The sequence below is a fragment of the Alosa pseudoharengus genome, unplaced genomic scaffold, assembly GCF_046254945.1.
Source record: "Alosa pseudoharengus isolate Yale_2024_CS ecotype anadromous, Long Island Sound unplaced genomic scaffold, YU_APseudo_1.1 YU_APseudo_1.1_scf_8, whole genome shotgun sequence".
NCBI lineage: Eukaryota > Metazoa > Chordata > Actinopteri > Clupeiformes > Clupeidae > Alosa > Alosa pseudoharengus.
Genome location: NW_027468870.1, coordinates 35,421,423 through 35,493,057, shown reverse-complemented (window position 1 = coordinate 35,493,057; position 71,635 = coordinate 35,421,423). Strand labels below are relative to the sequence as shown.

General features: G+C 43.2%; 4 protein-coding genes across 5 annotated transcripts in view; 2 read left to right on the top strand and 2 right to left on the bottom strand.

The window, feature by feature from the left end:
- The window catches only part of LOC143111535 (voltage-gated potassium channel subunit beta-3), a 12,618-nt gene extending 7,787 nt beyond the window's left edge, over positions 1–4,831 (bottom strand). Inside the window, exon 1 of the mRNA XM_076273778.1 lies at positions 4,593–4,831. Coding sequence (XP_076129893.1) covers positions 4,593–4,831 — 239 coding nt within the window. The remainder of the gene's footprint in view (positions 1–4,592) is intronic.
- Positions 4,832–24,646: 19,815 nt separating this feature from the next.
- LOC143112832 (proteasome subunit beta type-6-like) lies at positions 24,647–29,707 on the top strand. Its single transcript, XM_076275172.1, has 6 exons — positions 24,647–24,739; positions 25,856–25,923; positions 26,261–26,392; positions 26,732–26,861; positions 28,934–29,078; positions 29,415–29,707. The coding sequence occupies exons 1-6, from the start codon at positions 24,647–24,649 to the stop codon at positions 29,540–29,542; spliced, it is 696 nt and encodes a 231-aa protein (XP_076131287.1). The 3' UTR covers positions 29,543–29,707.
- Positions 29,708–30,579: 872 nt separating this feature from the next.
- kif1ca (kinesin family member 1C, a) lies at positions 30,580–55,308 on the bottom strand. The gene is made up of 23 exons (XM_076275171.1): positions 54,719–55,308; positions 50,565–50,714; positions 49,222–49,295; positions 48,824–49,003; positions 47,995–48,060; positions 46,968–47,146; positions 46,547–46,658; positions 45,735–45,812; positions 45,489–45,554; positions 45,032–45,110; positions 44,753–44,831; positions 44,292–44,440; positions 43,816–43,988; positions 43,216–43,295; positions 42,743–42,818; positions 42,398–42,477; positions 37,785–37,879; positions 37,521–37,604; positions 37,061–37,241; positions 36,357–36,429; positions 36,032–36,130; positions 33,851–34,444; positions 30,580–32,912 (listed from the first exon to the last, which is right to left on the bottom strand). The coding sequence occupies exons 2-23, from the start codon at positions 50,683–50,685 to the stop codon at positions 32,001–32,003; spliced, it is 3,630 nt and encodes a 1,209-aa protein (XP_076131286.1). The 5' UTR covers positions 50,686–50,714; positions 54,719–55,308; the 3' UTR covers positions 30,580–32,000.
- A 9,431-nt stretch (positions 55,309–64,739) lies between these two features.
- On the top strand, positions 64,740–70,454 carry tnfsf13 (TNF superfamily member 13). 2 transcript variants are annotated; one of them, XM_076274554.1, is made up of 6 exons: positions 64,740–64,980; positions 65,190–65,289; positions 67,693–67,761; positions 67,859–67,977; positions 68,111–68,252; positions 68,712–70,454. In XM_076274554.1, exons 1-6 carry the CDS (start codon positions 64,789–64,791, stop codon positions 68,819–68,821), a joined length of 732 nt encoding a protein of 243 aa, XP_076130669.1. In that variant the 5' UTR covers positions 64,740–64,788; the 3' UTR covers positions 68,822–70,454. The 2 variants fall into 2 exon arrangements, with proteins under 2 accessions (XP_076130669.1, XP_076130668.1); XM_076274553.1 differs by having other exon boundaries at positions 67,690–67,761.
- The last annotated feature ends 1,181 nt before the right edge of the window (positions 70,455–71,635 follow it).

Sequence of the window (71,635 nt, the reverse complement as noted above, 5' to 3'; positions counted from 1 at the left end):
CTGCAGTGCAGCACAGTTGTGATGGACGGGTGAGGAGAAGGGATAGGAAAATGAAAGAAACAGTGTGACGAGGGGAAAGGCTTAAATACAGAATGAGAGAGAAGGAGAAAGAGTGAGATGGACAAAGAGAGAGAGAGAGAGAGAGAGAGAAGAGAGAAGGAGAAAGAGAGAAGAAGAGAAAGACGATGAAGAGAAAACGGGGAGGCACTGAGCAATCATGTGCGAGAGGGGAGCGATTCACAAGACGAATGGAAAGAGTTGTAAAAGACAGAGGAGAGACAGCGACTACATCAGAGATTAATGTGTACGTGGAGGAGGAGGTGGAGGAGGGAGGAGGGAGGAGGGGAGGGGTTGACAACAGAGACAGGGATGCAGAGCAGAGGGGCAACACAGCAGGGGCAACAAGCAGGCAGGAGTTAGGGTGTGGAGGAAGAGGAGGCGACGTGAGGAAGAGGAGGAATGGGATAGACAGGAGAAGAGGAGACGGACAGCATGGGGGCGCAGGGGTGGGGAGGTGGGGGGAGGTGGGTGAGGAGCACAGGCAGAGTGAGCCCCAGCCCCACAGCAGAGTGCATGTCACATTGCCCCGAGCATCAGCACAGGCCCGGCACTGACAAATGCCCTATCTAATGAGTTAGCATAGGCAATTACAGAACGTGCAGGGGAGGGAGAGAGAGAAAGAGAGAGAGAGAGACAGATAGAGAGGAAGGGAGAGAGAGAGAGAGAGACACATAGAGAGGGAGGGAGAGAGAGAGAAAGACAGATAGAGAGGGAGGGAAAGAACAAGAGAGCAAGAGATGAGAGTAGACAGAAGCAGTGGGAGAAGGGAGGAGAAACTAAACTCCAGCCGAGCCGTGTTCCCACCCTTATGTGCTGCACCATCATATATCACAGCCCCTTGTGTTGCGCAGCAGGCTCCTGTATAGGGGTGGAGAGGAGGGGGGGGGTCTCCACTTTCAACTGCAAGGAAGCAGCTTATTTGCACAATGCAGAAATAATACCTGCAAGTGCTTCCATTCATACCTGCAACAACTACTCCTTAGGATCAGCGGCGCATCAGTCATTCGAATATTTGTAAGTGCTATATTAGCATAACTTGCACCGTTGGCATGACAACTGGCTATGATCAATAGGCGACCTGCAAAACAAACCATTGGCACGTATGTGCCGTGCATGCGGGAGGACTATGACTGTAAAATCACGCCTGACAACGTTAACGAGACTTTTGCCATTTAAAAGGCAAATGAAGAGATGTGATTTGTGAGCTCCCTGACCTGTGGGTTAGCTTTAGGTATGGCTCAGCATGTCACAGGCCCTGCAGGCTTTCCACTGTCATAATGGCTCATCTCTTATGTAAATGAGTGTTAACAAACATCGCGCGAAATACCCATGAGCTCTCTTAGCCCCGGAAAAGAAACAAGGAATGTCACGCTCGTTCAGGTTTACACAAGCCTGTGTCATTTTTGCTTGCTTTTCCTCCATAGGTTGTTTTTCTTTGCACATCATAAACAAGCAAATATGTTGTAGCATGTTTTGTCAACTGGTAGATTCAAACAAGATGACAAATTACTAAATGCACTACATCTGACGCAGTTTGTGCTTGTGTGATTATCTTGCTTGTTAAATTGTCGCTTTGCGGGGTGTGTCAGAAAAGCTGTGAGGAACATAAAACACATGATCACTGATGTCTACAGCCAGTTATAAGCATTCCCTACAATGACAATGATTTATTACTGTCACATACTGTGTCTGAACAAAAAAAACAAATCCACAGCAAGGTCAATAATTTGGTAACCTTGACCCTGACAACTGACATCCGCAGCATGCAACATGACACCCTGTTTCTGCATGTGAAAATGTGTGTGAATTTGTGTTTAATTCATTTCCCTTTTGCCACAAGCGACCATTGTCACTTGTCGAAATTTTGACATTCTTCAAGGACGTTTGTGCGCCTGCTCTGCGTCTCCCCCTGCCTTTGGACTCCTGATTGACGTGTGAGGTGCACCCAGAGTCCACCCTACTACACCCCTGGAGCATTTACAAACGCAACACTCTGACAGAGGCAACGTCAACAGCAGGAACAGCAACAGCAACACGAATGCCTAGGGGCTGTTTTTTGAGCCTCAGCTTGTAGAGCGGTCAGACCTGGATTACCATACAAACAGCCCCTGCAAATCCTGCTCAGTGAACAACAGCAAACGGAGGGGCCAGTGAAACATTTAAAAAGCCCCACAGTGGTCATTGTGAATGGACATTAGCTCAGAATGTACTAATGCGAGTCGAGCACGCATTCAGGGGCCGCGTTGTCGCGAATCAGCCTCAAAAAACAACAGCACAGCCTCCAAGCTCATGTGTTCACATTCATGAGCACCGGGTGTTTGAATATGCCAGTGTTTGGGAACAGGTGTTCGGTACAGAGCAATAGAATTTTTAAAAAGGCCTTGCACATTCATCACAGTGTGGTTCATCTCAGTCCGACTGCCTAAATGATGCATGTAAACTCGCAAACAGTGTGCAAAAAGGCTGTAGTTATGGAGACACTGTTCCAGAGCGCAGACCCATTAAATGTCAGGTCACACAAGATGTTGCAGGCCTTCACACAACATGCCTAATGCAATTCTATTAATGGCTACTCCTCGGCCAGTCCATTCTCTATATAAGATTATCTCCACGTTAATGTGTGTAAATGTGTCTAAGCCTGTGAGTGAGTGTATGTGTGTGTGTGTATGCACTTCTCATGTGGGTATATGGAGTGCGCGCGTGTTTGTGTGTGTGTGCTCATATGGGTGTGTGTAGTGCATGTGTGTGTTCATGGGTGTGTGTAGTGCATGTGTGTGTGCTCATGGGTGTGTGTAGTGCATGTGTGTGTGCTCATATGGGTGTGTGTAGTGCATGTGTGTGTCGCAGATGTTTCAGCCTTCACTGTGTGGGAGTACAGTGGATATGTGTGTGTGTGTATGTGTGTCCGTGTGTGCACGCATGTGTGTGTGTGTGTGTGTGTGTGTGTGTGTGTGTGTGTGCGTGTGTATGTGCGTCCATGTGTGTGAATGCATGTGTGTGTGTGTGTGTGAGTGCGGAAAGGCTTGCCGCCTCTTAAGTAAGGCAGCCACGCACTGCTGCACCTCTCTCTCACACACACACACACACACACACACACACACACACACACACACACACACACACACACACACACACACACACACACACACAGAGCACTGCTCCCTCCAGCCAGCCAGCCAGCCAGCCGGCAGCCCTCAGCAGCCCGTTACCATCGGCAACCAGCTCTGACCGTGCCCCTCTGGCTTCAGCATGTTTTTCACAGGAATTGGAAAACCCATAAAATGACATGACACTATCTTTGTAATCATCTCGGCTTTGCCTCACATAAAAATAATCTTTTTACTGAAAACTCGCCCTAGCTGTCAGATTTCTGCCTTCCTAGTTTCTAGCTTTTGCAGATCCCATTTAAAACAGCCCCTTTAAAAGAAAACTTAATTGAGTGATGAGAAATGTGTCAAGGCTGAGCTAAGGGGCATTTTCTTCACCCATCCACAAGAATGGGGACACTTGGCTGCAACGGATGCTTTTCCTATAATGGAATAATAGTCTACAGTAGTTGGACACTTTTTGTTTATTTATTGCATATCTTATACTCGTTCTGACTAGATTAGAGAATCTATCACCCCTTACCTTTTGAGAGGCAACAAAGGTGAAATAATTATTTTTTGTTTGCAAATGAGATCATTAGAATCATTAGAGTCCAGGCTTTAAAAATGGCCAGTGTAGAATAATCTCTAATGTGCATGAGATACCCACACGGAAATGCAAATACAACCAGACACAGCCTCATAATTGGGTGCACACACACTGAGTCACTACAACACACACACACACACACACACACACACACACACACGCAAACAGACATACATAGAGCATGCATGTTCTAGCTAGAGGGGAATCACGTTGTCAGCTGGTCCAGTTCATATGTTATTGGGCTCATTTTCTTATGTAAGACCTGAAGTAGCAGTGAAGAAAATGTGCTAAGCTAGCCATTTTTATCCATCACACACACAGACACACACACATACACACACACGGGTACAAGCATGCCAAACCCTTCCCCCTAGTCTATCACGGTCCCATTATGATTGGCCCCAGTGATGCTGTTGTACTGTAGTGTGCCGATGATGACAGGGGATGAGGCTGGGTGAAGTGAGAGGCAGAGGCAGGGGTCACCACAGGAAGAGCCCCTCCATGTGGAGTGGCCTTGTCCGCCGCTCCCATCAGCACACATTATCCATCAGACACTATAGTCAGTCAGTCAGTCAGTCAGTCAATTCCGTGGGGGATCGTGTTAAAGTGGATGTCAATGGGCCTTCATGAATCTTTAAGCACGTGATAAAACCCTGCAGGCCACAGGCGGCTCATTCACTGGATCAGATAGCACTTCAACAGGTGCACTTTCTGCCCAGCATGGTATAAGCTTCCATCACCAACCCTTGTTTAAATTCGTAATGTGTCATTCTCTCCCGGGGTATAGCCCTCCGCCCCAGCTTAGCTGCACCTGTCCAAATCCCCAATGCTCTTACCTGTACTTCATGTTGCTGTGTCTGCCGATGGCCTCCTTCATGTGGGCGTGGCCTTGCGGGACGAGCCGGGACCCCGACTGCTCCCGGAGCTGGGTCTTGGTCACGTTCTGGACGTTGTAGTTCCCGTTGCTTCCCTGGCCGCTCCCCCCGCCCGGTGGTGGGGCGGTGCGAAGGCCACACAGCCGGTCCTCACTGCGGCTCTTGAGGTTGTGTTCTGTACAGGCGAATGACACCTGCATCCTGATATTTTCCCCGTGTACCTGTCTGCCTCTGGTTTGTGGCTGAGCTTCAGGTCATGCACCTGCAAGCACGGGCTTGTACTGATTGTTGGTGCTGCGGAGGAGGGATGCCGTCCAAACAAGCAGTCCCCACACAGCGACGGTTTGTTTGCTGGCAGGCGCCAAGAGTCACGACTGGCGGAGGTCCAGGCCCTAACCTGCCGGACGCAGAGTCAGCGTCTGTGCCGCCGACTTGGGCACTCCTGTGTGTACGTCGCCACGGGTTGAGAGGGAGCCTCTGAACTTATTCACCAACACGCTTTCCAAGAAAATACTTGTTTTCCTCGCAGAACGAGGATACTGATAGGGTAACTTGGTAGGCACAAGTGCTCGTCTTCAAGCTGCGGTACCTGCGGTACCACCCAAGGCTCGCCGGGTCTTTCGATGCGCAACAGATTCTTCACCCGTTCTGACTTGCGAACAGATTGAACGCAAGTTAAAACATTTCTACGATTGTGTATATATTCAGAAAACTGAATTAATCTATACCTGCGTGATGTTCGAATCCCTCCGATGTACAGGGCGACGGTGACTGCCTTGGTGAATACTGTGCAGCTGACAGTCGAGCTTCACGGGCACTGAGCGTGCATACCCCCTAGCCTCGCCATCTTCGGCCTCGAACCAATTGGACATAAATCGAATGACAGTTCACCAACTCGCCTGGACAAAATTTCTCACTGACACACTGCTATACCTAAAGGAGAGCGCACGGAGAATATTGCGACCAGACACGCTCACAGAGCCAAACGAGCAATGAACAGAACACTATCTGACACAATGTTCGCGCTCACGCAACATCGAACTGATGCAAACGGCAACATGAGCGGCGCCAAATCTCGCGCTGTGATTATTAGGGGCAGTAATTGCCATCATGATCATCACCGGGTATTACTAATAGAATGGAGCGAGAACGATTCACTGCACTCATCTCTTTCTGTCAAACAAAATGATATGCGCAATTATCGCTTAGTAACATCATTAACGATGGTAACAGTGCTATGCATTACTTGCCATTTGATCCACATACCGCGATAACGTTCCGCAAAGGTTAAGAAATACTCCCGTTTTTGTGGCAGGCAACCTCATACATGTTTACTCAACATGCAGAGTCTCTGATTCCGCACTCTTCCCCGCCTCTCTCTCTCTCTCTCTCTCTCTCTCTCTTCTTCGTCACTCTATCTTTCCCTCCCTCACACACACACACACACAAACACGCGCGGGCACACACAGATATTGAATATTTGGCTGCCCCCCCCCCCCCCCCCCGTATGTTTTCAGGTAAAATGGAGTCAAATAAAGTGCACAATAAATAAATAGCAGAGATACAAATTCATAATAAGTATTTTTGCTTCAGTCACATTTCCTCGTTTTCTCTTAATTTTATCATGTATTAGATACACAGATAAATCGATGAACTTATTCAGCGTTGTATGACCTGGGTACGATTCACTCGATTATTCCAAAGACCTTTTCTCCTTCAATAAAGGCTAATGACCACTCCCTTTTCAATAGACACACACTGTGCGCCAGGCCCCCCTCCCCCTCATCTCTCTCTCTCTCCCCCTTCCCCCCTTTTCACTGCACTAGAACACTGTAACAGAGGCATGCAGTTGAGCACTTCACTGATTAAGCAGCAGCCTCTGACACACACACACACACACACACACACACACACACACACACACACACACACACACACACACAAACACACACACACACAAACACACACACACAAACAATTTTGTCCGGACCATAGCAAGTGTTATGGAGTAGAAGGTTGCCAGTGATGGATTGCAATGAAACTTTGGGAACTAGCTGAATTAAGAGACTGGATTTAATGTCTGCTCACATGAGATAGATTGTAGATACTATGATTTAGCTTTGGACATTGATATGAAATTTGGGCCAAACTTAAATCATTTTTTAAATCATTTTGCAGTTTGAACAAAAAAAGGTTTACACATAAAAGATGTTTGAGTTCTATGGAACACCGGGTAGATTATGGAGTAGAGTAAAACATTTCCCAAGGAACCACAGTAACACACGCTCCCTCTGCAGAGATGCTATTGATAGTATAAATCTCTTATGAGATATTGACTACATTTTCTTGTAGATAAAAGTGAACTGGTGCTCTCTCGAAACCACTGGCCAGGAGTGCTCAGACACTACCCTGCCTTCCAATCACAGTGACCTAAAATGGAATAGCGAGCCAATCAGAATTCAGCTTTTCTGTGCAGTGAGTAGGCTACAGTGTGTCTGTACCCGAGACTACAAAAAGAGCAACCACCTGCACACACTACTCAAGCATCAGAAAATGTGGAGAAAGACAGAGGGATGGAAGGGAAAGAGAGAGTGAGAGGGAGGGAGAGAGAGGGAGAAAGGAACATGGATATTAAAATACTGATGTTTTCTGTTGTCACTGATAAGGTAGAATACCAGTCATAGTGTTGTCATCACTCAGGGATAAATCAGTTTTCATAATATTTTTTTTACTTTTATTATCACTGAACTGGAACTCTGGGAACTGTGTGCCGTTTAGTTTTTGTCTATGAGTGTGTATGTGTCTGCTTCAGTGTGTCTGCTTCAGAAAAAGAGTGAATGAGTGCGAGAGAGAGCAAGAGAGAAAGAAAGAGTGCATGAAAGAGAGAGATCATGCCACTGGGCTAAAAGACAGATAGTGAAGAGGACAGCATCTTCTGAGTTAACTCATATCATATGGTAGACTTGTGACCTCGGTGTTCAAACATGGCACATCATCTCAGAAATATCTGATTCTGATAACTGTCATGACATGATCTGATTATGTGATTCTGATGTGATTCTGATAACTGTCATTACATGATCTGATTATGTGATTCTGATGTGATTCTGATAACTGTCATGACATGATCTGATTATGTGATTCTGATGTGATTCTGATAACTGTCATGACATGATCTGATTATGTGGTTCTGTGACTCTACCGCTTTTCATATTTTTTAAGTCAGTGAAAAGCACAGCCCTTGAGCCACCGGTCCTGTCTGTGCTTAACTGATCTATGCTATTGACCACCGCGGCCACTCTGTGACCCAGACAGCAATTAAAAGAATGTGGCCACCACAGGAACCAAGGACGCACACTCTATGTAATGTCAATGTTTAATTCTGCTCTGTCAGTATGAGGTTGTGTGTGTGTGTGTTGGTGTGTGTGTGTGTGTGTGTCTGTGTGTGTGTGTGTGTGTGTCTCTGTGTATGTGTGTGTGTGTGTGTGTTTCAGATTCACTCATTTATTCATTCATTCATTCATTATAGGGATTGTCAAAGTTTTTTTTTTTTTTTTTCTCCTGTCATCTACTTCCTGAAATTTTGGTCAACGATACCCGGGGCACCGAAACACCGGGGCACATGAAATTTGGTGGGTATGTAGCCCCACTAGACTTTTACGGAAAAATTTCGTTTGGTCCCCGGGGGCCACTCCCCCACCGCGCTGGGCCCCCCGAAACCCAAAAAATGCAGTTTTTCCAAAATATAACTACCTGAACCGTGGCACTGAGGATGAAGATTTTTTTTATGGTATGTTGGTCTCAAAGGCCCACATCAACCTGGCCCATAATCACTCATTTGTGATTTGCACCACCACGGTAAAAAATTAAAATGCAATATCATTTTGCTTTAATCGCCCCTATCTTCAGTTAAGATGTTATGTATCGCGATACGTAGTCGTTTGTCCACTAGATGGCGCATCGTTGCAGTGAGACGTAATTTTGTTGGAAGTTAAAAAGTGGGTTGGAAAAACAATGGGCGCTTCCTACAAGGACTGTAGTTTACCGCAGAGAACGTCTAATAAGGATAGGACGATTTCCACATGAAATGTAATTCCCATTTCTTCTTGAAGCCGAAATAAATCTGAGAATGTTTATCCGACATGCTTGGTTTTTACTGCAGGTAGGCTACGTTAATCTTATACAAGTTATATCCCATAGACATTATGTCTATGGTTATATCCTAGGACAGTGGTCCCCAAACTTTTTCTTCCGAGGGCCAGCTTACTATGCCTGGCTCTAAGAGAGGGCCATAGACTCGGAGTATATCAGTAACCATAAATAGCTTAGTGCTGGGAACAACAGCAGTCTACCTGTTGAATATTCCATTACATTTAATCTATAGGCTATTGCAATTTAATCCCATTGTTAGCTGTGTTTATATTGCCATCGTGCCATATCAGTGTAAAATGTAACTCAAATTAAATAATACTAATAAAAAGACTTTTGCATTCCCAAAAGTATTAGCAGGGAGTCCCAAAAGTATATTTTATTAAAAATGTGTGAACTCTGAACTTTGAACATTTAAAGTTCTCAAACTATGAGAATTTTATGAAATGAAATGACCACCATTCTAACTTTCACTCACCTGAACTTGTGACCTCTTTGTATGAACATTTGAACGGGTGAATACAAAATAGAAATAATCATCCCAGAAAATCCCAGAAATATGACTTGAATAAAAGTTAGTTAGTTATTAACAATTAATTGATAAACTTTTACAATACTTTGAGCACTGATGCAGTCAGCATAGGCCTCTTACATTTTTTGCAGGTAGGCCTACATTTCATTCCGTTTTTGATGGCAAACGCGAAACAGCGCCAAAACAACCACCAGTGGACAAAAAGAGCATTACATGTGTACTGTTAAGACTCGCCATAGAGAATGAATGGGGGAAATTGCGGAGGTTATAGTTTGACGATGTCGTACTCCCGTGCGGGCCGGTTGCTATATACCACGGACATGTTTTGGGGGGCCACCCAAAATGAGGTGGCGGGCCGTAGTTCGGGGACCACTGTCCTAGGACATAGGTAAAATAATGTTAGGCTACCGTTAGCATTGGTTGAGTGATGGAGGCCCATTTTATTATTGATGTATTTGTAGAAAACCATAAATGCGGTTGTTATAGGCTACCAAGCAAATTGATAACAGCACTAATTGTATCTTTCGACTGTCACCTCATTTGCTTATGACCATAACCTAGGCTATAACAGGAGCTAAGTGAGTTAGCCACAACACGTTCGCTGATGGTTTTCTAATGGAAAAAATATATGGGCTTCCTGAAAGATAACCTGTCTATATGATGCATCCTAAACACCGGGCTGGGACATTTCTGCTCAAAGTCTCAAAAAGCATCTGAGTCAACGTTCATTCCCAAACACCCATATAGGCTACTTCAACCCTTTTTTTTTTTTTAAGGTGATTCAAGTAAGGAAGAGCATGGCTCAAAGTAAAGTAGCCTAACTAGGACTGAACTACATAAATTCGTCAAAGTGAATAATTTGTGTCAACTCACCACAATGTAGATTTATTAACGCACCCGTGATACAAGTGATCTACATCTCCATTTAAACCAAATGTTTTAGAGCGCACGTTGAGAGATGTATCCAGGGCAGGGCTGTACCTACATATATTTGTTGCACGTGCTACAAAAATCATTATTTGCGATGGATGATTTAGTACCAACGTTACACTGGTCCAATACAGTTTTGCCTATGGCTAAACCGTGAGACTGAGACGTTTTTTGTTTGTTCGAAGTGCCTGTTTAGGGTGTGAGAGGGGAGTCGATGTGCTTTGATTCCAGCTTGGTAGTAGTAGTCTATGCGATTAAAAAACACATGTGTGTGAAGTAGCCTATCCAAACAATGATAACGCTTTCATTATGGCTGCTTTAGCCACAGACCTTGAGCTGTACAGTGGGTTGGGTTCCATTTAGAAGTGTCGCTTTCCTTGATTCACACAGCTGCGTGAAATGTATTACTACTGATATGCAAAACTATTAACTTTTCGCCAAGAGGTGGCAGCTTAAGTCTGTACTGTACTGTACTGTAAGCCATTGGTTCCCAAAGGAGATGTTATTTGGGTCGCCAGCATAGCCTAGTGACAATTTATGTTGAGTAATAGGCCTAGCATAGGGCCTACCTTATAGCTTATGTTAAAAGTCATGTTAACAGTCACGGTCATAACTCCCTCTGTGCATTTTTGCATTTAGAATAGCTCGGAAACCGAGGGCGAACACGTCGCAGGGGGGGGGGGGGGGGGCAGTGCGTGGATATTTCAATCGCAAAATTAAACAATATTTCTATCAGGCGCCTACCATGGACTAGGCTGGGTGAACTCAGCCTGATCTGTCAGCGATTCCTTTTCGATTTCTCAAAAGATTGAGATTGGTCATGGACCTCATAGTTGCAAAATGCAAGGGAACATAAATCAGCATATTATTTGCACAAACAATAACGGACTCTTCAACTTGGCCCGTTAAAATGTGTATGAACAGTCTAGCCACGCATTTCATGAAGGCCCTTTTGGACATGTCAGTTATTAGTATGGGGAATCGTGTAATTTTAGGAACGGTTCATATAGATTTTTGCAACTGGTGATTTTTTACTTGCTAGGACCCCATTGAATACAAAACAACCTGTTTCCAATTTTTTTCTTCATTTTCAGTGCCAAAATTCAAGATGGCAGACAATATATCCAGAAAAATAATATAAAGGCTTAAAGTGGTCAAATGTTTTGATAAATATACATATAATAAGGTAGACAAGTTAGATACAGACTATTTGCAAAAGATGTATTGCATCATTTGCCAAGAAATTTGGAGAAAAAATTTAAAAAATAGAAAAAATCTGCATCTTGTTTCTAGCCTGGGTTTTCCCATGCTGCCTTACGCGCGCGATTTTATTCACGCTGCTGGGCAGCCTGGATTCCATGGACCAAATTTTCGCCTCAGTTAGGGGACCAATCACAGAACGGAGGGAGGGCAGCAAGATGATGACGACACACCGAAGCCGTTAGGTTAGGAGCTACGTACAGACGCATTTGATAGGCATTCGTAGCGCCCAATAAACAGCTCTGGGCATTCGTAAACCACGTTTCAAATACGAGAAAATGAATGTCTAGTATCCAGACCCCATCTCAATGAGATGAGGTCTGACGTTAGCCAGGCTATCTTGTTTCATTATTGAAGAGTTCAACAAAACATTGTCATTGTCACTCAAGTATTTGACCTCATCACTGTCACTGTCTTTCTAATATTGGTGCACATCTCCTCAGAGCCTTCACACCTGCAAAGTTGTGTAAATGGTAAGTTGTTACTCTTGCAAGAACACCTTCTACTGCATTGGCTGGCAAGACAACAGCACTTCACAAGCTCCACAACAGCCTCTGGTGCTGGTGGAAGTTTTGACAGAACAGGAGCCCATTGCCCATCAACAATTTGCCTCCATCCCACTGATAGTGAGTCAAGAATCTTTGGAGCAGGCACTGTATCTTGTGCCCAAACATTTGCTTGCCTGTGTGCTCTCAGAATTTCAATTTCAACTTAATTTCACTTATAGAGCGTCAAAACATTACCCATGTCTCATGGCGCTTTACAGAGTGTTAAACATTCAGACAGAGGCCATGAGTAACAGGGGTGAGGAAAAACTCCCAACAATTGGAGAAACATATAGGATGAAACCTCAAGCAGATCCACGACTCAAGGGCCTGACCCATCTGCCTGGGGTCAGTTACAGGACAGTAAGGTCTATATACAGAGAATAGAACATGGTATTTAGAGCCACCTGAGGTATATGTTACAAAGTGGTTAGATGGTTACATAACCAGTATGAATAACGCATGATAATGCATGAATCCTATTTAGTGTTAAGTTCAAATAGTCCAGTGTAGGGGATGAATTGTCCATATGGATTAGGAGTTGTCATCGGGCAAGTAGTGGGTCTCTAGGCTGCGCGGGCAGGAATCCGAGCATGGGGACAGAAATAGGCGATGGTAGGGCAATCATAGGGATGGGATTTCCCTAGTTCCCGAGTTCCACCGAAGGGCTTTAGCTGTTTGAAAACCATGTTTTGAGGAGCTGACACACACATTTCTCACATCCAGCTAACACGTCTGGAGATGGATGAGGACCTACTACAAGCCTACAAAGTGTTTTAATGACATCATCATGACTTGATTGACTTGAAACAGAAACCTTTCCTTTCCCACGGGATAAACGGTAAATGGCGGGACAAACAGTTGTCTTTCAATTTCCTGATAGGATACGATAGGATACCTGATAGGTCCACCGACTCTATGCACGATGTGATTGGCCGGACCGAAGTTTGGTTTTTCCACCTCACAAGCCAACGGAGAGTTGCTAGACTACCCTGGCTGGAAATTACATTTGCTGCCGCTAGGGTGCGTCAAGATTTCTAGGCTGAGATGTATCTTTTGTTGACGTTCTCCAGTGCCCATGATAATGAGACTGTCTTTGTTGATGTCTGGTACCCTGCGAAGGGCAAGCACCAAGACATCTGTGTGACATGTGTAGATATGTGGGGTTTTGCCAAAATTACTTACTGCTACTGCCACCTTTGTGTGTGTGAACTGTGACTGGCAGTTTACATAGTTCAACAGCTTTATGAGCAAGGTAGAGGACGAGGTTGGCTTTGGTTTCCTTCAATCCCAGGAAAGCTTTAAAGTCTTTGATTGGTGTAGTCTTGTATTTTGTATCCCTTATCATGTACTTATCCCATTGTATGGACCTGTCTCGTCCTATCTTTCATGGAGTTTGTGATGGTATAGTTGTTAAATAATAAGTAGCCTATATGTCATTGTAGCCTTTTGCCTTACTTTCAAAATTTTTAAATAAGCATTCTGCCAGATCTTAGCAACAGTTTATGTCACTTTTCCTGACAACCATCTCCTGCACAACAGCCATGCCATCTATTAAGATGCTATCCAATGTGTGTGTTAATTGCACTGAGCTACTATCTGTAGATTGTTCAGATGATGCTGTTTCTGAAACCAGTCACAATTCATGGATAAAGGCGGACTTAGCTCTAGTGGGTAGCATTATGCTTGCATATAATCAACAAATTCATATGTTCCCACAATTTCCTGCAAGTCCTGTTAACAGAATTATTGAAGACCAAAGAGCTCATTGTGGACTTCAGAAAGTCTAAAGCTAGCACACACCCCCATTCTCATCAATGGGACTGAAGTGGAGTGTATCACCAGCTTCAGATTTCTGGGTGTCCACATCTCTGAGGACATCTCTTGGACCCTCAACACCTCTACCTTGATCAAGTAGGCTTACCAGTGTCTCTTCTATCTGAGGAGGCTAAAGAAGGTCCACCGCCTCCTCAGATCCTGGTGAACTTCTACCCCTGCACCATCAAGCGTATCCTTACCAACTGCTGTCACAGTTTGGTATGCCAACTGCTCTGCCCACGACCAAAAAGCATCGCAGAGGGTGGTGAAAACTGTCCAATGCATCACCGGTTCCTTACTCCCCTCCTTTGAGGCCATCCAGGGCAAGTGATGCTTGCATAAGGCGCACAGCAGGTTCAGAGGAAGCTTTCCTGCAGCTGAATTCTAGCTCTGCATCCCGGTGACAACCAACCTACAAAGCTCCCCCACCTCCGCCCAATGCCTTGCCTGTGCCTGTTGAGGTGTTCACGACCATAGCAACCTTGACAGGGACAACAAGGAGGCAGACCCCCCCCCCCCCCCCCCCCCCCATGTATGTTGTTTATACATTGTTCACATTACATAGCCATATTTATTCTGCTCTTATAAGGTAACTGCTAATATACACTGCACATATTTATATTACTCTAAACCTCTCTACCTTATATAAATCAACTGTATACTACTGTCTACACTGCACTACATTTCTTGACCAGTCTATGCACCACCTGTCTATACTTTGTATATCACATTGCACTTTTCTCCTTTTTTGCACTTCTGGTTAGACGCAAACCACATTTCATTGTCTTCATACTTGTACTCTGCAATGACGATGAAGTTGAATCTAATCTAATCTATTGTGGTGAGTGCAGAACATTACTTTAATTCAAATGATTATTAGGTTATGTGAAGGAAACTTTTAATCAGTCAATGTGTTTTTCCAGTTATGCCAATAAATAGCATAATGGTGGTTACACCCATCACTGGTTGATAATGATGACATCTCATGTCACCCATGGTCATATTTATTACCTAAGCCATTAAATTTTATTAGAAAATGTATGTATATAATGATAATACCTAACATATATCCATTTAAAATGTTTAAAAAGGCGATTATTTGCAATTTTTGGTGATATATCCGCCATCTTGGATTTTGGACCTGTGCAGGCCGGGAAAAAAATGGAAACAGGTAGTATTGCAAACTATAGGGTCTGAAGAAGTGAAAAAACATAATTTGCAAAAATCTATATGAAATGTTCCAAACACCTTTTTTTGCTACATATCGCCCTGCACTATATTTGCACCACTGGGTAAAACGGCATTTTGTTTTAGACTACTGGTATTTAATTTGTGCATTGACAATAAAGCTGAATATCATATGAACTAGATGACTAAACTTATGCATAGTAGAAGAAGAAACATTCACAAAAATCCATGACATGACCTCTCTTCTTGATAGCTGTTGAAAACTGCATGGAACTGACAGGGATTGTTTTGTTTAATAATAAATAAATAAATAGGCTACATTATGCTGCTACCTTCTGCTTTTTCCAAATACAATGTAGCCTACAGGTGTACCTTTCATCAGTCCAGTTGAAATGGATGGACTGTGATGAACTGCCCTACTTGTGATTGTTTAGATATTTTAAAGGTTTTATAACAATGCTACAAATTTTTTGGCAAGTGCTACAAATCTATTCACCTTTGCAGCGCCAGTAGGCTACTTTGTGTGCGGCCCGCAAACACACATTCCAAACAAGCATACACAAAAGTTTCAAGAGTGGGGGATGGAGTAGAAGATGGAGACAAATTCATTAATATGATTTATTTTCGCGGAATGGATGTACAGGACTGAGCGGCGGTCATATTTTGTACCGCTATGCGGTACATCTAGTTTCATTCACAAATGCAATGTTTCTGTAGAGTCTTTTCACAATGTTCCCAAAATAGCCTGGCTTAACAGCATGAACATATTCTCGTGCAGGTAGTAATCCAGTAGGCAAAGGAAGGTAAGGAGACAGAACATTCTCTTCTCTCTCCTCAGTCACACTGTGCAGGTTGTACTGTGCCTCTGTGTACTTTTTTGTCACGTCACTCCACTGTATCTCTTCTGATCCTTTTTATGTGATGGACGGTCTCATGTGACGCGTTGGAATGCGTTGCTTTAAAGAATAGTGTGGTCACACAGGGGCAGACACAGCCACAAGGACAATTCTAAAAGTACACACTTGACTTTAGTGACCTGTGCTGTCACCCCCGCAAGTCCACGCGGCGGTCTGACAAGACAAAAGAGCAGCGGGGCAGAATAGTGGACGAGGCCACTGATCCGACATCAGAGATGCTTATAGATCTCCGTTAGCCTTGTGAACTCATATGGAGTGCTCTTAATTCTAGAGTGAGTCATGTTTTAGTTATGGCTATTGGAGCGATCAGTGAAGGTTAATGAGATTTCAAGGTTATAGCCGCAGTTCACTCTGACACAGTATCCATAAAAATCCTGTAGAAAGTTTGTTGTGGAGATTCATTTTAGACAGAGAGAGAGAGAGAGAGAGAGAGAGAGAGAGAGAGAGAGTGCATGCAGAGGTGTGCACTAGTTTTTTTCTGTATGTGTGTCCATGCCTTTAAGGATTGTTCTAATGAAGTCATAATTATAAAGTCAAACCAAATTGGATGTTAGACATTGACAAAGTAGGTCTGGTCTGAAATAGTTTGCTGGGAATAATAGATGAATAAGGTATATCAAAACTCAATTATAAATTTGGTTTCTCATTCTCTCTCTCTCCAGAATCACACAGACACAAGTGCCTGTATAGCCACACACACACACACACACACACACACACATATGAATGCACACTCACACACATACAAAGGAACATGCTGCAGAATCCTGCTGCTTCTTATTCTATTTTGTCCAACCCTCTAGTGGAGGAGAAGGAAATTGCAACTCCATTATTTATGAGGATAAGTGTCTCTTTTATTTATAGGAAAAATCTCAGAAAACTATTTCTCTCAGGGGACTTAAACCTTTTAAGTGCATCCATCTGAAGCAAACACAGCTCCGACCCGAGTAACAGGCATCAGTTTCCCTGACATTACAGAATGCTCCATGATCGCAATTAAAAGTTCTGTCTGGTTAATCCTAAGAGTCTCAAAGACCATTTCCTGTTAAATAAACCTTTTATTTCCTTACACCCCTGATCACATCCTTTCCCTCTCTTTTGACGGAGGTGACCTGTGTTTCACCTTAGACTCCCGGACTCCTTTCTTTGAAGGTAATCCATCCTCATGTGCAGTCCTCAGCGACGTGACTTTATTCCGTATCCTGTCTAAGCCATGTATATTCATGACTGACAGCCTCTCTACTCTTTCAGTTTATGACTCTTAAAACCCTACTTGAAAAGTCTGAGTGTCAAAACAGTGTAAAGGCCAAACGCCATGTCACAGGACACTGTGCACCATGAGAGTTTTGCTGTAGCGGTCCCAGACGCGGAACTCATAATTGACACGTACGTGAGGACACTACAAATACAATTCAGTATCTCACAGAGACCGATATCTACACAATCCAGAATGGACCAGACTGCCCTGCGTGAGCAAATCTCATGGAATGGGAAGTGTTAAGGGAGAATGTATGAGACAGGTCCACGGAAGTATTTTGGCCCAAGGAAAAATTACATTATTTGTTGATTAATGTCTGCAGTCACAGAGCAAAAATATTTGTAGAAGGCTTAATTAATTGAACTGCTGCATTGAACTGAGTGAACTGCCTCACTGCCAGTCTATGAAATACCCAATAACATCATTTATCCGATATAGACATTAACCATTAAAATGTATGAAAACAACATTGTTTTGTTATGAGGCAATATCTGCAAGCAAAAGCTGTGTGGCAGGATCCCTCTTCTGACTCTGACTTCAGCCTTATGCACTACTGCAGACCTTCTCAGCTGCTTCCCCTTCTTCTCTCTCCTCTCATACCTCACCTTGCTTTTTTCTTCTTTGTTTGTCTATCAGGTCAGGGGACACTAACTCACTGCTCCCACCACTCACCTGTAGAGCATGGCTTGGCATTCTGATTGGCAGCTGGCCAAGCTGAGGCCGCACTCGCGCAGGTAGAGCTCCAGCCGCCGACGCTCCACTAGCCTGTGCGCCGCCTCCAGGATCTGCGAGGCCAGCGCGTCCGAATCGCCCTTTTGGCCCTGGCTGCGCCCCCGTGCGCCCCCATTCGGCGCGTTGTTGGACGACGCCTTGGGCTTCTTGCTGATGCCGTACAGGTCCTCCACGGTCATCTTGCTCCCTTTCCCTCCACGACCCCCAAACATAGTTGCGATGGATGTGTTTTCCTACTTTAGCTGCAGAGTGTGACTTTGAAGGATGACACAAGATACAATCTACATTACATCAGTTCTGGCCTGAATCAATACTCAAGTAGCCCTGGAGAACAGCCAGTCACAACTTAGGAAGATAAGTGTCTCCCATTCCTCTATGCAGTTTCAGTTCAAAATACCAAACGAATATGAAAACTTAAAAAGAATGAGAACAAAATGATAAATGTGAGACAATTCCAAAAATGGTCCCATAAAATTGATTATTTCTCCAAAAGAAGAGCTGCAGTTCCCTCTCCGGCTCCTTATCTATGAGTTTAATACCCGGTCTTGCAAAGAGTCTGGTTAGACCGCAGTTAAGACATTGTTATAGCGTGAGTCAAAGATGGACTTATCAGATGTTACCACATTTTCATCTGATGTACAGAGAGCCAGAATCTCTCTTTTTCTCTCTCTCTCCACCCCCCCCCCCCCCCCCACACACACACACACAAACACACACACACACACACACAAACACACCAATGGACATGAGGGGGATTTATACTGATGCCCTTCAGAAAAACCCACTAATGCCACAGCTTTCACTGGCCCAGATTAAACCAAGGCCCGGATGGAACGAAGTGAAGAACAAGAACTAGCATGAGCTTCAGCATCATAGCTTACTTCATCTCAGATGTTGGCTCAAAAGCTAATACACTTGAGAGGGAACCCATCTCACCAAAATCAAAACTGTCAAAACATTTGTGATCTATTGCTGTCTATCACTGTTATTTGTTATACTCATATTAATTAGTTAGTTGTCAAGTAGACAGGTATATTAGGAATTGTTGTTGTTCTTTACCAAATACAGTGGAGATGTGAATCACATATAACAGAGACAGACCCAGGAAATGTTAATAACTGACAAACATAAGCCAATGAAAATGATGACAAATAGCCCTGATGAATAATGGCCTCACAGTATATGCCAGTATGCTAGTATTGTGTTAGGTCTGGGAGAAGTCAGGGGAGTTTCTACATTCCTTTCTTGTGAAAGGTTAGAATCATTAGGTGTCGTAGAGTTAATCCTTCCGCTCTCCTTTGCTTTCAAACCCTTTTTTCTTTTATTCCCTAGAGAGGGAGGAAAGCCTCTTAAAGATCCCTCTAGACACCTCCGGTCTGAATTCTGCTAAAACAGGGCCGAACATCTGTGCGCTCTGGCCACTGAGAGGAGGGTGGTAACTGACGAGGAAAAGAAAGACAAGAGAGGAGAGATCAACTGTAAAGAAAGAATGTGACAGACAGTGGTGAACAGACAGGGACAATGTTTGATTTTACAATTCCAGCTTGATGTAATCCGACTAGAACCATGTGCTGATACCATTGCCCTTGCTTCACATACGGTGGCGTGCACTGATTCAACCATTGAGCAAGAAGAGAGTGGACAGGGGCCAGGCTAGAAAGCATTTGGACACAGCGGGGCAGACAGACAGACAGACAGACAGACAGATGGACAGAGAGGGCACAGAGTGGGGAGCGCCACAGGGCAGGCCAGAGTAGGTGACCGCAGACAGGCGCTATATGCTGGCTACTCCAATGAGACATGCCTCCTGGACAAGCCCCTGACACTGAAGCCAGAGGGACCTGCAGCCATCTCTCTGAATCAGCCTCTGCTGCTACTGCAGGCTACAGTCAGCGCCTACAATAGAGTCCACCAGAAAATGGGTGTGGAATTTTCAAGCACTGTCTGTTGTAAGATGGAACAGGCGATTGTGTCGTTTTTTAAACACCACTTCCTTTGAGGTTTAATTTAATAGCTAGAAAGTGTGTAGAAGAGTAATATAATGTATAAAACACTATTAAAATGGCAACAATTCAACTTCATTTCTCATGTGTTCTTGTGAAGACTACAGAAGTCTATCTGTATTTTGAGCACCCCATAGCTCTGCTGAACATCCGAACACCCCATGTGCCATTTTTATAAATGAACAGTCTAAGCGATAGAGACATTTTGATTGGCTCCAGTAAACTACTGGATCAGATAATGGACTGAAAGTGACAGCACAGGGAGAAGACACCATTGATTTTTTTTACTGGAGTTCAATGACTGTTCCTCAGGACAGGGCAGGGGGTATGGGCTTCCTTTTTTATAATCTCAGCTTGAAGTGATGGCTTTCCAGCGGCCGTTGAGTGCGCGCAGGCTGTTGAGGTAACCCCAGGGACCATCTCCGAGCTCCTCCGTACCCCTCTGAGCCGCCAGTGGATTTGAGGAGCCGTGATTATCCGGGATTAAGCTGCTGCGCTAAGCATTCTGTTGATTGACCACGCACACGCTGGCAGCTGGCAACGACAGATCGCTTCCTCTCTCTCTCTCCCTCTTTCTTCCTCTCTCTCTTTTCTTTCACCCATGGCTCCCTCGATCTCCATCATTCTGTCTGGCCCCCTTCCTCTCTTTTCTCCTCTGCGTCAATCTTACAAATGAGAAATATCGGGTGCGCAGAGTTCTCCTACATTCTGGCACTTTCTATCTGTGGAAACCATGGTTACTAAGGGTTACCAAGGGGAAGGGGAAAAGCTGACAGGGGAGATGCCTGCTCATTAGCTGGTGGCTGCAGGAGCCAATTCCCAGTTCCTACCAATGCAGAAAATCCCATGTACAGGGTACTGCATTACTAGCATTACTGGAGAATACCTGTATCTTATGCATTCATTACAGAATGTTTCACAGGCACAGCACTGTTCATAAAGTGCTGTATGACTCAGAAGAGGCTTTAGCTATTTCCTGATTGGCGGTGCAACCAAGCAAGCATGGCCGAGCATGAACAATATTGCTCACACAAATGGACTGCCCAATTTCATATTAGACTGACAAGAAAAAGACAAATAAAAGACAGTATATAATATAATATATATATAGTATATAATATAATATATATATAGTATGGGAAGGGATATGCCTGCCTGCCTGGCAGCAGTCTCAAGATAAAGACACAGGGCTGGTCTCCACTAAGTGAAGAGCCTCCCCAGCACTAATGGCCAACAAGTGCAGATTAATTAGATGAGCAGGCTTTCAGAGCCCCCACACCAGCCGTCATTATCAGCCAGGATGGATGGGCCCTGTCAGAGCGCAGGAGGGATGCCCAGGATGACATCACTTCTCCCCCATCTTACCTGCCCCAGGACACAGGCCAGGGCATCCAGGGACCAAGATTGGGGGTGGGGTGGGGGAGGGGGGGGGTGTAATGCATGATCAGGAGTGGGCTTATTGTTCATGGTGGGCATTATGTGAGTCATTATGTGAATATGTCGAGTGCTTGTTCTGTTTGTTGATTTGCCATTCACTTGTCGTATGTTTTTTTTGTTGTTGAATGCGTTTAGCACATAAGTGAGTAAGAGATAGGAAAGAGAGATGGGAAAGAGAGAGGGAGGGAGAGAGGGGGAGAGAGGGAGGGAGAGAGGGGGAGAGAGGGAGGGAGAGATGGGCAGAGCGAGGGAGGGAGACTTACCCCTTTTATCCCCAATCTGTTGCCCTCGAATACTTATCCAGCCTCAGGAAGTGGGGAAATGCAGGTTTTCAGTAATCTGTTACATAACTCAAAAAACGTGTGTGGCACTTTAATAATCCCTGGTCCTAATGGCGAGGAATACCACCCATATGGGACTCAGACACAGAAAGCACAGGTCACCCATATGGGACTCAGACACAGAAAGCATGTCACCTAGTATGAGTACACACACAAACTCACTAAATCTCTCGCTCTCTGTTACATATGAACATGTTCATGCTACTTCTGTAGAACACAGACACTCACTCTCTCTCTCTCTCTCTCTCTCTCACACACACACACACACACACACACAACAGCAGCAGCAGCAGTAGCAGCACACAAGCCCTCTCACACTGCACTTATGCATAATGCATACACAAAGGGAGAGTGTATTTTCCCCCTTGTGTACTGAGATGAAAACTGAAAACCAAGGATAAGAGCTGCAAATGTGGGTGTGAAGGACTAATACTAAGAAGCCAGCTCCAAACCTTTCCCATCGAATTCTGCTTAGGGCTAATGTGTTGTGGGCTATATGCTTTATAGTTTTTTTCAAATGCTTACACACTAAATCTTTGCTTGTCACACCACTTTCTAAACATGTCTTCCAAACATCAGAACCCCACACCAAATCTGCAAAACCATACACTTATTCTCAACACATTTTGCAAAACACCACACACAATTTTCTACTTAACACACAAAAATCGAACAGGAAGTAACTTGATTTCATTTTTCAAACACAACCCATCAAAATGCCACACTAAATCACCAGTGCTTCACTCTCTCTCTTCACATGTGTAAACACTCATTACTTTACTGAACACCATCCAATCATTGCCTTAGTATACAGTAGGCCTATGAGTAGACATACTGTACTCTCTATGTAGGTATGGATTGAAATCCAATACGGTTGAAATGTTCAGAACCAATGCAGATACTTTGAAAGGAATTTTCTACAAAAAGTCGACTTTATGTACAGTAAAACTTGTCTTTTTTACTATATTTTTGTGTCTCCCCAAGTTACCATTAGCTCAATACAGTAATTTTTTCTATAGACCTATGAATTCATACACCCCCCCCCCCCACCCACACACACACACATAAACACAGACACACACACTTTTCTTTGGAAAAAGCAAAGTAATTTGATAATAGTCAGTCATTTCCGTCTTAGGCAAAATCAGCTTTTTCAGAACTCCATGTACATTTGGTGGTCATTGTATTTTGCTTTGCTTTGTTCTTGTTGGCTGTAAAATACTGTATTTGCAACAGTACATTATTTGCGAAAAATCACTATTTTTGGTTTCAATAATTCTGTGTATTTCAACTTCTTTCTGTACCTAACTTTCACTCTTGTATGGAAATACATAAAGCCTATAAAAGACAGAAGAGCGTTAGGTTTTGAGCAACAGTGTGTACATGATGTATCCAAAATGTCATATTATGACAAAAGTGTTTGTAATGTGAGGCAAATGTTTGCTTTAAAGATGTGTTTTTGACATTCTGAATGTAGTGTGTCATTTTGCTGTAGATTTGAGGCATTTTGCATGTTGTGTGAGCAATTTGTGGGTTTTGTGTGTGGAGTTTTGAAAAATAGACACAGAGTTTTGAAAACGTGTGTAAACAATTGTAAAAAACTGTAAAATATCCAATTTGCAAAGACAAATCACCTTACATGGGTCTACACATTTAAAGTCAGTTGAGTCTATTGAATCAACGCCTTGCCAAGAGGTTTGTGGTTTTGTAGCTGCCCACTGGAAGATTGGGCTGTGATATCGTGTGGTGCCGCCACAGACTTCGCTCTTAAGAGATCGTGTTCATTTTACAGATTTCTGTGAGATCAAGTTGGTAGAACCACATGGGTAAATAAACTTGAATAGAAAATGATTGAAAAGTCACAGTCACACAGCATAAAATCTGTTACAGAGGGGCAGGGTGCATCCACATTACTGTAACAGTCTGAGAGGGAGATGGAGATAAGCCTACATTAGGCCTATGGCAAAATATTTTTTCTGAGTGACTTAAATTGTACAAGCAAGATTTCCAAGATAAATTGTAGGGAAGCTGGAGCACACAGTTGCCTAGGTAAGGGCAATTCTTGGTTGTCATTACTTGCAGGCGTCATTACTTGCAGACAGGTCAAACTTTGGACTATGGCCAGGTCATGCCATCAACAAATGCAATAGCAACCAGTATAATCCAATCTGAAAAATAATCAAAAAGATTTATAATTTGGACATTTTGCAATAACAACAAAGATATAATTTTAAGTAATTTTACAATTTTGTCTAGAACGTTTTAATATATATCATTATAGGCCTAGATTATATTATTCACAAGTTTTATTTGTATCCACATGTAAGGCCTGCTTTTGGTGAAACATTTATTTCTTGGCGTTTCAGCTACGTTTTCCCGCTTCTTGCCAGCCTTTCGAGTGATCAAACACAGTTCAGCTCCCTACAGAACTTCAACACACAGACGATTTACTCTGCCGTTCACATCGATCGATAACACACCATCATCACTGAAGCGTGGAGGCCAGGTTTCTTAGGGTGTCCCTCATGAATTATAAACGTTCAAGCATCTAACGATCGACACAAATGTTCACAAAAGAAGCTAAAACCGGCACATGTTATTAAAGGCTACATTGGCGAATAAACACACACACTTTGTCTTTTGCCACGTTTCTCCACGGTGAGAAGAAGCAGCTGACACCGTTCTAAACTGTTTCAGTTATTGTCCAGCACCACCAAAGGTAGATTCTTTGTCCATCCATTTTGCCAAAATGTAAAAAAAGGTTTTGACGTGCTTGTGATGATGTTGGACCACTCCTGAACAGTAGATGTCGACATACTGTATCAATGTGCCAGGCCATTTATCTAAATTAGGAACTTAGATCATAAATCTTTAAGCCTACACTAGAGTGTTTATATAATTTGGAATGGCCTTATGCACTGGAGCGAACCAAACCGAACCTTTATCACAGAACCATGATTTGGTTCCAGATTGGACAGCTCACGAAGTTCGCACCGGAGTGAGTTTAAATTTTCAGGAGTAGTCCAGCCTTGTTTGTGTGATATGACTTGGTGCTGCGTAATTTTGTGCCAATTGGGTCGCCCCCCTTGAAGGGAAGCCATTACTCTGCCTGTAGCCTACGGCCTCTCTCAAACCTGGGTGTAAATTGCACTTGAGACTTAGAACCTTAACTGACAGATAATGTATAAAGAATATATTTTAAACCTTGTAGATAGAGATAGCTTGAGAATAGGCTATTTGTTTTATGTTCTCATTATCTTTGGTAGGCCCATAGGCCCATGTAGCCAAATATGTCAATAATGAAGACATTATTTTCCAAAACCCTATTAAAATGAAAACCATTCACTTACATTTACAATACATTTACATAGCCTAATAACGGCCTACAAATATGTTGCTCATGGTCCATGTGCCACAAGGCAAAGCCTATATATAGCCTCATAGAATTTTGCTAATAACAGTCCTGGCTAACATTGTTGATATCCTTTCAAAGAAAAAAACTAATTTCTACAGAAAAATAGAAAACAATGTTTATTTGATGTTTAATGCACATTACACTTTGTTTTTTGACTCTTCATTCAACAGACTATTTTAAATGATAAAAATTAAGTGAACACATCACTTGAGTTATGCCACACTAAAGCTGTAGGCTATTTCATGCGCGAGAACTTGCTTGCTGACAGACTTTGCATGTTCCCGACAAACAAATTAGGGCCCGGGGTGCCACAGACATGAACCTCTGTTAGCCTTTACCTTTAACATGCTTGTCTGTAATTGACTTTCTGATCCCCTCAGGCAACTCTTTCGTTTGATTTCTCTCCATGCTCATTTAGGTGCACACAATGATACCACACTGCAGAGTGACTATAGGCCTACTTGTTTTAAATTTGATTCTACTTTATTCAATCCAATTACTCAATCTACTCAATTTAATTGCTCAATTTAAATAGGCTGAATGACTGAATTCAAGATCAAATCTGTAATACTAATTAAAAAAGGTTTTTCCTTTAGACTGTCATGAAATTAAAAAGTGCTCAACTACCTGTTTGAACCTGAGGCCTATTGATGCCTTATCAATTTCCAAATTCAAGAAATACAATCCTTTGTTTTGCAGACCACCATCATGGCAGTCGAGTTTGATGGTGGGGTTGTTATGGGTGCAGATTCACGTACAACAACAGGGTAAGAACTCATTTGTATACTGCTGTCAATACACTGTTGGTGGTGGGGTGTTTGCTAGTGGTGTCATCCTGTCATATAGGCTACATTTCAACAAAAGTCTGTCAGACTCAGGTGTTATGTCTGCTTTGAATCTGTCTTTTAGTTATCCTACCATGTGTCTTTTATTTGTATGTTTTTTTAATTATTCTATTTTATTAACTTTTTAAACTATTGGCCTTTTATGCTTTTATTTACTATTCTTTGCTTTTGTTTATGTAAAGCACATTGAATAACCCTTGTGTATGAAATGAGCTATAGAAATAAACTTGCCTTGTCTCAATGCTTTCTTCCCCAACAGTGCTTACATTGCCAACCGAGTGACGGACAAACTGACACCAATTCATGACCGGATCTTCTGCTGTCGCTCAGGCTCAGCAGCCGACACTCAGGCCATTGCTGACGTCGTGGCCTACCAGCTGGACCTCCATAGGTAGCTAAACCCCATTACTGAACACTGGGGGCTCTAATTTGATTGATAGGCAAAGTGCAAAGTCTTAAGTCTATTTTTTATTTAATAACTAGACAAAATCTATTTGCTAGTTTAACACCATGGGCAAGACATTTAAGCGCAAACATTGATGAGTCAGCTCAATGCTCCCATATGCCACACGGCAGCTGTGTTTCATGAGCGAGAATTTTGCTTGTTGACAGACTTTGCACTTTGCCCACCAAACAAATTAGGGCCCTGGGTGCCTTTAGACACTAACTGGGCACAATGAACAGTGAACTTGAAGTCAGTGAGAGATATTTGGGCTTTCTGTGATTTCAGCATCGTGATGAATGAGCCTCCCCAGGTTAAGACGGCTGCCAATCTCTTCAGGCGGTTCTGCTACAGATACCGGGAGGAGCTGATGGCCGGGATCATTGTGGCTGGGTGGGACAAAAGAGGTGGTGGCCAGGCGAGTTTCCCAGGGGACTGTTGTGTACTGTTAAGGCTTGGTTTGCATCCAGGAATGAGTGGATGCAAAGGTGTTTTCCACTTCTGTACTAACACACCCACAGACTGAATGTGAGTTGGTAAATATAGATAACTAAAAGTAGTTTTAAACAATGTGGGGACTATCAGTTACTATAAGCAGCAAGACAGATAGACATACAATCCTATGGATATAGGTGTGTCCTTCTTGGTAAATGGTGCCATTTGAGGGTGGAAACGATGATACAAGTGCTCCACAGCAAATGAGGATTATGAGTGAAGATGATAAAAAAAAAAAAAACACATTCTCTGCGGTTGCAAATAAGGGGCTCCTTTTGGATCAATTTGTCCTCACTTTATAAACACAACTTGTCCTTCTTGTCAGAGTCTGGTTGGTGGTCACCCTAGTTATGACTATCAACTGGTCTTTTCAATGTATTCTCGCACATTCCCGCACTATGGTTGCTGTAACCTGTTAACATGGGTGCCGAAATGAAAACCAACACGCAGCGGAGCCAATCCGCAGACGCAACACACACAATGTGTTCAAGCCTCAAGTCATATGAGAGTGTGGGCGTTATCTTACCTTATGCAATTTTCCTTTCCAATCACACAAAGTATTGCACTGTTTAATGCTGTTCATGATTTTTTGCCTTTTTGCCTTTATTGTGACAGGACAGACGGCTCAGTCTGGCAGTCATTGCTGGATTGATCAACAGGCTTCATTGACAATGTTGCAACTTTTCAAAAAGTTCCTCATCAAAACATTTAAGGCATCTTGCTGTGAAAAAAAGATGCCAATTACAAAGCATGATTATCACACATAGCATGACCTGTGTTATTTCACTGAGGGGCCCCATTTAGATATCAGGGTGAATAATATAACCTCTGTTATAGGATTGAATGGCCCTATTAAGACATATCACATAACATAACGTATGTTATTTGACTGAGGGGCCCTATTCAGATATCAGGGGTGGAGAACATAGTAGCGACTGAACACTTGTTCAGTAATCCATCCTTGCTCATAAGTTTGCCTGTTTAGAACTTTTGAACCGTTTTGGAATTTCTGGTGTGTGATATTCTAGCCTTATTCGAGTTTTAATAGCCTAAATGTTTGGGATAAAAAAGCTGATTTACAAAGTGATTCCATGTCCCCTTGAAAGTTCCTTGCCCCCTTGAGTATTTTCAAAATACAAAAATATGTATTGTGTATTGAAACACATAATCAAAAATAATCAAGTAATCTTCGAGAATGTAAGTATAATCTGATTACATTTGATTACATGATTACATTTTTTTAATGTAATCTGGCATGATTATACTTACTTGGTTTTTGTAATCTGATTACGTAATCCAGATTATTTATAATCAGTTACTACCCAACCCTGGTTTCCACTATAAATAAGGGTAACCAGGGTGACATGATATGCTTTACCACATCAATAAGCCATTCTAAAACATTGAAAAAAGTGTTGATTAAAGAGAGATATTACTCAGCTCCTTGTAGGTACTTTGATAATTCATCCTACTTCCTGAGAGTCAGGTGACTAGAGATACATTCAAAGGGCATGTCCAGAAGGATTTTCATCAGAGTAACGCAGGGGGACAGTGAACTCAGGGACAGACCATATTTCAAGTTTTTAAATATTAAAATATATATTGATTTAACAAATAGTATGTGGTGAGATGTATTAGAAATAGTTCTTTGCAATTATAGTTAAAAACATAAAAAAAAAATATTAGATTTGTATTACATGTAATTGCAACTGAAGTTTTAAAAAACTGACTGGGGACATGGCAGTGCTTGCACCACAATCAGAGTAATTATTTCAGAGAAAATAAACCCTGAGGGCATAAACCTTGTTTCACATAGTGGAGAATATAAGCCCCGGAGTTTCATTTAGTTATAAGCAAGCTTGAAAAAATAAGTATCATCCCATTTTTACACAACTTATACTTGATTATATCATGGGAAACAAATGGCACCATTTGCTAAGGATGACCCAGGTACCCAGACAAAGGTGTTTTTAATCCATTACCTCCTCCCCTTAGGTGTTTACAGTGCCCATTGGGGGGATGCTGGTGAGACAGCCTGTGGCCGTGGGAGGCTCAGGTAGCTCATACATCTACGGGTTTGTAGACGAGAACTTTAAACCCGGCATGTCTAAAGAGGAGTGTCTATGCTTCACTGGAAAAGGTGAGTATGGCGGCGTTCCTTTCAATCAGGGGATGGATAATGTTGGAAGTCAGCAAGAAAAACGAACATCATTGGTAGCAGCCAGAATTTAATAGCTAGTGCCACAACTTCCTCTAGGGCAGCTCATAAAAGAAATATCTTCAAAGGTCACTGGTGGAGCTTGGCCCCACAGAAGGATAAAAGGGACTGCTAGAGTTGTGCCATCATTAGTAAAGATGAAGGACAAAAAGATGAATGGACGCCTCTGGACAGTGTGATAACAGTGTGATGGCCTTCAGTATTGACGGCAACGTTTCACTGTAAACTAATTTGGTCATTTCCTCTCCCCTCTCTCAGCTTTGGCCCTGGCCATGGAACGCGATGGCTCCTCAGGGGGCGTGGCCAGATTGGCGGCCATTACAGAGGCGGGGCTTGAGCGCAGTGTTATTCTGGGAAACCAGTTGCCCACGTTCTCAAGTTCATAGAGTGACGTCATCTCAGTCCCGTCACCTGACAATACCTCAGCATTCAAGTCACAGTTGTGGTCTTGATGGAAGGTTTCGGGTTATAACTTTTTTGTTATAAGAACTACAGAAATTGATTGTCATATTTTGTTATAGTAAATAAAATAATGTAGTAAAAATACAGGAGGAATGTTTTGAAGACTTTTTTTGTTACAGTGATTAAAATAATGTGTGCTATCCACTTTGATACTAGGAAGATTTTGAAAAATTCAATTTCATTCAATCAAAATATTATATTAATGTTATCTATTTCATTTTAGAACTTTGAGTGGTGATCTGTCGTAGCAGTTCTTAAGTAATGCAGCTCGGCCATTTTTGGCTTGGCAGATATCCTGATAACTGGCTCCCACTGAGCAACACAAGCCCTTCACCGCAGTATCGTTACACATGATTTTGCACCATCTGTCTCCTGTCAGAGACAGTCAAATTTAGCTTGGGGAACCCACTGCTCTGCCGTAACTCTGTTCCACTTTGCACTCTGGCTAATTTGATAACAGCCAAACTGTGAGGAAAATCCTTGATCACAGGCTAGATGTAATCTGTGTGTCTAGTCTTCTATTGATCTTACAATTTTCTCTTCACTACACTGGTTTAAACTTAATTCTGCCATTTAAAGAAAGACAAACATCTCACCATCACTTAACATGGATTAGCCAAATCTCTTTCACCATTATGGAGACCACTTGCTAAGATTAGTTCTGAACTAAACCATATTGATCTTCTTGAGTGCTGCGAATGTTGAGAGAACGTTGGAAGGTTGAATGTTTTATTCCATACACATCAGATGTGTATTTGTACCTCGATAGATCTCTTCTTTCCATTTTATTCCACGATAATGTTGAATTTCAGTTAAATATCTCCCAATATTGATCAGATTGCGATGAGGAAAAAAAGTGCATTAACTGCATTGATATAGCAAATTCGGATACAATTCACTCTGTTTCTTATTACTACTTTCTCTCGTCAGAGGAGATTTACGAAGGATCACCACCGTCAGATATTGATACATAGATATTGTTTATTTTATTATTAATAATATGAGCAAACAATATTCATGTTTTGTCTATTTTAATCTTTTGCAGGGGATTGATGTTACCTCACACAAAATCTATATTACATCAATTATCTTCTCTTAAAAATACAATTTATCTCCTTGTGATTGTATTGCATATTGTATTGTACAATGGAAAAGATTGTTAAAATGTGAAGAAAAAAAAAACCCTACAGCTGTTAGCCCTTAATCTCAGTCACACTCATAGCTTCATGACTGAGTGTTTGTCCTTAAACAAAAAAAAAAAAAAACTTCCTTTGCCACACTTGCACTGTTGCACTCTCCATGATGACTAACTTAATTTATCCAACAGCGCATCATGTATTTGGCTTTTCATTGTTTCTGATGCCTTCCTGACAGATTTCTGAAGCTGTCTTGTGGAATGCTGCCATTCATCACCCACACAATGAAAGCAGGGGGGGGGGGGATGGGGACTAAAATGATTAAAATGGGAAGGGGAAAAAAATACAAAATATACAAATCATTCACAACCACACATAAGCCTTCTCTCAACAAGACTATAAGTTCTCGAGTGAACACATCCATCACATACAGCAGTCCAACCTGCCTGCCTGACCTACGCATTCCTGTGCCTGACCAGGTGTTCCTCCTTGTTTATGTGCAGTCAGGGTCTCTTTGCCCCTGGGTGAAATTCTTTGGCTGTTTCAGCAGGTAAATATGTCAGTTTTCATAACCGCAACAGCAGTCAATCATAGCAGCTTATGCCTCAATATTTGCAGTTTATATAATAATATACACAACCTAACGGTATTCCAAATATATAAAGTATACCCCATGGTTTATATGGTATTAAAAACCTATGGCAAATCCATCCCTCCATGTACAAACATTGAATATGTACATTGTATAAAATGTTCCAATATATACCAGAACAAAACCCCACTGTATAACTATAAATACAGGGCACAATTGTGGGTATTATATAGAGGCTGCAGAAAGGCACAAACATATACAGCACAGTGAGTAAGGTCCTGTTGTGATCCTCTAAAGGGTTGTGTCGGATCAGACACATTTATCAACACAGTCAAGAACACAATGATTCTGTCAAAATGTGGTATAAAATCAAGCTCAGCGTTATTGCACTAAAAGTGTTTCCATGTCAAACCCCCTCAGGGATATTTCCAATAAGTGCAAGTGCTTGCCTGTGAGCACATACTGCCCTCGGAGCAAAAAATCTCAGCACCTAGAACAGAGCGTGTGTGTGTGTGTGTCTGTGTGTGTGTCTGCATTTGAGTGGTGTATGTGTGTATCCCAGAGAAATATTTGTGGAATCTGAATACAAAAAAAATGAGACGTCTCTCCCGCTTTCTTTCTTTCTTCCATTCATTCCTTCCACTCCTTCCTCCCTTAAGCCTCCATGGGCTCCTCAGCTCTACTGTTCCTCTTGGCTGCCTCCTGAGCCGGTGGCCCTCTGGGGCTCCCCCCACCGCGAGGCCTCTCGCTGGGCCGCTGCTGGCCCTCCTCCCCTCCCCTCCAGTTCTGGCTGTTGACGCCGGCCTGCTTGTCCTGGAGGTCCGAGCCTGCGTTGTGCCAGCTGTACCGCATCCTGCCCCCCTGCTGCTGCTGTGGCTGCGGGTGGAAGCCCTGGTTTGGGTTGCCGTTGCGGTTCTGCCCGGCCTGTTCGTTGGCCCGCTCCACGTAGCCGTCAAAGGGATTGCGTCCCTTCTGGCGGGAGCGCTGGCGGTTGTTGCGCTGGTTGCCGTGGTGGTTGCGGTTGCCATGGTGGTGTTGGTGGTTGCGCCGCTGCTGCTGCTGGCGGTAGTTGTTGTGCCCCTGACCCCAGGGTCCCGAGCCGTCCTGGGGGGCGTGGGAGGCCTGGAACGAGGGCACCGAGTCTGCGAGTGAGGCCTGCTCCAGTGGGCCGTCGTTGGGCCCCTCGCCCGACCCCGGGGGGCCTGAGGTGGGGCCCCAGATGAAGGCCCTGTGCTGGGGGTTGTTCTTAAAGGGGAACTGCAGCTTTCGCTCCAGAGGGGGGAGGAAGCGACCGGTGCCTGGCAGGAAGGGGCCGTTCGGCGGAGCCCCGATGGGGTTACCGAAAGGGTTAGGCGGGCCCCGGGGACTGGGGTTGGGGACAAAAGGAGCGTTGGGAGGGCCCCCGAGGACCCTGCACTGGCGCTTGGGGTCCTGATGCTGCTCAGGGTGTTGCCAGCGGTGACGGCCACGGCGGTAGCCTCCATCTTCCATCTCCATCCGCCTGCTGATGGGGCAACTCACCTCTTCCTCTCTGATTGGGTCAGACTCCTCCATGCCAGTGTCACCCTGGCGACAGAGAGAGGGAGACTCAGCATCAGCAACAGTGCTGTGCAAATGCACTCTGTGTACATGTGGAGCCGCCTGCATCAGGTATCAATATCTAACAGAGGGGGGGGGGGGGGGGGTGCTTTTGAAAAAATTTATACCCCCCCCCCCACACACACACATTCAGCAAATAGGCCATCTCCTCACCTAATGTAGCCTAAGTTGCTTCAGACAACCTGTTTGTTCTACTAGATGTGGATTTTAAGGGGTTCTAAAATATAACGATATGCTTCACTGAATCCTTCTTGTTTTCTTTCATTTGTCCAGCTAGCTTTTCCACTGAAACTAGCCATTTATGATTGATAACACAGTCTGCATTCTGAAATGTCGTGCATGATCAAGGCAAAATGAACTAGCGAATTAAACACGCAGTCCCTGTGTCAGCAGTGCGTTTCTGATGTCAGATTATTATTTACTAGACTGTTGTCCCGTTGCAGTGCTTTACTTTACTACATGAAGCAGCATTAATATGACGGTGGGGGGGGGGGGATAATTGCTGTTCCCACCGGCGATAAAAAGAATTAAGCAGAGGAGGGGATATCAAGTCCAGATGCTAGAACTCCCCCCCCCCCCCCCCCCAACCCAAACACACACACACACAAATCACACCCTGTATATATATATATATATATATATATAAAAAATAAAACATATTTAATAATATTACTCTTTATGTATTTGAGGTGTATTTCAATTACATGGTTCAGTGACAAATGTGGCTTCATTCACCTAGCAAAGCAAAGCCAAACAGTTGCTCTTTTACTTACTATGAGTTAACTTGTTATTATCCTATACACGTACTCTGTCTACACAAGGCATACGTAAAGGTCTATGTGTAGGTGTAGATGCGTGCCTGGTGGTGTGTGTTAGAGCGCGTTTGTAAAAACACGACTACTCACCAGTCCAGGGATGACCTTCTCCATCTTGACCATGCGGTCCCTGAGCGAGCGGATCTCCTCGTCCTTCATGTTGTTCTGCAGCTTCACCTCCTGCAGGATGTCCGTCAGCTTGTCGATGTGCGCCTTCAGGTCCACCATATCCGCCTTCTTGCGCTCCAATTTCCCCCCTCCTCCTCCCCCCATCACTCCTCCAACACCACCTCCTCCTCCGCCGCCTCCACCTCCCGAGCTCCCCTCCACCATCTCCCCCGCCCGCTCGCCCGTCTCCTCCTCGCCGATGCCCACCGTGTCACACACGTCGCGGGCCACGCTGCGCCAGCTGTCGCGCTCCTGCGGGTCGCGCTGGCGGTAGGTGCGGCACAGCTCCTTCATGCGCACGATGGCCAGGGCCTCGATCTCCTGCCGCGTGTGGCGGAAGTCGCCCAGCGCCACCTCGTAGCAGATCTCCTTGACCGCCTGCGTGCGCAGGTCGTCCATCGTCAGGTGCTTGGGGTCCATGTGGATGCGGCGCCGCTGTGGGATCTGGTAGACGCGTAGGGGCTCTCGGCGCTTCCCACTGCTGGGCAGGCCACACTTCTTCACTATGGACTGCACCTGCACAGCCAGAATACACTCATTAAAGGGGCTGAGAGTTGTTTTCAACACACCATTACTTTCCTGAAGGCACTGTTCTATTGACTCATTAAGGTTCAATTCAATTCAATTTCACTCAATTCAGCTAACGTCTATTCATATTATAACATGAGAATAGAGTACTTAACAGGGCACTTAACAGCGTGGGAATGAGTGTGTAAGTGTGAAAGAGAGAAAGAAACGTAAATTAGAAAGTCCTGCTGCCATTACTAGTGGTACAGTGATTGTCTTCCGCATGCTTTTACCCATATTGGGCCATACTGTCTGTTTTCTAGTACAACCCGGTTTCTGAAGTTGTGACGCTGTGTAAAGTCACATAAATGAATACGGATAAAAACTTCAAATCTCATAAATCTCATAAACTTAGTTGAAAAAAGGACAGAGGCATGTTGAAACTGAAAAATGTCAGTATTTTATAAAAAATGTATGCTCGTTTTGAATTCATCTTTATAATGCTTCATTCACAAATGTTAAAACTTTCTTCTTAAAGCTCTTTCCTTTAAAGAAGAAATCATATTTAAATATGATCAAAAAATGCCAGACCTGTCATATTGGACAAATGACCCCTTGTTTTAAACCCTAAGGTCTATGGATTATGAATATCTAATAAACCCATTTTTTTTATTTTGTTGAAGTGGACTCATTCCATCGTGGCATGTTGTCTTCACACTATTCCCAATCAAATAAATTTGTTTAGGTGATTTGCAAATATTAGTATTCTGTTTGTATTTACATTTTACACAGCGTCCCAACTCTTTTGGAAATGGGGCTTTAGTATCTCTACTTTACAAGCACCATTGATTCCAGCGAGGAAATAAATTTGACTGTGAGTCCAAATCACACTTACAGACACTTCAGACACATTTGGCTGAAGGAGCTGGGAGTTGTCTATCAAAGGGCACAGCACGTCCAAAAAGCCTATTCTGCCAAACTGCATGTGAATAATTCCACCCTCCCATCAGATAAGCTGAAATAATTAAATCCCCAACTAGTGCTACCAGCAAGACAAGGCCTTATCATTCAGATGCAGCCCTGACAAAAAAAAGAGAAAGAGAGAAAGAGAGAGAGAGAGAGAGAGAGAGAGAGAGAGGAGAGGGAGAGCAGCTCACAAACACAGTGGTGTGTGTGACCTTCAGACAGTGACTCAGACAGCGGGCGAGGAGAGAAATACTCTCCGGCTAAAATGTGGGTGTGTGGAGGTGTGAGAGATGGGGAAAAGAGTGCGTGAGAGAGACACAGAGAGAGAGAAAGAGAGACAGAGAGAGAGAGACAGAAAGAGAGTTTATCGGAGTGAGTGGGAGCCGTGACCAGCCGTGCGTAAAATGGGAATGTTTACCAGGTTCGGTAAAAGCATTTGATGAGAGTGAGGTCATTGGTGAGAGTGACAAGGGAGAGCACAAAGCAAGTGTGTGTGTGTGTGTGTGTGTGTGTGTGTGTGTGTGATGCAGAGACTGATAGAGAAAGAAAGAAAAGTGAGAGAGAAAGGGGAAAAACAGAACCACAAAGAGAGGGAAAGAGAGAGAGAGGGAGACTGTGTGCGTGTCTGACCTTGTTGGCTGGTAGCTTCTCTCGGAGGGAGGAGATGAGCCTCCAGCTCTCCTCACAGGAGCGCTTGTCGGAGTCGTCCCCGCTGTCAGAGTCTGCATACTGGGGAGGGGGAGGACAAGGTCACGGCCAGTCCAGACGCTTAAGACCATACTCACTTATCAAATGCATATTATATATGACTGTATGTGCATCATACCCATTGTATGGGCATATCTGCAGTTTCAGCATGTTAAGTAGTGATAATATGGAGATCAGTTTGAACAGCCTTTCAGTTTTGCTCCCCCCTCCCTCCCTCTATCTTTCTTTCTCTCTCTCCCACACTCACCAGTCTCTGTTGTTCCAGAATCTGATCTGCCTCCTCCTTCTCTTTGCGGTACTGATTCTCCAGATCCTGAAGCCTGGTGGATGGGGACATAATGACAGATGATGACTGACATGCGGGGGGGTGGGAAAAAACAAAAACAAAGTGGAAAAGTGCAAAAAGATAAAACAACAAAAACAACAAAAGGAAAACAAACAAAGATACAACCAAACAAACAAACAACAGGCAACAAATCAGCCCTTTATCAGCTTTTAATGTATGACTGTACAAAGCGAGCCTGGTATCATGTCCTCACTGCACAACAACAACATGCCCCTGAGCTGCACGCGGAAAGCAAAGGGTATTGTGAGGGCATCCCTGAGAGTGATGATTTATTTAGGAGACTGCCTGATGTCGGGATGAATACATTTCAACTCCCCAAATCTACTTGTGACATTCACGGGTCTGAAGTGCTATTTTGAGAATTGACAATAGCACTGTCATCTATAGTTTTAACATACAGCTATTCACTGTTATTTTCAAATGATTTGATTTTGAATGTGAACTTTGCATCAATAACTCACTGTTCCATCTCATATCCATTTCCTGTAATGATTCCTTTCCTGCAGTGTGATTTGTCCAGATGTTTTTTCTCCATAATAGGCCTGTCTGGTTGGTAACATAACGCCAGGGCGTGACTCAGGAGAAGTTGTCTGGCATGCGCTCACCTTTTCTCCATCTCCTGTTTGATGTCGATGCCCTGCTTCTCCAGGAGCTCTCTCTGGGCATAGCTCCAGTCCGCCTGCTCCCCCTGCTGGTCCTGAGCCGCGTTGCGCTCGCGCTCCTGCCGTGCCTGCTCCGGGTGGTTGAATCTGAACACATGATTCTTGCCCATCACCACCCTGTTGCCTAGGAGACAACAGACAGTGAGAGTGAGAGAGAGTGGAAGAGAGAGAGAGAGAGAGAGAGAGAGGGGGGGGGGGATAGACGGACAGAGAAAATGTAAGGGTGACGGCAGGAGCGTGAGAAAGATGTACGACCGGAACTTAGAAAAAAACAAAATAGACGAATGCCTGCAGTCAATTGTGCATGTATGGGCAGATACATGCATATGTCTGTCTGTGTGTGTGTGTATGTGTGTGTGTTTGCGTTTGTGTGTGTGTGTGTATGGGAGGGGGAGTCTGGTACCTTGTTTGAGCACCACCGGCTCTGTAATTTGCTTGCCGTTGACATACGTCTCCGCCCCGTCCAGAGGCTGCACTGTCACTTCCACTGCAAGAGAGAAAAACACAAACTGCCATGACAGTCGGCACACAACAAAACAGCACACGCTGTACTAGTTCATATGGGAGGAGTGGGCAATTAGTGGCGCCCTGTAGACGATGTGTGTGTGTGTGTGTGTGTGTGTGTGCGTGCAAGTCTATGTGTGCGTGCCTGCATGCGCGATCTTACCTTCTCCTGATTCAGTGACTCTGCTGCCGAAGATGCAGTGCTGCTCTTTGATAAACTGACCACTCAGACGGATGTCCACCTCGTTCTGACCCACCCTATTAAACACACACACACACACACACAGCCAAAGTTATACAACAACTTACACACTGGGAGGAACAGGCCAGACTGTTTGCAGTCAACGCAAACGGCAATTTGAATTAATTGCGATAATGACTTATGGATGAAATCTCCCACAGACTGTGATCACACAGAGTTTGAACCTTTCCAAGCTGTTCAACTCAACAGAACTCAAACTTGAATGCCTCCCACAGGAAATTAGGTTTGTAGGCAGCGTAATTACACCAGCTGATGACTATCCCAATCTAAAACCACATTAAGACAAGAGACGAGCTTCACAATACTGATGAGTGAATCTCGGAAGACCTATTCTACAACTTACATGTCAATTCTCTCTAAGTACTTTGTATCTCCAACTACTGCTGCACTGACTGATTATTCTCAAGACTTCAACTGGTTAGTGGCAAAAACATAATACAGAATATTACACAGAGTGATAAAGATGAAGTGCTCTTCTTCTCTCTCCAATAGGTATGCTAAACAACCCCCTTGCTTAAGCTATATTGTTGCACTCTCTTTGACTAAACAGGTTGCAGGGTAACATGGTAGCAGTGGTTAATTGCACGGAGGTATTTGTGGTCTGTCCACCAGTTTAGCTGCAGAGCCTGTCACAGCAGCACACAAGCCTTTTATGACAGTGCGTGTGAAATGTGGGTGGCGACTTCCTAAAGTCAACAACCATATTCTACTTTAATAACATTCTGTTGACTGACTGGTCACACAAATGACACAAAGTCAATACCTACTGCACACTGGCTGGGACTCTGTGCTTGTACATGGTTAACAATCACCAGTGGACTCCATGTTTTGTCTATTTTAACAAATGTTCTGACATCCATTGGTATTACTGGAGTAGACAGTCCCTGTGGGGAAACTCAACTTGGACTCCACAAAGCTTGACCCAACAACATAAGAGACATACTATGAATGAACCAGTGACATCAAAGAACAGAACAGCAATTTGGAATTAGCACCAATTACACTCAGAACAGTTTGGCAGTCTATTTTCCAGTCAACCTTTTTAAAATCACAAAGGGCCTGATGTACTAAGAATTACCGCCAAATTACCGCCCGTTTCTGACGCTATTTGTACCTTAAAACATGGCATCGTATGTACAAAACTGATGATGGACGTGGATCAAAGCGCATTTTGCCTGCCACTGAAGCACAGAATGGCTATCTGCGCTTCTGTCACTGATTTATGGGAGGGCGAGGGAAAAGGGCGAGGGAAAAGTGGGAGTATGGCGCGAACACATGGGAGGAGAAGTGTTAATAGGGACTGATTAGGTATTCTGCTGTATGAAAACAGCGTACGTATGTTTTGCGGAAAACAAATTCCGCCTTTTAAAAGCAGGTGTAATCCATATTAAGGTTAAATGTGTCAATTAGAGAAACTTTCAGAGACAACAGAATCAGTATTCAGAGCACCAGTTTTTCTTCGTTGTCCTATGTCAAAAGCACCCTTAACTTTTGTTTGCCTTTCTAATGTCGTACTTTCACAACATCCACTTCCCAATCTGCTAGACTAGGGTATTAAAGAAGAACTCCGGTGATTTTTCACATAGATCTCCGTTTCTCGGGGTCACAGAGTACTGTTGTTACGAGAAAAAAAAACCCGAAAACAATAGTTTTTTTTTTTTAGCTTAAGTTGCAGCCAGCAGCTAAGGCAACCTGGCAGCTACAGCACTACACTCTGGGGGCATGAACATGTGGGCTCACAAACACCCCCCCAGAGTGTAACATGCTGTTTACATAATGAAGTGACAGCTTAGTAAATTCCACGTAATATGGCAAGGCACAACGTTCGCTTTCTAAGCATAGAAAACTTGGCATTAGCGCTTTCTTTGCACATCCAGCTGTGAGCAGTGTTGGGAACGTTACTTTAAAAAAGTAATTAGTTATAGTTACTCACTACTTGTTCCAAAAAGTAACGTCTATGTCTATGATAAGAGTAACTCGTTACCAGGGAAAGTAACTATTTGTGTTACTGTTGCTAAAACTTGCTATATGTCAAAGAATTTGGATTTTGGATACTGAGATACTTCATTAAATTAGAGTTGCTTACAACGGATGTCGACAAAGTCTTCGCTCCTGGACATAATGTACACATTACATGCACGTTCTTGCCTTTGACCACAATGAATTTGAAGTAGTGCTTACATCTCCACCTTGAAAATGCCAACTTTTCATCGGATTGCTCCAGACCTCTACCTGGAAATCCAGAGTTCTCGCGAGAGCAAAATGGAATTGTCTCTGCGAGACACTCTGGCAAAGAGCAATGATGCCAGGGAACCAGCTAAACTGATGAAGACAGCGCTGCAATGTTAGAGGACAGTACACATTGGTCGTAGTGTTATCCGATTGCGTCGAAGTCCGAAATCATTCAGAGTAAACATGGTCTAGTGTTATCCAATTGCGTGCAGTGAGATTTTTAAATGCATGCTTGTTGCCGCCCCTCGAGTTGGGCCATTACATTGTTCTTTGCCAGACCCTTAATCTTTCTAGATTATCAGGGTCTGGATTTTCCAGACTACCAGACCTCTGCTGTTTCGTCGAATCTCTATTGAGCTGTTGTGTGTGTGTGTGTGGCGCGTGTGCTGGCAAGTGTGTAAAAACACTGGCTCTGATTGGCTACCATGAAACATGACTCTGCCTTAGCCAATCATAATCGCTTCGTTATTAACCCACCTCCTCACTAGCTGTGAGCCAGGGGTGCGTTCGGATTACACCGTTTATTCAATCAATGCATAATAACGCAACGCATTTAACGTCCAGTAACGTTAACGGCGTTGTAACGACGGGAAAAGTAATTAGTTAGATTACCTCGTTACTGAAAAAACTAGATGTACCGCAGAGCGGTACAAAATATGACCGCCGCCCAGTCCAGCACATTTTTTCCACAAAAATAAATCACGCTGAAAGGCCTATATGATTCTAACTGTCTCACTAAATTGCATTATCCACCCTCAATTCTCACTGGTATCTGCTAGACAACAGGTACCAAAACATGATTACACATGTAAAATTCATTTTATACAACCCCACCCCCATCTTGCCTGTTCATAATTCTGAGAAATTCTTGAATTGTGTGCATGTGTGCGTGTACACGTTTATGTGTGTGGGGGTGTGTGTGTGTGTGTGTCCGTGCTTGTGTGTTTGCCTGTGTATGTGTGTTTGTGCATGTGCATGCATGCGTACATATGTCTACTGTGTGAGTATGTGTCATACGTATGATTACTGTGAATGTATGTGTGTGCGTGCGTATCTGTTTATGCACATGGAATGGGTTAACATGACCCCTGGAAGCAAACATTCGTCATCCTAGGCCCTACAGTTCTCAAGATATTCACAAAAAACTGTGTCTGCCCTACCCTCCTTTCAGAGGGTCCAGTACAGCGGGGGGGCTACAGATCAAAACGAAAAATTATGGTTCCATGCTATCCATGTGGGGTTACATGCCCACCAAGTTTTATGTACCCCGGTCTTTCAGTGTCCCGGGAATTCTTGTTGGTGTACGGTCACTAAATGTACACATAAATTATTTTATTGTAAGGCCCCCCATTAACGAAAGTTCACAAAACTTGGCATGCATTCGGAGGGTGTCATAATGATCCTACACTTTCAATTTCGTGCAGTTTTGACCATGTCAGCCAGAGATATTGTGATGAAAACACCTAATTTTTTGCTTTTTAATTTTTAACTAGGTGGCGCTATACATGAAATAAGCGTTTGGGGGGAATGGGATGGGTTGACATGCCCCCTTAAGACCAACATACAAAAAAAAGGTGGACCTCTTAGGCCCTACGGTTCTCGAGATATTCACAGAAAACTGTCTCCGGCCACCTACAGGCCAGTTGGTGTATAGTAACATAAATTAATTTATTGTGTGGCCCCCCATGAACGGAATTCCACGAAACTTGGCGTGCATTCAGAGGGTGTCATAATGATCCTACACTTCCAATTTCGTGCAGTTTTGACTATGTTAGGTCACAGATACCTGCGATTACAACACCTCATTTTTACTTTTTTGTGTTTAACTAGGTGGCGCTATACATGAAATGAGTGGTTATGGAATGGGTTGACATGGCCCCTTGAGATCAACATACAAAAAAAAATGGTCCTCCTAAACCTTACGGTTCTCGAGATATTCACAGAAGACTGTGTCTGAAAAACGATGGTTCCATGCTATCCATATGGGGTTACATGCCCACCCCGGTCTTTCCGTGTCCCGGGAATCCTTGACGGAAATTTGGACATGCAAAAAAAATAAAATAAATAAAAGTAACGTCGTTACAAACACTGGCTTTGAGTATCCTAAGGGTGCTGCTTTTTGCTATTTGAACATGTATGTAAACAACATTGGATCCCTTTGCCTCTCACGAGACTATGATCCCTTTGCATCTTACGACAGTCAAGAATCCCTCAACAGATTCACATACGGTACGTTTCCTTTTGTTAAATCAATAATTTATAATGATGTCAATGATGTTCACCTGGTCAGCCCGTCCTTAATGTAGTAGATCAGACATTCGGACATCAGTGGATCTTCATTCAAGTTCACCAGATGAGGAGTCTGAAACACACAAACACACAAACACACACACACACACACACACACACACACAATGTTAACTCCTGACACAATAAGCGTTTTATTAGTTTTACAAGCCCTGAGGCACATTTCCCCAAAGCTGCGCTACAAAAGCTTCTCTGCAGTGTAATTACCCTTAGTAAAACAAATTATGGCACATTTGTGCGTGTGTTGGTGTAAAGGATTGTGTGGGCGGCCAGGGCAGGGGTGGGGGTGGAGAGCGGAAGGCTGGGGTGTGCTGACTCACTCTTTTAGGAGAGAAGACCCCCACCGTTCCTCCGTCCTCGCGGATGGACACGCCCATCTCTGCCAGCAGGGACTCTCTGCAGACACACCAGGGGGAACAAAGAACTGTGAGCCACAGCACTCATCCTGACTACTGCACCGATAAAAGGAAAGAGTGAAATCAAAGTTTCCACGGTGCGTGTGTGTCTGTGTGAGTGCGTGTGTGTGAATGTGTGTGTCTGTGTCTGTCTGTGTGAGTGTGCGTGTCTGTGTGAGTATGAGTGTGCGTGTCTGTGTGAGTATGAGTGTGTGTGTCTGTGTCAGTGTGAGTGTGCATGTCTGTGTCAGTGTGAGTGTGCGTGTCTGTGTGTGTGTGTAACCAAAGTTTCCACTGTGTGTATGTGAGTGCGTCTGTGTGTGAGAGCGAGAGACAAAGCGATACAGAGCATGTGAATGAGGCGTGACAGATGAAAGAGAAGGCTGGGTGTGTCTAACCTTTCCTGACGGATGGCCTCGGTTTTCCTGAGTTTCTCCTCCCAGGTCTCGTTCATCTCAGCGATGATCTTCTCTGTTTCCTGGGAAAGGAGAGCCGAGGTGTAAGAGAACATGAAGGGTGCACTGCATAGCAAGCATCAACAACAAGCAAGTGCTCTGACACTACATATATATACAAATACATATATTCGAATATATATGTATATGTGCACATATGTATAACACAAACATATATGTGCACATGAGTAAAGGGGTGCCGCTAGGGTTGTATTCCATAGTACGCACCATGGCCCAAGTGCCAGAACTGCTTATTATGTCGTGACAAAGTTTACACCAATCATCATCTTCTATCATATCCTTATTCCTCTTATGTATCCTATTGTCGTAATATTGAATGATTTCATGAATAAAGCATTGAAAAATTGTATGCACAGTTCGTACAGGATTACGGCTGGCGGCGTCAATGCATGTGTGAGTATTGTCTCTACAAACACTTAAGTCTTGCTTTGAAAAACATTATTGAAAAAGTAGGACCATCCACAACCACACAATCTACCAGAAGTATCCTCCAGCCTGTGGAATGTGAGAGCCATTTCCTACCTTGAGCCTCTCCACGGCCTCCTCCTTGCTGATGGGTCCGTGGGGGCCCTGCTCTTCCGTGGGGGCCTCGAGGGGCGACGTGGGGTCTGACAGAGGTGGCTGATGGGAATCGGAGACTTCCATGGCACTGGAGGAGCCGGCAATGACCCGAGCCAAACTGTTGCCGTCCGGGCCTGACGACATAAGCAGAGAACAGGGAGGAATGAGAGGGAGGGTGTGAGTGTGTGTGTGTGTGTGTGTGTCTCGCTGTGCATGCGTGTGTGTGTTTATGTATGTGAGCACTTCACCAATAAACTAATGGCAGTACAGAAACTTAGCATTAGTGTATGAGCTATGCATGCCTACCAGTGCGAGCTCAAAGCTCAAATTCAAGAGGAAGTAATTTCACAGTCTGTCTGCTTGTATGTATGCGTGAGCATGTCTGTGTGCGAGTGTGTGTGTGTGTGTGTGTGTGTGTGTCAGTATCTGTGTGTTACCTGGGGCAGTAATGAGCTCGCTAAGGCCCTGGGCGAGGAGCAGCTCTTTGAGTCGGTTGACCTCCTCCTTGAGCTCTCGCACCAGGCGATGGTTGGGGTCCTCGTTAATGACAGCGTTGCAGCGGATCTGCTTGGCCCTGTCTGCATACCTGAATGAACAAGAGTTCGACCCGCCGAGAAATGAGCGCTTCAACATCCCACTTTCACATTTCGTCTCCAAAACCAGGCCATTATGTGAGTATGATGAAAAATATCTAAGACAAATTCTCATTCTCCTACAGATTGTCCTCTCCTTAGAACACTTTTATTTGGCTTGGGAATGTACATGATGAGCGATCCAATTTCGCCAACATCAGAAGTCAATTTCATGTATACATGCATGTCCATTCATGCATCTGTGTGGATGAAGTATCTGTGTATATGTGTGTGTGCGTGTGTGTGTTTCTGGTTGTTGACAGTACCTGAGTGTGCTCAGTGTTTCATCATAGTTGATGTCAGCTGGACTAAGAGCAGCGATCATGGCTGTTCGCGAGTTACCACCTTTAGGAACGAAAATAAAGACTATCAGTATGGACAAAGCACATAGGTATAGGTATGCACTACACATCATACCAACATACTTGTACTTGTGAACTCAGAGACATAGGCTCTCTCTCTCTCTCTTGTTCATTCACCCTCTTATACACACACTCACACACACACACACACACACACTCACACACACACACAGACAGCTTTACCTAAATTCTCCCTCAGAAGCCAGGTTAGCACAGAATCTCGGTAAGGAATGAAATCCGACTTCCTCTTCTTAGTGCTTTGCTATGTGGGGAGAAACAAATCCACATGTGGCAAATATGAGTCACACTAAAGGAACACTGACATGCTCCATCACGGCCAGTCCATGAAGAATTGCCTCCGTAACCCCAAATCAATGACACTTGGCATAAATCAATACCCCCATCAGTGCATTAGTCTGATTAAGCTCCAGCCAAACAGGACCAGGGGTCAAGTCTAATGTGTTCTCAAGTGACAGTTGCACACAGGAATGTTGGTGCTGGGGGTGGTGTGTGTGTGTGTGTGTGTGTGTGTGTGGGGGGGGGGGGGGGGAGAAACAGGAGAATAATGGAATGTGGGATATAGGGAAGAGAGAACTAGAGGAGTGAAAGCAAAAGAGATTGAGAGAAAGATGATGATCACCATTTCAGCCAGAGCAGAGATGACCTTCCCCAGTGTGGTCAGTGACTTGTTGATATTGGCACCTTCCTGTTGGGTCACACACAAAAAAACATTTAATTCCATGTAATGGCCTTTAAAAGTCAGCAAATTCCACGAAAGTTTGATGTAAGTGATACAAAAAAACATCCCATCTGACATTTGCTGTGTGAAATATCACATTAAAGCCGGCGACTGGGACGGCTGTGGTGTCTGCGGTCGCTCACTCACCTTTAACCTCATGCCTTTTGCTCCCGTCGAGTCGGCTCTTTCACTTCCCGCCAGGTCAACCAGGCTGATCTTACTCACCTGAGAACACGTTAACACAAAACTCTGCTTTCACTTTTCCCGTTTCTGCTGCAACAACACTCAACTCAACCACTATAGCACCCAATACCATAACAGCACCCCATAGCACACTATAGCACCCAATACCATAACAGCACCCCATAGCACCCAATACCATAACAGCACCCCATAACACCCCATAGCACCCAATACCATAACAGCACCCCATAGCACACCATAGCACCCAATACCATAACAGCACCCCATAGCACCCAATACCATAACAGCACCCCATAGCACCCAATACCATAACAGCACCCCATAGCACACCATAGCACCCAATACCATAACAGCTGGTAAAGTTTTGGACATGTTTATATTGCACAATATATATTCATTCATAGCTGCACCCCCCACCACTACTACGCTTTTATATCATGATAGTTAAGCATGAATGTAATTAGATCAGGAGGTGTCGCGTAAATGTAGCCTGGCATAGAGTGATATATTTGGGCTGGTTCCAGGCTAGATTAAACGGTTTAGTCGTGTCTGATCATCACCATGTTTTGTTTAGTAATATAGTCTCTTTCTGTTTCTTGCAGAAGAGCAAAGTATGCCTTGCACCAGAGGAAGGCCTTGAGTGACCTTTACTTCCTCATTTAATATGCTGTGTGCTACATTCACATTAGTGGGCCAATCTTGCACAGATTTATTGACACTTGCAAAGCACAAACCACTCCCCCACCCACACACACCTTCTCAGTGTCCAGGTTAGTCATCTGGTCGTGTCTGCGCTGTGTGAAGAGGATGGTGAAGACTGCATGCGAGCGACTGCTCGTCTCATTCATGTTTGTGGCAGCCACAGTCCTGAGGAAGGGGAGATGTCAAAGCAAGTTAACACACAAACACACACACACACACACACTAGACACATAAGAGAGCTGCTTCTACAAATAACCTTTAAGGCAACAACACAAGTGTGATAACAAATGGTTGAATTTCCTCAAAGTCCATGTTAATATATAACCACTATGTTATGTATACTTCCAGTTGTATGATACACTGATATCGATAACTGGTGAATGAGTGCCCCAGGAGAGCATAACACCACCCAAAGCACTATGGGAAACCAGCCGTGGTAACACCATGATCAAACATTTCCTCAGTGTCGTGTACCTGGCCTTGTTGCCACAGTCCATGAGGTCAGCGATATCACTGTAGTTGGTGACGGCCATCTTGGAGAGGTCCTCCACGTAAGGCCCCATGATTGGGTGCTCACGCACTCGCAGAGGCCCTTTGCTCTTTGGGTTCAGCAGGTCTCGCACACGCTCACAGTAGATCTCCATGTATGACACCTATACACACACACAGATGGTAGCTCAGGTGTCTTCCTACAATATGTCCCCTAGCACTATCAACACTAGCACTACCAGCAAAGCAGGACTAGAAAAGAGCTCAAGAAATGTCTGTAATCCTCTTTCCTTTTGCAAAAGAATAGGTTTTTCCATTTGTTCATGAACTTTCTTCTCAATTTTGTTAAAACCTCTGCTCAGCCATGTTAACATACATGTCCAATTTCTTACACAATCAACAAGTGATCTTTGTTAAGTTGCTTGGCAGTGATCTGAGTTCATGATCCCCAACAAGGTGATGACACAGTACCAAAAGAATGTTTTTAACAAGAACCGTGTGCGGCATGGGAACACATCAACAGCACAACTCTTGAACCGAGAACAATCCACAGAGCTCATGTTTGCATGGCACACTGCCCCAGATCAGATGTTTAAAGCCGCCAGGAGATAAGGCAGGATTTGACCAGCAGACAAGGGGAGGTGTGAGGGAGAAATATTGATCAAGTTGTATTTAGATTACAAAAAGCGTTTAAGGACAAACGGCAAATGCACTTGTGTGAAGTAGACATTTGTTCCATGTATTCTATCTGCAAGATGAGATTTGAAATAAGATACTGGGAACGGCCCTTGTGTGCAGTTGTCACATTCAACACCTCATCCTGAAACTCAAACCCCTCCTCCTCCCCTCCCTGTTGTAACTGGCTGAGCTTACTTCCTGGTTCTTCCAGTCAGGTGGGAGCAGAGCTGTGTATGTGCATTAGAGTGTGTGTGTGTGTGTGTGTGTGCGTGTGTGTGTGTGTGTGTGTGTGTGTGTGTATGTGTTATTAAGAGGCCTGTGGCTGCTCTCTTACCTCCACTGAGAAGGACACGTCTGGGTCAACATTGTCCACAATGCGCTTGAACAAATCCTCACATAGCTGCAACAAGAAAGTACAGACATGGCAGTGTTACATCAGAGTTTCACCAGCACTGCACCAGCTGAGAACAGGACGGGACAGAACATGAGGGTCTTTACAAATCAACACAACTGAAATCCCTGAAACGTAATAAATGGGTGAAATAAAGATGTTTTTGAACATGATTTGATCTTGAAAAATCAAATTCACTGATACACAGACACCCTTGTGCATTAGAATGGTACTTCACAAAGGATGGCTTCATGAGGCTTAACCTAATATAGACTCAGACATTTCAGCATTAAGTAGTCACGTTATGTCTACTTGTTCAGATCATGTTCCCAACAAACATGTAACAATGTGGCTTTTGCATATTTATAAATTCGGTATTTCTCTAAAAATACATCTGCTTGCCTGCTTTAAATATCAGTTACTACACAGCTGCATGGCTCTATACATAGACACTAGTTATTTATGTGTCTTGTGAAATACAATTCCCATGATTCCCAGAGTCAGGGGTACTAGTCTGCCAACCGGAAGTCACATATTTCAAGGCTGAATGTCAACATACAAATTGCTCACAGACTTCATGGCCTACTTGTTGAGCTGCCTAAATGGTTTGATTGTATTTTGCATGGAAGCCTTAACCAGATCTGAACCTGTGCCACAATATTTCCTTATCAAATTGCATGCAGACGGCAGCAAACATAAAAACCTCAGCCAACCAAGATAAAGTAGTCTCCTGTTTGTTACCATTCCAACTCCCTCTCTCGTGCTGAGGTACCTGTGGAATGATGCCCTGCTGCCCGGGCTCCTGCTTGCCCATCATGGTGTAGGACTTCCCCGACCCCGTCTGGCCATAGGCAAAGATGCACACGTTATAGCCCTCGAAGGCATGCAGCAGCATCTCCTCACCAATGTCCAGGTACACCTGCCTCTGGGAGGCAAAGCATGGGTCCTCCACCTGTGGTCAGCGAGAGTGAACATCAGCAAAGGACAAAGGACATCACCAAAGGAGACTGTATATACATCATAGTATCATGTATTCAGGATGCTTACTTTCACGAGTGAATGTGTAATTTAATGACATGTGAATCACTGGGAGAAGTCACTCTGAGTCAGCTATGAGAAGACCACAAACAGACTAATAACTGGAGGAATTTCAACAGAAGGGTTGCTCACCGAGGTGTGTGACCAGTAGGAGTAATCAAACGTGAAGTTCTTTGAGTCTTTGGGCTGCCTGGGGTTAGAGATACCTGCCCGGGGAAATAATCTGGATTATAATCTCATAGGTAACACAGATAAACAAAACATAGCTTTACATACTGTAGATCTACACTCTGTTCACATACTGAATCAGGAGTCTTAAAATTGAGACTAAAAAATAAAAGTTCAGAATTCAGCCCTCTTTCAAACTTTCAAAGTTTCCATTGTATGTCTATTTAGCATTTAAGAATGTGAGAATAATCTATAAAACACTTAGAAACCAAATATATTTAGCATAGTTAGCTTCAAATAAAATAAAGAATAAAACACCAAAACATCAGGCAAACTTGGTTCATTATAGTGAGGCCTTCTGTAGATATCTGTCTGGTCTCCACAGTTCTTTCTTTCTCCAGAGGTTCCCTAACAAAGCCCTCTCTCTCTCAGCTGGCTATAATGGGACATGCTGAGTAGGAGGGCTTGCTGAGCCTCAGTCCCACATCTAAGGGGCGGTTAAAGGAAACGCGGGGCGGCGGCGGCCTCCACCGAGTGAGAGCAGACCGCCACCGAACAATGGCGAAGCCCCAGCCTTGGCCTGTCAAACATCAGCGTGTTTGTACTGGAGGGAGGTCAAGCCAAACAGACTGCCAGCTGAGCAGATTCTTTAGATAGGGAGAGCGAGGGAGAGAGAGAGAAAGCGAAAGAGACAGAGAGGGGAGAGAGAGAGAGAGAGAGGGAGCGAGAGAGAGAGCGAGAGAGAGAGAGAGAGAGAGAGAGAGAGAGAGAGAGAGAGAGAGAGAGAGAGAGAGAGAGAGAGAGAGAGAGAGAGAGAGGCAAAGGAGGGGTGGGGAGCCCTGGGTGGAAAAGTGTTCCTGAAACCTGAACTAGAGAGCACTCGCCACACGCAGGAGCCTCGCTTGGCTGGTGTGCATTTTTGACAGCTCCGGGCCTCGGTTTGGAGAACAATAGACGCAAAGCAGATTAAACAGTGGACAAGAGACTGTTTAAACTGATGGATGTGGGAGAGTGTGAGCAAGAGCTCCCAAAGAAAGCTCCAGAGAATAACCACGTATATCAGTATCAGGACTCTCTCTTCTTAGAGGACTTAGTGCGACTGACAACAATGGGGCTATATTTATACGATCCACAATGCATGCTCAACACAACACCCACACTGTGATCTAATCTAATGGGAAAATAGGCAAACAGCTCGGGAAACAAGCCAATGGCAAACATTTCACAAAGGCAGGCCAACGTAGCATGGGGGTGTGTGTATGTTTGTGTAAGAGTCTGTGTGTGTGTGTGTTTTGCATTTCACTCACATGTGGATTTCTCCTGCATCTGGATGACACACTTGGCCCCTCGATTGGTTTCACGAGAGTTAAAGGGCCGGACCCGCACTGCCACCTTCACCGAGGCCCCAGCCATATTGGCCTCTGGCATTCCTCTCTCTCTTCTCGTTCTTTCTCTCCCTAGAGCAGACAGAGAGAGAGAGAGAGGGAGAGGGGGAGAGAGAGAGAGAGGGAGAGAGGGAGCAGATGTGTGATTATTATGGCAACACATTAAAGAAAAGAAATTACAGATAAACTTCCAACAACCCAGCGAAACAGAATGCACTTTACGGAATCCTTTGATGGAAAATCCTTTTGCTTTTGCAGAAAGTCGGCATGGCACACAGCCCAAATACTCAGCCACGTCAGACAGGGTGGTGGGTAATGCACGTTCTTTGGTCTTTTCTTTGCAACCTGAGGCAAAAGCAAAGCCGGAGCCAACTTCAAAGCCATGTCAATTTGAGGCCAAACTCAACGGCCTTCATTGCTCTGACTCTCCGTCGGCCTTGCACTCCCTCGCACCCTCATACACTCCCTCGTACCCTCATACACTCCCCCGCTCCCTCATACACTCTCTTGCTCGCTCACTGAGATACGAATATTTCCCATCATTCTCTGACACTCTGCCACTTGTTATTGATGGCAGCAAACAGGTGTTCCCAGCTTAAGGGATGATTAGGTCAGAGAAGAACTCCAGTGATGCAAGCTATTGCAAAACCTCAGCATGGGATGATTGAACAATTACTCAACAGTGCCGTCCTAAAAAAACTCAATCTCAGAGCAGGTAGTGAAGGAGGTAAGACAAAAACACACCTAGAAATGGCTCTTCTAGAAACTCCCACCTACACAGTAAGCATGTGGACGTCCTAAGATGATGAATGCTGACGTGAAATAACTCTGGCTACTTGCTTACGAGGATCACAGGCCTGCTGGGTGACAACAGGAAGGTGTCATCATTAAGCTAAGAGTCCCTTTGGAATGTGCCTGTGGGTATGGACGACTCCTTATCTCAAATTCTTAAGGAACAGACAAGCAACCCTGCAGAGAAACGGCCGTCTAAAACAAGTCCGGCGACGCCCTCCTAATGCAGACAAGACTGTCTGTCCGCAAACAGAGCAGGCCTGCATGGCACGCATAACAAACATAACAGGCATAGCTTCCACAGGCTGGAGCAGCCACTGCCTTGCGCAACAGCAGCAGGTGACCAAGCGAGTTAGCGAGCGAGAGAGGCAGAGCCCTCGCCCCATCCATATGCCTCTTGCCATTCTTTCATTCCACAGACAAACACTCCAGCTGATGTGTGTGTGTGTGTGTGGCAGGCAGAGCACCTTCGCCGTAATTCTCTTCATGTGGGGAAAAGTCATAAGGAGCTTTGATCATGCAGTGTAAAGTCTGCTTTTGTGTAGGCAACAGCAGTAGAATTGAGCTGGTGGGTGCAGGCTATGATGGTGCTTAACTGTGACTGAGAGGACCACATTAACCCATTCGCGCTGGATGCTGCATGACGCAACATTGACCCTCCCGCTGGATGCTGCGTAGCGCAACATTGACCCTCCCGCTGGATGCTGCGTAGCGCAGCATGCTTTTTATTTCATGTTTTTAGGTGCTACAGAGGCTTAGATATTAAATTTTGGTAGACGCTGACAATTTTTAGTATGTTTTCAGAAAACCCTCAGGAAATAAGGTTATTTAGTCTAGAATGCCATAGGATTCTATAGGGGTTTTTAGCAGGCAGGAGTAAATGGGTTAAACGTGGTGTTTCAGGCCTACACTTCACTAACACAGTAACTTTTTACAAATGCTAATATTTCTAATTGCCATGCATATACTTCATGCAAAGTTGCCATTTGGTTGACTTTGGCATTAGAATATTTCAAAGTAATATGGATGGTCAACGAAAAGAATTTGAGAAAATGTATCAAACACAAAACTATCATTGTGTTTTTCCAATTATTCTACCACAGAAAATATTTAACTTTAGTTAGATTGTGTCTGTGTGTATTTCCAAATTACTTGGTTAGCAACGTCTATTCTAACAGGTGGAAGGGTCCTAAACATGGCTACTTATAAGCACTACTAGTGGACAGGATTATCCAGATCCAGCACACGCTGAATCACATGATCTTTCTTTAACAGCTACTAGTGCAGCCTATACAAAAGCCAATCATTTGCATAGCAAATCAGCCAACTACTACTCGTTTCATTCTAGTTCCACAGGCCTGCGATCAGCCAGACACTGAGGAAAGAACATTAATTTGAGTTTGATTATGTCCTGTCTTTATCTCTCCCCCAAGTGTCGCCTTGGCACCGGCCACAGCTGATCCACTTTCATAGGAGAGCGCACTCGGTGAAGCACTGGCCTGTTTGTTTACGCCGGATTCAGATGACTGGCACTCGCTGCTCTTTGATGCCTCTGCCAGTGCTTGTTCTCTGCCATCCGTGTAGTGTTAGAGACATATTAGTGGTGAGTGCGGCGAAAACAAAAGTCGAAAACACAGCAGCCAATTACATGGCGAAGCACTCAGTCCCTCACTAAGGGGTGGGCATGGGGGGGGGGGATGTTTGGATGATACTGATGTGTTTGAGTGAAATTAACTCAGCATGTCCAAAGCTTGCTAACATGTGTAGGGCGTTTGTGGCGATGACACATGAAATAGGCCTTTTGGTAAAAATATTCCGCGTCAGTGATTCCAGTGTCTGCAGAACTTGAAAAAGAGGTGGGATCGAAAAACAGCAAAAAAAAAGGCCCTATGCAGAAAGAAGAGAAGAAATGGGAGAGAAAAGTGAAGATGAGAGAGAATATCAAGTGAGAAAGAGGTGCAGGGAGGGAGAGAGAGAGAGCGCGAGGCAGGGAGAAATACTGTGAGTCAGCTTGAGGAATGTACCTCATGTCTGTCATTATGTGAACCATGTAATAAAAGCCTCGTCCAGTAGAGAAGACCGCAAGAGAAGGGAAACAGTTCACACACAGCGTTGTGTTCTACAGCCTGTAAGTGATTCAGCTGAAGAACAGATTTAAGGAAACATGGTTAAACCACGTTTCAGACCTACCAGGGTTGACAAACCTGCAAGCACCTTGTTAGAGGATAAACAGAATCACATGGAGATTAAATAATGTTACATGCTGCATTGGCGCACGCGCACACACACACACACACACACACACACACACACACACACACACACACACACACACACACACACAATTCTCTGCAACCCAGTGAAAAGACAACAGAACTTCACAATACTCAAACTATGTTAAGGCTGCTTTGTTGTCTGTGGTTGGAAATCAGACCCCTTAAAACTGGTGAGTGCAATCCGGCTTTCCCAGGGCAACTACATACATGGAAAAAAAATAGCTACGAAACATTTCAAAGAGCTGTTCAACCACTAGCCTAGAAAACTGGCTTCATGGGGAGGAGATGACTTACAAATGCCCCTTTAGAGACAAAGGGCCTCAACTGGGAGCCTTTTGTACATGTGGAGTGCTATAGTCTCACTTCACTGATTTATCTTCAATAGCCTAACTTGTCTCACAAATGCTAGGAGAAAAATGCAAGACAGTCCATCATTAATGAGCAAAGAGACCACGTTTAAGGGGTTAGTTTTAACTGTAAAAACATCACAAGACTAGATCACCTGTGAGCTACCTTCAATCAGATCGCCAGTCACATGGTTTGGTAAACACAATGATGATGAAACAGCCACTCATCAGTGTAAACAAACCAGATGATGGCCTTAAACTAGGTTATGTGGTCGTCGATGATACCATATCTCTCAACTTATTAAGTCACTCAGAAAAGTCTTCAAAAGTCAATTAAGTCTATGCTTGTGCTGAACTGGAAAAATAGGCTGTAGGTCACACCAGTGGCATGTTTTTTTAAATGAAATAGGGCATGCTACTATTTTGAAGAAACGTTGACAAACAGACAACACTTCGTGGCCTAGATGTGTGATTTAGTGGCCTGTCTGTGATTTAGTATAGGCCTACCCTGTATCCTAATTGAGAATCCTGCTGACATTTTTTAAAAAGTGTTAAAGTAATCGTGCCCTCCCTTACCATTACACGGACGACAGATAGAGGGAGAGAGAGAGCGAAAGAGATTCCAGATGGATGATGTAGGAGTTAAAAGTAGGATACTTACCAGTTAAATTATCTTATTTCCTGCTAGAAATGCTTCTGGTGATTGCAAAACGACCAAATCCCAACGTCAACTACTTTAAACGTTTAAAAAGCTCGAACAAATACAGAGAAAACTTCTGAGAGTAGTCTAAGCTTTGCCTACCACCTGCCCAGATAATTGGCAAGCGGATCACTGCTCTCGACGACGGAATAAAAAGTTAAGTCCAGTCAGTTTTTTCGGGTTGCCCATACATCAGACATGAAGTGAAACTACACCAGTAGCCTAAAGCACGTCGAACAAGTAGCCTACACGACGTAAACTTTTGTAAACTTTAAAATACGCTGTCTTGACAAAACAGACGAAAGAAAAAGAACAGATTTTCCGTTCCACGCCTGGTCACCAAGACAAAATTCCGAACAAGTCCCAAAAATCTTTCCTTCCAAGAGACTGCCAAAAAAAGTACACCGAAAAACTTAGTATGAGAAAGGCGTGACACTTCAATAGTTGCCGCGATGGTATAGTATGACCCTAAATAATAAACCATAAATAAATGTAAAGAATAAGGTGATAGATTAAAAAGTTGCCGCTGCCCGCAGCCTCGCGTGCGGCCCCGTCACCCTTCTTCCCCTGTAAGCTCCACCTCTTCACGCTCACAGGACAGCACTGCCCCTATGTCCCATATGACGTCGCTTTCCATAAAGAAGAGTCACAGATTTTAAGAGATGGTGAGGCACAGTTATCTAATAGCATTCACCTCTAATCTGGGTTTGTAAAAACAGTGAAATTACATTTAAGTAAACTAAAGTGCCTCATTGCATTCTCAATATAAAAAAGTAGTAAAGGCCTTCTCTGAGTCTTACAAAAGTGATGTGTTGATCTGGCTTTTGTCCATATTATTAAAATAAAATACAACTCCCAAAATAATATGGGTTAGCCTACATGGATCTGCAAGTCTCACATTCATTGTGGTCTGGATTTATAGGAAACAAAGTAGCTAATTAAAATGAAATAATTAATCATTAAAATGTTTTTACCTAGCAAAAATGCAGTGGGCCTTCAACCCCTGATTAATTTAGCCTGATATGAAATATGTACTCTACACCCTAGAGATTTAATTATAACACCTGATTATGTTTTTATATTAATTGATAACCCTTCATATCTCAAAAAGCCAGCCAACTGTTCAGTTTTAGATTGGCAGTGGGATATCTTGTTTTTTTTGTGTGCTCTAGTTTCCACTGTCTGAGTTCCTATGCAGCGTGTGGAAACAAACAAGGACACTTTAGAAAACAAAAGAGGGTGTGTGGCAATGTAGCAAGGTCCAGTAGGCTATGTGCCAGTCAGCTAGGTTGTGTTTTGAATTGCATTGCTTTGTTAGCATTGATACAGTCATTCAAATGTATTTATTCAGAGATCAAAACAAGTCGGTTGTATTCCCAAAAGTTGTGTTCCCAAAATGTGATGGTGTTTGTAGACAGATAACAGGATGATGTAGAGTAAGTTAGGTAAAAATGTGTGTGTGTGTGTGTGTGTGTGTGCGTGCGCGCGCGCACGTGTGTGTGTGTCTGTCTGTGTGTGTGTGTGTGTGTGTGTGTGTGTGTGTGTGTGTGTGTGTGTGTGCCATAATGCACCAGCCATGTGATGAGACATCTGTGAGAAGTGAAACTGTGTCATTCTAGTGATAGACAAGATGAAGTGATGAAGTGATGTGATGAAGTGATGAAGACAAGTCCTGCAAAGTCTACAAGGCCCATGCATGCCTACGAGAAACTAAGTTCATTTTGATCCAGTAGAATTTTGAATAAATGTATTTATTTCAATACATAAATGTCAATCTCTCTCCCAACCATTTTCTAATACTACCCCATCCTCCCTCTCTCTCTCTCTCTCTCTTAAATCATGCAGGCTATAGAGCAGGCTATGAACATCTGAACAAACAGTATGACTATTTTCTTTACATGTTACATGCAAAAATATGATATGGAATTGGACAGATGGCATACTTTGTTTGCTACTCAGCACCCATTAGCATCTGGCTGATATTTTTGGTTGTTAGAAAATTCATAGGGAAAAGGCTATAGGTGATGCGTGCATAGGCAATATCCTCATTTAATATGTATAATGATGTATAAAATATGTATAAAATATAATTAATTTGATTTCACCTAAACTCAATCAGATGGTGTATTTAAAAGGCACATGTGCATAAAAATGCACGCTTGTGACCATAATATTGAGGGTGAAGGCTGGTGGCAGTGCTGCTGTTTGCAAAACAGAATACTGGAGGTCACGTGAGGGCAAAGGGTAACACCAGCTGGTGGCTAGCATGAACATCACATGAAACATTTGGTAGCATCTACAGTTCTCTCTGTGGCTTGTCTTTAGGTACAAGTTGTCTGAATATTATCGTCACCATATTGCCATTGCTGTACGTATTTTGACAAAATATTAGTAATCTTATTCTTCCATAGTAGTCCCTAATATAAATGAAATATAAACCATTCACTTGACAGATGCTAGCTAACGTTAGCTAACTTGACAGGTTAGCAGTTAATAACTTCAAGCCAGACTCATCAAGGCAACAAAAAGACTATATTAACAGCTAAGTATGTGCTGATTTGAAACGGCAAGATACCTTTCCTCTTGGTCCTCTTTCATTTTGTTTTCGCAGTTATTCCAGGTTTGTTACAGCCAACATTAAACAGCTTAGCTGCTAGTCAGATGGAGCTCCAGATTGAGAATGACGAAGAATTCTTGTCTTTTGCCCGGTGAGTGCATAACCTACGTTCCTCAATAAAGTTTGATGAGTATTGTTGTTCACAATACTCTAAAGAGGAAAACTAGAATACAATTGTAGGTGTTTGTCATCTAACATGGATGTTTAGGTAATCTAACAAAGTGACACTGTCATTTTCTAGCGTAACTAATGTTAGCTACAGGAAGGCTAGCTAGTAGCCTACTTTTGGCACTATCAGTAGTAGGCTGCTGTCCAAATTGTCTAAACCAGTTTCAATGTGAAAATCACATGGTCTCTCTCTCTCGTTGAATAAATGCAATAATGTTAGTAAGTAGTCTGTGGGAGGCTATTTGGTGCATTATGGAGAGATGGCAAAATATAGCCTAGCCTACTCAAGCAGCCTGTGTTAAAAAGAAAAACACCACTGGGAACACAAGTCTTTATGTCTGGAAAGTGAAACGACAAAAAATAGAAATAGATAAGTAATGAGTGAGTGAAAGAAGTTGTAATAAAAAAAAAAACTCCAGTAAAGTCCAGATACCTGAAAATGCTTAGGATACAGTAATAACGTGTTTGTACTTCATTACCCACCTCTATTTCAGTGTGATGGTTCTCTGTAAAACAGGTTCCCTCACCTGAATTCCTCTTTGCAGTTATATTTTGGATGAATGATGAATGCATTCATTTCTAACTAGCTTACAAAAGAAAGAAAAAAAAGTCTATGCAAAATCGGCCTGATGCAGTTTCAGTTTATGTGTGTGTGTGTGTGTGTGTGTGTGTGTGTGTGTTTGTGTGTGTGTTACAATACCGCAGGAGGTCGAAGGAGGTGCAACGAATGTGTGAGGAGGAGGTCCCACAGTCTGTATCTTTCCAGGAGCCCAGTGCTTTCCCCCAGTATGATGAGGCATTCTGGGATAGAATTGTACATCAACCTAGGTGACCAACATTGTCAATTCTTCAACAGTCACATATATCAGTTGTGTTGTGTGAACCTTGTTGTAGCGTCCCTTTGTTGACCCCCAGCCACGAGAGTCCCCATGTCAACTGCTTCACATCCCCCAGAGGACATGTGAGTGTCTGACTGAAGTATGGTATTGATATTTCCAGCTCTGTATAAATCTACACATATATATTTCAGCCATTTTTCAACTTTACAAAAAAATAAGTTTTATAGGCCTAATAATCAAAATGCGACATTGTCCAGGTTAATGCAAAGGGAGTCATACAGGGGCCACCCTCAAAACGTCGATGGGGTGAGGATTTGGCTCCGGGAGCAGAGCAGCTGCCTTCCCCAGCTGATCTGATGGGGCGCCGGCAGAAGGGGAAGCGGAGCACTGAGGTGCGGAGGACTCCAGTGATGCAGCCCAAAGTGGCCGCCGTGTTGAACCACATAGGAGATCTGAAGAGAAGACAGAGCTCCATTGACCTGTGAGGTTATATGAGGGGTAGTGCCATTTTAATTACAGGGTATATTCTCAATAATCTGGTTTATCTGGGTATATTCTCAATAATTTAGGTTTATTCACCATGTACATGCTCTGCAGGAAATTATTGTTTTGATATAGTGTCATGTATGTTAAATGTCATCATCCAGTCCACTGACAAGCGGTGAGATCAGTCAGATATCTGATTTGTGAGTCAGACAATGTAAAAGTGCTGGTTTGCATGGTGTCAGACTCCCCCTTGTGGTTGTACTGTGCAATTACTAGTGAAAACCAGCTGGGTCCTTGTTGAAAAGAGGGCAGTGTGCAATGCAGGCTATGCATACTTGTGGAACGTGTGTAAAAGCTGATGGGACTTTACGTTTTCATTCTTGAAAAAGGTAACTATATCTGTTTCTCAGGCTCAAGAGGGATATCTGGTGGAGCGACAGCAATGATTATGTGCCAACAGAAGACAACACAATGGGGTATAAGGACCTTATAGAGGCTCGGGATGAGCAATTGCTTGAGCCCATTTCCAGAGATGGTTTAAAGGAGACTCCAATCGACTTACAAGATAGCATTACCCATACATACACAGACGCCGCATTGTACAGCCACAAGGTACACGTTTAGCCTAGTGCATATTTTTTCATCGAAGTCTTTTTATTGTATTTTCTCATAGAACAAACAACAGACACATAGCAACCCACATCCCACCCATCCACATCGCACCACTGTTATAAAGAAAAACTAACAAACTATATATATATATATATAAATACAAATCACAGCATACAGATTGACTTATTATACAGACAACAGATAGCCTAGTGCATATTGAAATTATTTATCAGTTATTATGTGTAACACCTGCTGTTTTGTCCTCAGGGGCAATGTTTTACTTCAATGAACCAAATCTAGTAAACTAAATGTAATCCTCAAAATTCCTACATTTCGGCGGACTAAACGTCTGTGCTCTGTTCCGCAGCACGTGCTTCCTGGATGTGATCAGATGCTGAGTCTTGCGCCAGGTGGAAATCCCATGACAGCTTTTGTTCTGGCATCTGTGGACCGGCAGTCACAGAGAGCCTGGCAAAGCCCCAGTTTGCCGCAGGAACAATTCTGGGGATTTGGGCAAAGAACCGAGGAGTGAAAATGTTCTGTTCTGGGGCTTACAGCACTCCTTTATTTCAGATGGGGAATGCTTTCCTTCGTCATGTTTTTATCATTAATTGTCAAGGAATGTAGTCATTCACTCATGCATCTCTAGTTCATCATCAATGTTTTTTTATGATAGTGTAACAATCAAATCTTAACAGCATAAGTTAAATTAAATAATATTTCTCTCATTTTAATGTATTTGAAAATATGGTTGTTGTCATTGACCTGTTGTCATTGATATTAATGTTAATATTAAACATTCATTTTTTTCATAACAATCATCCAATCTCAATATTTCCCATTGACATTTACTTAACAAGTTATTTATTTCTCTCTGCACTCATTGAACACTGGTCTTTGAAAGTATAATAAAAAATGTTTGTGAAATGTCACAGGAAGCTACTGGTTTTATTCAGAGTACTGATAAGGACACTGCAGGTGCCAATAACATTCACACGACACTAGAAAGAACTATGAATCAATTCTTCCCTCTGGGAATGTTTTTACATACAGTCAACACCATTGTCTGACCCCCTGAAAGAAATAGGTTCCAACGTCACTGCCACTCACAGGCTACATATTTGCATGTTTGGTGGTAATGCCATTTTGATGCTTTTTTTAGTCCTTGCTCAAATATTGCCTCATTATTGAATCTAGATGTTTGCTACCACAACTGCCACTAATTGATGCAATTGATGTTGGCCTATCCAACTGCAGTCCCAAAGCTGACATTAGTTGCCTCACCGGGCATTTGTTTAATGTGTCATGGCTAGGACGCATCTCACTGCCTTGCCACAGTGGTGCCCCAAGGCTCAGTGCTGGGGCCCCTTCTCTTTGCTGTGGACACTACAGTACCTCATTGGGCCCAATCATTCACTCACAAGGCTTCTCATATCACCGCTACACAGATGATACACAACTTTATCTATCCTTCCCGCCTGATGATGCCACAGTCATGGCATGGATCTCGGACTGTCTCTCTGACATATCCGCTTGGATGAAAGAACATCACCTCTAGCTAAACCACTCTAAGACTAAACTGTTTTTTTCCAGCCACACAAACCATACATTCCAACGTCAACATCATCATTCCAACATCAACATCATCTGACACTCTCTCTCTCTCTTGCACCTACCAAGGTGGCAGGAAACTTAGGTGTCATGATTGACGCCTAACACAAGTTGTGTTATTTTCAACATATATTGTGTAACAAATAAAAAAGTAAACAACAAAAAACTGCGTTGTCCCTATCTGGACACAAAGATAAACGCAAGTGCCGCTTTTTGTTGCCCTTGCGCAAAACATACAGTTTGTTGCCTCATTATTGAATGACGAAGAATCTCGGGCCGAATCTCAGCACAAATATAAATACACCATGGGCTGCAAGAAACTGTCTCGCAGACTGGATTTGGATCAACTATCTTAATACTAACTTAACACTCCATCAGAAAACAAACTGCACAGTGCAGGGTAGACATGTCAAAACATTTCAAACAAAATGATGGCCTCCTTACACCAAACAACTTTGACAAGATTTGGGAAAGATTCTTAAAAGATTGGAGTAAAGCTTGAATAGGGGGGCATTAGTTAAAAGACTACAATCTTTCAAAAATCTTTCCCAAATCTTGTCAAAGTTGTTTGGTGTAAGGTGGCCATTAGATGCATTTCTGAACATAACACACACACGGACTGTAGGGATGGTTGATGGAGTATGTTCTTGATCTCTGCTCTGGCAAGGTCACCTACAGTAAAATGACTCTTGCACATACATGATGTAAAGTATGGTGTTTTTTTCAGAATATGTGTATTTCAGACTTTCACTTAAAACGCTAATAAAAATGTGTTTCTTGCAATTAGCAATAGGCCTCCTGTATGTATTGTGCAACTAATGACAGTATTTTGGCCCCCCTAATTACAGTATTTTTCAAATTGTATACGGCCCTGCAGGTAAGGTCACCTCCAAGCACCATTGATATCTTCCACCATGCACCATTGATATCATTAGAGGGGATGCATCCCCTCTATTGAAATCCAGAGACTTCTTCTTCTTATTATTTTTCTTTTTACCTTTTTGTGCGCGCTATTCAGCCTAAACCGATTAACGTACAAATTTGGTTGAAGCACCGTTCCGTAGATCTTCCAAGGCTTTACCGTCCTATCCGTTTTTCATTTTTGAGAAGTTTATACTTGTATTTATATTACTTGTACTTGAGATATTTGTAATTAAAAGTGTATTTTTCCCCCATAGACTTGAATGGGGGCTGTGATGTCATAATAGAGCCAGCTGCGCTCGTTAAGTAGTTCTCAGAGCAGTTCCCAGGCTAATCAGAACACTGGCACAGGTGTCACCTGTGAGGAATTCAACTGTCTCAGCTTCTAAGCATACAATCTAGCTCTACCTGAACTACACATCCTGTTAAAGTGTTTCCTGTGTGTCAAAATAAGTCCCAGCCATATCTCATGCATTCAGCAATATGTCTCCAGAACGGCTTGACGTACATGCTTCAAATTTGGTACGAGTGTTTTTATGGACTCAAAGATGAAGTGAGTTGAAGTTGGAGGTTGAAGGTCAAATGTCAAGGTCAAAAACACCTTGAGTATGATATCTCAAGAATGCCATGTCACACAAGATTCAAATTTGGTTACTCCAAAAGCACCTTTGCAGGTATCACAATTACCCTACCAAACAGCTAGCAGCAAGCTCAACAGCCTCACCAACACCCTAACCAGCTGACTGCATCCCCTCGTGTAATTCCTCGGAATTGCATTTCTAGTTGATATTGATATCTTCGTAATCTTCATTTACGTATAGATAAATATCAGTAACTTTTGGTAAGATGAGACCACATGCAGAGAATGAGAGAACCTACAATAACCTACATTTTAAAACATTTGGGAATGCCACATTTAATTGTCACTACGCTTAAATGCAACAATGGATATATTAGCACAATTTTAATGAACATGAGTCATGGTCCAACATAGGCATTTATCAAAGAATACAAACTGATGGACATATTATTATTTAAAAAACAAAAAGACAGGAGAAACAGTTTATCTTGAATAGACTTTCGGAGAGGAGAGCCAGAGGGGCCTCTGAAAGAATGCAGAGAAAGAATAGAAGAGCGTGAGCCAGATAACAGGTCCTGATAAATGCTCTATACAGGGCTTCATTGGTGGGGCACCTAGAGGGAACTCTGCTCCTGTACCTGATAAATGCTCTATAAAGTGGTTCATGGGTGGGGCACCTAGAGGGAACTCTGCTCCTGTACCTCTGGGTCTGAACCACTTGAGTTCTACTAGGCAATTTGATTTGGTAAAATGTATGCTCCTTAAAACAGTGTGCAGGTAAGCCATGCCATGAAATAGTAATGGTATAGTGTAGCCTATTCAGGTGTGCTAAAACATTTTTGTCACGTGCTCTGCGTGCACGTTCTCGGTTATTAAATCTCACTCCAAGCTGATTTGAAAAGTTGGCAGCCCAGAGGTCCATACACATCTTAATGAGAGTACTGTGCACCAACCTGACCAAGTTGTAGGCTTGGGTAATATCTGTTAGTCTTAAAAAGATGAACAGACACTCAAGGCCATTTATTGATAGACCCCCATTTATCATATGGTGTATGAAGTCCGTGTTGGTTTAGGCTACTTATATGAATGAAGGCATGAGGCAAAATAATAATCAATAATGAAGATTTTTTGTAAAATCTGACTATTATAAATGTGATACTTTCACTGGCATAGTATTGTGCGACTTTATCATGTTAGACAGCTAATGTATGCACGCGAATGGTAGTGGGCCTATTTGGATGAAAGTCTAGGGCCTTTTTTTAGTCCCAGTCTGTCCCTGCTGACGTCCATACAGTCAAGTTTTCCTAGTCTCAAGTCAGGGCCATTGCCTGTGACTTTCTCCAAGCAGACAAGTATTTGTTGGGAATAAGCTGTGTCTCGGCTCACCAGAGGAGTATGCATTGAGTGGGCATGCTATTGGCCCCCCGCTGGGAGCAATGTCTACCCAGCTTACTTGCAGTGGGTCACCTTGTCTGTGCATCCGCTCTACTGCCTTGAGCGGCGCTCGATGCCTGGGTCCACCGCACTGCCCTGGGCTATTGGCACATGGTTGAAATGTCAGGGCAGGGAGGCATTAGTGCTCAGGAGGAAACCCTGGGAAGGTGAGTGCGCTTTGAAGAGCTGCAGACAAGTGCCCCCATCCAAAGGCACCCAGCGGGTGATGCAGTGGGGTTTTTATTTTCAGGCCGTTCTCAGAGACTGACCACAGCATGCTACCACCCCCTCTCTCCTTTAATCACAATCTCCCTGCATATCTTTTGTCTGTTTTTCAAGGGAGAAGTTCAAGTCAATACCAGGCCTGACAAACAAGAGTGCAGACAAACAAGAGTGCACAGAATTCCATCTAGCCCACAATGATTGTTGCCTTTGGGAGAAGATCAGTTTTGGAAATTATTTGCGAATGTTTTGCAACTTTGTTATGACTATGAAAACATTGTCTGCAGTTACTTACTTTGACTTAGGTCCGGTATTTTCAATTAGAGTGTCTTAAATGAAAGGATTTACTGTGATCTTTGCATCTGGGTATGTGTCACAGGGCCAGCTAGTGACTAATATACTCCCACGCATTTTCTTCTCAACCAATGACGATGACATCATGAAAGTGAAAGTGGACAGAAACGTGTGCTTCTTCGTTGCCTGTGCATCTACGACACAAGAGCTTCATATAGAGCTTCAAAAAACCGGTTTGCACTATCCCATGGCGCAAAGACCACTTGGGGTGTGCCCCGTGACTGGCGCGACATCAGTCATTCTGTGCGCAGTGTCACTTACAACAGTTTGCATCTGCTTCATTCTGTTACGTTTACAATCGGAGCAGATCAATGAATTGAGGAATGATCTCATGACTTTAGAGATGAAAGTTGAAAAGACGGACATCATCAAGCGTTCGGTGAGTGATGGTTGAATGGTTGAATATAGGTCTTAGGCTACTTTGACAAGTAGGCTACCATCAACAACAATGTTGACATCTGAATTACTGACATCTAATGTTAGTACGTTTGTTTCAAGTTGTGTCAAAGTTTTCTCACTGATTTATTCACTGCATGCACAGAGGTATGCCAGAAGAATAGCAATAATAGCCTAGACAGTGTCATACAGGTATGGGACTGTTACACAGATGCGAAAGGACAGAGTGCAAGTAGAGGCAGAAGAGAGGCATCCAAACGGGGAAGAAAGCAACGGCAGACCCAGACACGGAGTGAGTCTTTGAAATATCATAACAAAAAAGGACGACATAACATAGCCTAGCTTTACTTTCCATTTCTAACAAATGTATAGTTTTTCGCAATTGCTAAAACACTAAACCCCATTCTCTGTACCAAATGCTCAGTTGAACACATTTATTTAATTTTGGGAAAACCAGTTTTCAACTAGTAAAACACAATTTGCAAATCTCATTGACTCTTTTTGCAAAACTCTAAACACATTCTAATGCAATAAAACACATTTTGCACTGTGATGCTCTTGTGATGCATAATGGTAACCACAAGTGCAAAAACACAAAGAAAGTAGTAAAACACAACTCAAAATTGATCACACTTGTTTCAAATGATGTGACAACCAATATAAGCTAGTTCAGAGTGCAGGTTGCTGAACAGTGCAGGTTCAACAATGGACAGAAACTATAGGTGAAGCATTTAGAATACATTGTAGGCTGTAGACTGTAATGCACTTCTCATCAGTACTGAAATTAAATGCCTGTCTTTTCCAGTATATTTTCCAATACTTTATTTTTTTTTACTGAATTTACATTTGCAATTGTGAAAAACTGTCAGTACCAGATCCCATAGCTAAAAGGTGTGTCGCTTAGGTCATGAAACTGTTGTGATGATGACAGTGTGGTGGAGCATGAAGTCCTTTGTGTCTCCTTGTCTATTCCAAACAGGGGAATTGAGCCTGATGTAGTCATATTTTGGCACTGACAACTTGTCTCATCTCAACCTCCCTCAGTATGTCATTATGTTGGGCCTAACCCTAGCCCTTTCTACCGGGAAACCATCTTATTTCTGAGACCTGTTTTGTCATATGCGTGACTCTTCTTATACTCAGTGTAAGAGGAGGTCATTCCTTCCATTTAAGCCTTATTGAGCCATTCATTCCAGTCTGGTGTTCAATTGACAGTATCCTAGACATTCATGTTATAGATCTATCAAAACATCTCTAAATGCTTTGCTTGATAGTATGGAATCAGCACTGATCTTTGGATGTTGAGCTTGACTCAAATAAAGTCCCTGTTACAGTCACAATAGCTAAAACACTAAACTCCATTCTCTGAAACAAATTCGCCGTTGCCTGAACACATTTCTTGAATCAATCCCTCTTTTGGCAAAACCTTAAACAGTTTTCACATATAAAACACAATTTGCAGATCTCATAGACTCTTTTTGCAAAACTCTAAGCACATTCTCGTGCAATACGATACATTACGATGCAAAAGGTAAACACAAATAGAGCACAGATGTCATACATTAAACACAACTTCTCAAAATTGATCACACTTGTTTCATGATGTGACACAACCAATATAAGTGTAAACAGGTTGCTGAACAATGCAGGTTCATATCAACAACGGACAGAAACTATCAGTGAGGCATTCAGTATATTGTAGGCTGTAGACTGCAATGTACTTCTCATTTATAGTACTGAAATGCCTCTTTTCTGGTATACAGTTTTTCACAACACATTTTTTTGAAACCTTCCATTCTTTTCTAAAAACTGTAAACACAAACACCCATTTTCAATACTTTATATTTACTGGATTTACAGTAGCCTAAATGTTGAGTTATGAAATCGTTTTTTGCTTTGTTTTTTAGATGCAAAATGCTTTACTGTATTGTAAACAATGAAACGTTATCCTGGAACTGCCCTGAACACTGTGTTTTCCATTTTGTTGATTTAGTGTCTAATGACTGCTCAGTATTGTTTTCATTTTGACTGCTTTGTGAGATGATCTGAAGGCAGTGTTTTGAGCACAGGTACAACTGCGTTTTGAGGCGATTGTTCAGTTTTGCAGAGGTTGGCAAAGGTTTTGGGAATGTAGTTTGAGATTTGGGATTTGTGTTAATAGTTTTGAGAAAAAGGTGGCAGGTTTCAAAGAATATGTTTGAGCAATTGTGAAAAACTGTATTATTGAGGAAGTGGCCACCATGTCATGAGCAAGGTGTGCAATGCTTTGTGATGATGCAGTGGGAGACAGCTCACTGAAATGTTGTATGTAGGAATAAAGTAAAGGTGCGTTTTAGAATTTTAAACTGCAGACATGAGAAATGCCTGTCATTACCTCATCAATGCTCCTAAAGGAGCCTATGCTAGTTGTAGCTGGCGCTAACACAGCTGCAATCATAAAGTGCTGTCATTGACACTGACATTGATAATGTACATATCAGAATGGGTTTGGGATATCACCTGACATTGATAATGTACATATCAGAATGGGTTTGGGATATCACCTGACATTGATAATGTACATATCAGAATGGGTTTGGGATATCACCTGACATTGATAATGTACATATCAGAATGGGTTTGGGATATCACCTGACATTGATAATGTACATATCAGAATGGGTTTGGGATGTCACCTGACATTGTGCTCCAGCAGAACGCCAGTGTGCTTCAGCAGGACGCCGTGCTTTCCTTCATCTAAAGGCTTTGTCTTCTCTTTCAAATGGTACGTTTCTCAAAAGCACCAAATATATGAGTTTTGAATGTTTTTTTTTATTAACAGTGTTAGTTTTGGTAGTGTTATTTAGCTGTCCTCTTTTCAGATGAAGAGGACTATACAGCCATAAAATGGATGGCCGCGGGGAGCCAAGGGGAGGGGCTACAGGTATCTGGAGAGACTGTGACCGTGGCGACAGAGGGGCCTTACTTCATCTACAGCCAGGTACCTGCACATGGAGGTTATGGGTTGCCAAGCTGTTGGAATTTGCTTGAAGTAATTGTAATTGAAGTAATTGACTGTAATTGGAGAAAATCACCTTTTTTTGTCTGAGGAGGTCATGTTGTGCTTCCACAAGCAGGTACTCTACAAGAGCACCACATGGGTCATGGGTCACGTGATCACTAAACGCCTCAACGGCACCGACACAAAAATTCTGAAGTGTGTAAAGAACATGCCTGACAATATAAGCACGGCCCTTAATAGTTGCTACACTGCTGGTGAGTATTCTTAATGCTCACAGCGAGACAGCACCAAAGAACAGGCAACTTGCCTGCAAGTTGTTATTTTTTTTAATTATTATTATTTTTTTTTAAATCACTGTGTCTGGTTAGGGAACTCGTGGTGGTAGGGTGGAAATAATTTATACCCATGGGTGGTGCTGTGAAATATATTTGTGTCAGAGTTTGCGGAATGTTTTAAATGATCAGCACAATTAAACAAGTGTGTAGACTTGGTCAGTACAGGAGATGAGGGCGAGAGGAATCTGTTTTTCAACCAAAAAAGGGAGGCTCAGCCTGTGGGTTTCCTAGTGGCAGCGGTGTGAATTTACTTTCATTGCAACCAGCTAGTAATGCATTGTTTTAGTTTTTAATGTGCTCACTTGATTTAAAATGTATGAAACTGGAATTTAGGAAGGAAATACCAAAATAAAAGAGTAATGCTTTGTCCTTTTTCAGGGACTTTCTTCTTGGAATCTGGAACCGTCCTTGAGCTCTCTGTCCCACGAAAGTCAGCCAAACTCGTCCTGTCTCCAGACGCAACGTTCTTTGGCATTTTCAGCCTCTGACAGTAGAGCATGGCTTAACACTCACAGGCTCATATTACTGTAACACCACTGTTACTCATGTGTACTTTATTCTGCTGCTCTATCTGTCATTCATCTCACTGAGGTCTCAGGGCATCTGAATATACTTTTGGGTTTGTAATTATCTAATTCTTGCGATGAAATAACGCTGCATGTCCCCTTCGGTTTCAAAAGTGAACATGCTTCCTTATATTTAGTGTTACGTTATTATATCTGTAAAGTTTAGCAAAGCTTGTTAATGCCTAGGGACCAAACAGTGGTGCAGGTTTGGCACTAGATTTAGTTGGGTGTTTGTCTTACTGAATGGCATGGTAACTGTTTCTGCTATTCTGCATGATATCAGGATTCAGGCAACTGTCTTGAGTAATGTTTCCGATCAATCACATGACTTGTTCATAACGTTCTGGGGTGCGTTTCCCAAAACCATAGTTGCTAACCTGTTAGCAACTTAGTTGGTTGGCAATGGGAAATTGCATTGCAACCAACAAAGTTGCTAACTTACTTAGCGACTATGGTTTTGGGAAACGCGCCCCTGATTGGGTGCTTGTTGACTCCCAGATAAAAACAGAAAGAATTAACTACATGTTCCGCATCATTAACTGTAGAGGTTGCCCAGTATATCACCATCTTAAGGCCCAGTATCAAAAGAACTTGAGGTTAAATTTCAACAGGGGAAGTAAAATACTCCAACAGGGGAAGTAACATTTCTCAACAGGGGAAATTTTCAGCCCAAAGTAGAGTATATATTTTTTTAACATTGTGACATAGTGTGACATTGATGAAATTGGATACACAAATCCAAGGAAATTGGTATCACTTTCATGATGACCCTTTCTTTGTCAGGCCACAGTGTCTTACTCCCCCTCTGCCCACTTCATCTGGGATAAGCACAAACGTTCTTTAATTTAATGGTTTATGCTATAGCAGTGTTCCATGGCAGGTGGCACTGTGGAGCTTTTTATGCTTTCACATGCAATGGCGAGTAGCCAGACAATTACTCATTTTCCTGAACTGTCAGCCAACACTGAGAGAACAGTGGTCTGCAGAGGCCTCTAATTTACACTGTTTATTGTCTTCAGCCATTATTGGAGTTTCAAGTGTATTTCAACGAAGGGCTAAAGGTAACTAAATGCTAAAATAGTGGACATTTTTTCAAATAACCAGTATGTGGACTTACTCTGTGAAATGTTAGAGAACTAATTGTTCAGGCATGTTTTAGCCTGAAACCGTATAGTCTGCATGAATGTTCAACAGTCTAATAAAAACGTCTGGTTCTGTTCTATTTATTTGTGAATGTATATGACCAGTTTTTGTATGTTTCGTACGTTTTTACATAAGTATGGATAATGACTTGTTCACACTGATCTTATAACACCCATACTCATTCAGACAACAAGCTTTTCAGCTGAAATACAAAAGTGTGCAGTGCAGAATTTTAGCCCTGTCTTTATGTGTGGTTCTAATTCCGTTTTCTAATGGTTTCTGATGAGTCATACCCGAATAGCATCTATCTTTGTCATATCCTTGCCTGAGTAGGCCATGTTTCATCAAAAAGTGCTTTACTATTCATACCCATCAACATCTGCACTTGGCAGCCATAACATTGTCATCTTTGTTAAATCCCCATGATACTTGCTCGTAGTCTTATGACAAAACAAAATGATGAACACAAGTTATTTTTAGACACATCTGAGGGAAAAAAGGATACAGTACAATGAAAACCTCACAGCATCAACAGTGAGAACCCTCTCTTTTTGCACTGTTCTCACACTCTCTTCCTCCCTCCCTCTCATGACGTATGGGGAGGGGGGGATGCCGGGGGTCGGCCAGGATAACGCGCAGCAGGAAAATGTAAGTCAGCACCTCAGGTCTTTGGAGACTTGTGGGGTTATGGGTAGAAGCTCTGCCACTGTTCACACCGAGCCCCCCGGCTCCTCCGTCCCTGCTAAGAAAAGCACCAAACATAGCAGAGAAGGAAAGGAGGATGAAAACAAGAAACTAAAACACATGTCTGAATGTGAATGAGCGGTATACCCTTTTCCTCTCATTTTCTCTTCCAGCGACTAGCGCTAACCTTTATTGTGCGGCGGGGTCAGGTTTGTGCCTAAGCGTGTAACAATCCTAGCTTTCTCACAAAAGAGGGGACTCTGAAAAGGGAGTGGCGGCTCACCCAGGTTTCCATTAACTAAATACATTTGCCCAGACTGGCTCCAGCAGTGCATATGTCTGTGTGTTTTTGAATATTATTTGCCCATTAAGCGCGACCGTGTGAGGAAGCAAACAGAGCAGCCAGAAAATGCAAACAGATAGGGAGGCCCGTATCAGAGAAATGGAGTGGAACGGAGGCGGGAGAGAGAGAAAGCGGGAAGGAAAAGTAAACAGATAACAGCACAAATCTGATGGACTATTTCACACGGCAGTGCACTGATAGACAGAGCGAAAGGTCAAGATTCATTTGAGGTAGATGGAGAAACTAAGGAGATAGAAATGAAGAGGTCAGGAGATAAACGTTTTTTGATGATGATGGTGAGATGGAGAAAGAGAGATAAAGGTGCTAAAATGAGGGGAATTCAGGTGAAGGGAGAGAAAATGGGCAGATGTCTGGTGAAGCGCATTCGTGAGAAAAGCAAAGAGAAGGAGACTGGGTGAGAGTGTGGCTGATAAGGCGACTGCCAACTCGGTGTCACCGCATTGTGACTAAGTATGTGCTGCTTGTGTATTATTTGAAATCCTGTATTTGGTTCCCATGCAGTGTTTCACCCTGACCCAAATGAAACTCTCTTTCTCTCACCCCTT

Bases quoted from the DNA above. Each gene is read 5' to 3' on its own strand.
- LOC143112832 (XM_076275172.1), top strand. From the start codon at position 24,647: ATGGCCTTATGCACTGGAGCGAACCAAACCGAACCTTTATCACAGAAC. The intron at 25,924-26,260 runs GTAAGAACTCAT...CTTCCCCAACAG, and splicing joins GATTCACGTACAACAACAGG to TGCTTACATTGCCAACCGAG. The intron at 26,393-26,731 runs GTAGCTAAACCC...CTGTGATTTCAG, and splicing joins TACCAGCTGGACCTCCATAG to CATCGTGATGAATGAGCCTC.
- kif1ca (XM_076275171.1), bottom strand. From the start codon at position 50,685: ATGCCAGAGGCCAATATGGCTGGGGCCTCGGTGAAGGTGGCAGTGCGG. The intron at 46,659-46,967 runs GTACACGACACT...CCCCTTCCTCAG, and splicing joins GACTGTGGCAACAAGGCCAG to GACTGTGGCTGCCACAAACA. The intron at 44,832-45,031 runs GTAAAGCTGTCT...TCGTTCCTAAAG, and splicing joins GCTTCTGAGGGAGAATTTAG to GTGGTAACTCGCGAACAGCC.
- tnfsf13 (XM_076274553.1), top strand. From the start codon at position 64,789: ATGGCGCAAAGACCACTTGGGGTGTGCCCCGTGACTGGCGCGACATCA. The intron at 67,762-67,858 runs GTACGTTTCTCA...TCCTCTTTTCAG, and splicing joins TTTGTCTTCTCTTTCAAATG to ATGAAGAGGACTATACAGCC. The intron at 68,253-68,711 runs GTGAGTATTCTT...GTCCTTTTTCAG, and splicing joins TAATAGTTGCTACACTGCTG to GGACTTTCTTCTTGGAATCT.